The sequence below is a fragment of the Hydra viridissima genome, unplaced genomic scaffold (genome assembly GCF_058129835.1).
Source record: "Hydra viridissima isolate aposymbiotic clone 2 unplaced genomic scaffold, HvirCarnegie_v1 scaffold_2, whole genome shotgun sequence".
Classification (NCBI taxonomy): Eukaryota; Metazoa; Cnidaria; class Hydrozoa; order Anthoathecata; family Hydridae; genus Hydra; species Hydra viridissima.
In genome coordinates this window covers 15,703,685-15,765,000 of record NW_028324301.1, presented here as the reverse complement: position 1 = coordinate 15,765,000, position 61,316 = coordinate 15,703,685, and the positions used below count along the sequence as shown (strand labels likewise).

The window sequence follows — 61,316 nt, the reverse complement described above, 5'->3', positions numbered from 1 at the left end:
GGATTTCCTTTGTGTCTTTTTGCACCCACTGTATGTATATATATATATATATATATATATATATATATATATATATATATATATATATATATATATATATATATATATATATATACACACAGTGGTTTTAAAAAATTTAGACGCACTTATATTTGAGAATGGAAATTTTTAACGATAAAGCAATAACGAAAAAAGATTTCGGCTAAGTTTTTTTTCTATTTATTAGATAAATACATACAGAATACAAAATTTTAAAAAACTTTACAAAAAAAAATACAAATACTAAGTAATAATTAGGTACAACTGCATTGTATTAAAAAAATAAGACAACAAAAGTTATTCATAAATTTAGACGCACGATACATTAGGAGGCGTAATTTATGAACTAATCAATATTTTATGTATCCGCCTTTTGCTTTAATGCAACTAAGAACTCTTCTATGCATAGACTCAAAAAGATTTTTGCTCATTGCTTCTGGGACCCTATACCAGGTCTCCTTAAGGACGTCCTTCAGCTGGCCAAGTGTGGAAATTTGAACCTTTGCCAATTCACGGTCAATCCAAGCCCAAATGTTTTCAATCGGGTTCAAATTAGGTGAGTATGGAGGCCACGGTTTGTCTTGATACTATTATCGTTGAACCATCGTTTGTATAGTATGCAGTATGTGCAGTAGCGCCATCTTGTTGAAGTTTCCATGGTTTATCATTGAGCATAAGCAGGTCAATTGATGGAGTTAGGTTGTTTTCCAGTACTTCTACGTATATTCTGGAGTTGATTCTTCCGGTGTATGTTTGGCACATACCAACACCTTTGTAATTGAAGCATGACCAGATTCCTTTTGAGCCTCCTCCACTTTGTACAGTTAGTTTAAAGTACCTGGCGTAATACTATTTGTGAGCCATTCTTTTGACTGTTATTTTAGATTTGCGATTGATAAGCTCAAATTTACTCTCATCGCTCCACATAATGTTTTTCCATTGTTCTACTTTCCAATACCTTCTTTCACGACACCATTTTAGTCTCCTTTGTTGATCATATGGACGCAGGAGCGGTTTCTTCAAACAGAGTTGACTCCAATCTTGTATTTGATAAGTATTCGGCGGACTGTGCTTTGAGAAACAGATTTATTTCGCGTTGTATTGAATTCTGCGGTCAATTATTTGTAACTAATTCTTGGATTAGCTCTGACAGCTCTAAAAAGGGCACTATCGTCCTTTCTGGTGGTTAACAAGGGTCTACCTGGCCTCGTTTTTTCGCTGGCACCACCAGTGTGAAGAAAGTTTTGCTTTGTTGTCCGAACGCATTTCTCAGAAACTCCAATTAACTTGGCGATTTCTCTATTACTTCTTTGGTGTGAACAATAATTTGCCATCTTTCACCTTGAGTGATACGTCTTTTGCCCATTTTTCACGTCTTTTGCCCATTTTTCACGTCTTTTTAGTGCAAAACTAACTTAACATTTATTTATTTATTAAATAATGATTAACTAATTCCAGGTAAGTCATATTTATGTAAGGTTTTTTTGACAAAATCAATTAATTTAGGCCTATAAATGAGAAATATTGGAGAAAAAAAACTACTAATTAACTATCAATTAACAAGATATAAGACTTTTTTGATTTTGCGTCTAAATTTATGAATGAACTAAAATCAAGCTTATCAATTAACTTTTTTGTATTAATAGGTATAGAATGAGTAATAAACATCCTGTAAAAAAAAATTAAGGTACTCTATAATAGAGTTTCACTTCCTCTATTAAATTATATATCAAACATAGCCGTAGCACTTTTATTTTATATTTATTTTAAGCATTTTCTTACATATATGTAAAAAAAAAATGAGTGCGTCTAAATTTATGAAAACCACTGTATAAGGGTGTCCCGTTTTCAGGGTCACATTTTATTTTGACTGCTCCTAGCATTTTTCTGCTGCGTATATGTGAGAAAATGAGATCTGTAAAGTTTTAGAGCTCTAACTTTATTTTTGTGACTACACAAGCCACCTTATGTTTCAAAAATCATGATTTTCGGGTGAAAAAAGCCTATTTTTACACTGCTTGTGTATCCAAAGTTTGAAATATACAGGCTAATCTTATGTTGAACCATGTACTATTAACCCTCATTAGTTAGAAAAAAATTGGGAGCATTTTAAATAAAACCGTTTGGTTTGAAGTGAGTTAAAAGATACGCAGTTGACACAATTTACCCATTTTTATGCGGTTTGACGCGGTTGACAAAATCAAACAAAATACTAATCTAATCATTGTCAAATGGGTCTAAATCGATTTCCGAACCCTTTTCACACCTAATTAGACCAACGAAAATCCAAAATCAGTTGAAAAATGTTAAAGTTATAAGTTATTTTGCTTTCTTGCATTGTCTCAAAAACGTCTGAAACGTTTTAAAAGCAAAATAATAATTTTATTTTATGCCGCTTAACTGAAGGATTACCAAAAGTGCTTCCAAGTAGTGATAGAACACTATTATTCGAACTTTGAGAAACTTTATCTTTTTAAGTGAAAGAACACTTTATAATTCTGTAAGTGATAGGACACTTTTATAAACTTCTGTCTATTATAGTTGTTTTTTGACTCCAGTGCAGGGAGTAAACTTAATTGAACAGAATGGCTAAAACCAGAAAAAAGAAAGAAATATTTCTTCTTAAGAGTATAAGTGACAAGTTGAATGACAATCAACTCCCTTCTAACAAAGACATTTTGGAGCGTTATTATTTTTTAAAGTCTGAAAATCCTAAGATCAAAGATAACACTCTTCTCTGCTGTGGATTCTCTCATGATTTCAAGCTCATTTGTGAGGAAAATTTCAGTGTTTGGTTAAAAAGGTCACTGCTATTTATGAAAAAGCTGGAATTCCAACATCCAGAGTGGACAAAGTACAGAAGAAAATGAGTGTATTGCTAGCCAAGCACAAAAAATTGGATTCTCTTCAAAAAAGACAAGACGCTAAAGAAGTAGAAAAGAGAATAATTTTTAAAAACAATATTTTGCCTGTTCTTTTTGATGTTATGCCCAGTGATGTGATACAAATATTAGAGAAAGATAAGAAAAGATCTCAGGTGGACAAGGCAGAAGATATCATTTTCATAAATGATATCTTCTGCCTTTGGGAAAAAAGATAAAAGGTACATTTATTCTGCTCAAAGATCTCAACAGGCGAGAGTAAGAATGTCTGGAGCAGATCATGACCAGAGTTATCAGTCTGAGCTGCAGTTTTCATCTTCAAGTGAAACAGAATTATCTTCAGAGGAAACAGACACCTCTAATTCTACAGACTTAAGTAAAGATGAGATAGATCCACAACCATCTACATCTGCTGGAATAGTAGGAGATACTGCTCTTATTTCGAAGGTTAAACATGTAAGCATCAGAGCTCAATCCGATATTTTAAAGCAGGTGGATGATACAAGTGTACTTTCCAATAAAGGTATGTCAAAATCCAATATACACAGAATTGGTAGAAAGGTCTTACAGGAAAAAGCAGAGGAAGGAAGGGAAGCTTTAAGAGCAAAAGCTGGATCAAACATGATTTTTCATTATAATGGAAAGCTAGTCAAAGAGTATACTGATGGAAAGAAACTCAAAAGAGAGCGCTTAGCATTGAGAATAAATTGTGATGGAAAACATTTTTTGCTTGGAAGACCTCCTGTCACTGATTCTACTGGAGCTTGTCATACTGAGAAGATTATTGAGTTATTAGAAGAAAACTCACTCAAAGAAGACATTAAAGGTCTAGCATATGATACCACTGCGTCAAAAACAGGTAAAGAAAAAGGAGTAAATTCCAGGTTAAACATCTATCTTGGAAGACCTGTTATGCATCTTGCTTGCAGACATCATGTCTATGAGTGTCATATTAAGAATATTGCAAAGCACTTCAGGACAACCTCAGGTCCAGATAATCATTTCTTCAAGAAACTGTTGGATGAGTTTTCTCTTATTCAGATTGATCAAAATAAACTTTGCAAATTCAAATGTATTGGAGTAAATGGAGTAAATCAACAACTTGACAATGCTGCTAGGGTATCCCTAGTAATCATCACAAAGTTGTTGGATGAAGACAAAATACCCAGAGGTGATTATTGGGAGCTTGCAGAAATTGTTCAATTCTATTTATCCCCAGAGATTGATCAATTGACAGTTCGACAACCTGGAACAATTCATCATGCAACGTTTATGGCACAGGCTATATATTACATGAAGCTGCAAAGTCATACATGAAGAGCAGACCTAATGTTGCAGCCAAACGTCTTAATAGCATTACAAACCATACATGGTATCTTCACCCATCTTTGATCCCATTTAGTTTACTGGATCCTGGAGTGTGAGATGAGGAAAAGACTGATATTGCTGAAAGAATCCTGATGATAAGTGATTCAAAGGAAAATGATCCTTTGTCGTTGTATAAGAAGGTTAATGTATCAGGTTTCATTGACAAAGAAGGAGAGAGGCCCAGGTTGTCTGAGTTTGTTGATTCAGAATCCATTTTGATATTTAACATATTAAAAATGGATAGCCAGCAGCTTGATTGGATGAAGATTCCACCTAGTATGTGGAACAGATTGTCTGGCTAAACAAAGTTCAAAGATTTTATCTCCAACATTCCTGTAACTAATGATGCTGCAGAGAGGAATGCTAAGCTTATACAGGACTTTGTTAACGGAAGCCGTGTTGAAGAGCTGAGGCAAGATCTTCTTCTAGAAGTGGACCAGAAAAGAAAGGCTGGAAGACCCCAATGGAGTGGTGGAAAGAAAAGAAAATGTTAATATGTTGTAGAATTAGTGGTTAAAATGTCTAGTATAGTATATAAATAATATTAAACATGTAATTAGTATTTTTTAACCGATTTTGGATTTTCGTTGGTCTAATTAGGTGTGAAAAGGGTTCGGAAATCGATTTAGACCCATTTGACAATGATTAGATTAGTATTTTGTTTGATTTTGTCAACCGCGTCAAACCGCATAAAAATGGGTAAATTGTGTCAACTGCGTATCTTTTAACTCACTTCAAACCAAACGGTTTTATTTAAAATGCTCCCAATTTTTTTCTAACTAATGAGGGTTAATAGTACATGGTTCAACATAAGATTAGCCTGTATATTTCAAACTTTGGATACACAAGCAGTGTAAAAATAGGCTTTTTTCACCCGAAAATCATGATTTTTGAAACATAAGGTGGCTTGTGTAGTCACAAAAATAAAGTTAGAGCTCTAAAACTTTACAGATCTCATTTTCTCACATATACGCCGTGGCGTACCTAGGGTAAATAGCGCCTGGGACAAACACCGATCTCGCGCCCCTCTTGCCCCACATAAAGTGCTTAATTACAATTTTTTAATAAATGATGAGACAAACTTTATTTTATATAATATATTTATTTTATATGATATATTATATTTTGATTTATTTTATATAATTCTCGCTTATTGTATCGCAACCAAGCCTCTTTTGCGCCCCTTTCAGGCTGGCGCCAATGGCACGTGCCCTGCCTGCCCTACCCTAGATACGCCACTGCATATACGCAGCAGAAAAATGCTAGGAGCAGTCAAAATAAAATGTGACCCTGAAAACGGGATACCCTTATATTTATATATATATATATATATATATATATATATATATATATATATATATATATATATATATATATATATATAGTATTGTAGAAATTATGTTAATACTTCCAGTAAGAGTGCTCAATACAGCGTAGAATAAGTAGAGCGAATATATTATTACTATAATACAAACTAAATAATTAGCTTGGTTTATATTACATTACTTAAAGTTTCACGCAATAGCGATCATCAGATGTTATAAACCGTAAAAAGACGTAACGACAAAAAATACGAAAAAAAATACGAAAAAAGTGCTATGGAGTGTCTGCTATGATGGCATGCTTTTTAGAAGAATTCTCAGCAGTTAATGGAATTTCTAAACTCATCTGTTCTTCTGCAGCAGACTCAATAAACTCTAGCCTAATAAAAAAATTCTCGATCAGGCAGAACCATTTAAACCTGGTGGCAATCACTGTAATTTGTGCTTGACTGAAAAGTTCCACATCATTACGTCAAAACTAGGCTTGCTCAATAAAAGAAGCGAGTTAACATCAAAGTGCCGCCATGAAAATAAATTTTTAATAAAAAACTTTAATGCCATCATAGCAGACACTCCATAGCACTTTTTTCGTATTTTTTTTCGTATTTTTTGTCGTTACGTCTTTTTACGGTTTATAACATCTGATGATCGCTATTGCGTGAAACTTTAAGTAATGTAATATAAACCAAGCTAATTATTTAGTTTGTATTATAGTAATAATATATATATATATATATATATATATATATATATATATATATATATATATATATATATATATATATATATATATATATATACAGTATTGGAGAAAACATTTGCAACCAACATCGATAATTTTACATGTGTTCAAAACGAAACGAACTATACTACCACAGCAAACAGTTCAGGAGTCTGGAGTATTTGCATGCCATGACATGAGCAATCAGCTGACAGGTGACAGCACACAGGCAGAATTTCGTTGACAAGTGACATTTTGCAGCGGACAAAACAAGTGCAACTTTTTTGGTTTGTTTCATTTTCTTAAGTTTATTCCGTGTCACCGTCACGGAAGTTTTTTAATAATTAAAGGAAGTATCCAGAAGTTTCCAGGAACATGCAGAAGCTCCCAGAAGTTTTCAGAAGAAGCATCTGGAAACATCCAGTAGCATCCAGAAATATCCAGAAACATTCAGAAGCATCCAGACGCATCCAGAAGTTTCCAGAAGCATCGAAAAGAAGCATCTAGAATCTTCCAGAACAGGTTCACACAGGTTCATTTTACTATATAAGAGACATGTAAATTGATATGTAATTCAGTCAGTATATGGAAGTCAATCAGTCAGTATTATCAAGTGTTTATCGAAGTGAGTTTTATCAAAGTGTTTTATCGAAGAACATCAATACAAGAAGTGAAATACAACAAGTGTTTCATTACATCAATACAGTCCACATCTAACCAAGACGTTGTGTTCCACAGAGCATTATTGTATTATCACAAGGTAAATGTAACACGGTAAGCCTTGAGTAGCGTGATTATTTATTTTTATTATTTTTATGACTTCAAGTGCAACAATGGCTCCCGACAGTCTTGGATTGGAACTAAGAAAGAAAATTATTAGCGATTACGTAAGTGGAATGTCACAAAAAAGTATTTGTGATAAATATCGCGTGAAAAAATGGACCGTATCAAGACTATGTTCCAAATATCGTTCTACGGGGATGTTGGCAGCAGATAACAAAGGTGGAAGACCGCGTTCCACCACTTCTAGAGAGAATTCTATGATCGTCAGATCGGTCAAGAAGGATCCCTGGATATCATCAGTCGAGATACAAAAGCAATTAGAGCTGCCTGTATCGGACCGAACAATCAGACAATGTGCTGTTGAAGCCGGATTGTTTTCTCGACGCCCTGCAAAGAAACCGCTGATTTCACTAAAAAACCAGAAGAAAAGACTCCTGTTTGCTACATCTCATATTGACTGAAATGTGCAGAAAAGGCGAACTGTCCTGTTCAGTGATGAATCGAAGTTCAACATTATTGGGAGCGATGGCGTTTGCCGTGTACATCGACCGGCCGGAAAACGCCTCGATTTACGTTACTGCCATAAGACCGTGAAGCATGGTGGAGGCACTGTAATGGTCTGGGGGTGTTTTTCTGCTAATGGTCTTGGTCCAATACATCGAAACGATGGAATAATGGACCGTTTCATGTATAAAAATATCCTGAAAGATGTTGTTACCTCATGCTGAATGGAATATGCCAATAAAATGGGTTTTTCAGCAAGACAACGATCCGAAACACACTTCAAAAGTAGTCAAGCAGTGGTTTCAAGACAACCACCTTTCGGTGATGGATTGGCCGCCTCAATCTCCGGATCTCAACCCTATCGAGAACCTGTGGGAGATTGTCAACCGCAGAATTAATCGTGAAGGTGTTCGTAATAAGGATCAACTATTTGAACAAATCCAAAAGGCCTGGGCAGCGATTCCACAAAGGATTCGCCGCGAAATATTAATAGCGAAATACAGCTTGGTCAACATTTTGTTGAGTTGCACTTGTTTTGTCCAGAAGAAAATCAACTTTTTTTAATACTTTTGATTAATTTATCAATTTTCGTGTACAAATAATGAACTTTGTGATGAATAAAACTTGAAGAACTTTGTCTCAAAACACAGTTACATAGTTACTTCTCTAAATTGAAAAAGTGCAGCACTTTTATATAAAGAAACTAAATTAGCATTATTTGGTTGCAAATGTTTTGTCCAATACTGTATATATATATATATATATATATATATATATATATATATATATATATATATATATATATATATATATATATATATATATATATATATATATATATATATATACATATATATATATATATATATATATAACGAACTTTATAGCGATAGCGGTATAATAATTTTGATTCATAATTGCTATAATTTGTTCGTGGGTTTCGAGGAATAGGTAAATAGTTGTAAGAAGATGCCTCCTAGTTCTTTAACAAACTTGAACACTCTGAATTATATGTTACACATTATGTTACTTTTGTTTTGGCACGATATTTCTTCTTTAAATTTTAATGATAACAACCTTTTTCCTTTAGGAATTGCAACTGTCAGTAATAGATTCTCAACCTTATATTTTAAAAAGAAAGAAATATCTTAATCTGATCTCTTTTTCCTTGTGGTCTTTTATCTAATGCATCCAATAATGTCCACCCGTATGTCTCAAAGAACTGTAACCTGCGTTCCCCGCTTCTAACTCTTTTATAGCCTCCTCATAATCTGACTTTTAAATCCTCTCCTTTTTTCATAAACACTTCTCTCTCCTATTTTTTTTTTTTTTTTTTTTTGTTTTGATATTTTATATTTTATTCCTTTGTTTAGAGCGTAGGCGTCCTATTTTTTTGGTGGTTTTGTTGTTACAAATGGCATCTTCTTTAGATTTTCAATTAGAATTAGCTTCTTCACGGAATGACCGCCTTAATATTAAACAACTTTTTTCATTCTTTTTCTACACTATTATTGAGTTTTTTATTTAAATCACCGGAAATATTGTTCCATTTTTCTTGAAGTAATTTCCATATTCAATTATATAATTTGGATAAGTCTCAACTTCTTTTTTATCAAATTTGCTCAATAAAGTTTGAATTTGGGCTCTGAGGGAGTTATGAAATTGCTTTAAGCACCAGTTCTTTTTTAGAGTTTCCAAATAATTTCAACACCTTTAAAATTGTGCTTTGGGTCAGTATCTTGCTGTAAGATAACATTGTATCTTTAACCACGTCTTGTTCCTTTAAAAGTTGTATATACATTTCACTTATCAGTTTTCTATCTATTTTCATTAAATCATCAACACTTTTACCAGAATTACACTCCCAAACTAATATACTACAACCAACATGCTAGATATTAGCCTTTATGTATTGTGAGGAGGGAAGATGAAGAAAATTGTAAACATTATCTTTAAGTTTTACCCGACTTAAACACGCTACATTCGAACGAAGAAAAGAGCGTGTCAACCAAAAATACCAGGAGGACACACATGTCTAATAACATGAAAAATGAATGAGTCCCACCATTAATGATTAAAACTGTTTTCGCAAACACGACTTGAAACACAATGATATGATTTTAATTAGTAAAGTTCTAGAAAGTTTTAATACAAATTTAAATAAAATCCCCGCCCTCACAGTATGGTTCGACAAATGCTTAAACAATTCTCCACCTGTTTCCAAATATTTCAAACTTTGATTTGTTGTTTCACAGGACATTTATCTAATAATTGTTTCAACAATTTTCGTTTTCTTTTGCATGATGAAGTCTTACTTTTATTTCTTACAGCATCACAGCTCAGTGTCCAGATTTCACCAAAGGTCTTTTGACAGTTTAAGATAGTACTAAATATTGAACTAGATATGCCGTGACTTTTATAATCGCGCAAAGAAATAACTTCTAAAAGTTGTTCATCACATCTAACTTGCTTTCTGGGTCGGTCAGACATTTGTTAAAGGACCATGCCAGTTTCAGTCAATTAAAAGTCTATTAAATTAGGTTTTGAAAACATTTAACAATTTTGTCTATTTTGATTGGACTATACTCTTGTCGAATTAAAACAATTCAATTTTTATTTAATAACGAAATTTTCAGCGTTTCACTAAGCTTACTCGATTTTATCAATAAAAAGTAAAAGCTAAATTTAAAATATGCAACAAATAAACAATCTATAAAATATTATTATTCTTCGTTTAAGGCTCCTCGATGTTCAACGGATCTCTAGTAATCTCAAAATTTACACAACCGAAAAATATGCATCCTCTTTCCTTATTAAATAATTTCTTTCACTTTTTGTGTGTAATCCGATATTAATAGGTAACACGAAAATCATACCGATATTCTTTCAAAATAGAAATTAAAATTGAATATTTTGTTTATAATTTGTCTATTTTATAGCATTAATATAGTTTAATATATTCAGCAAAATAAATCTCTTTAGGCCTCTACAAACTATATTCAGATTTTTTTTTGTTTTAAAGTTTTTTACATTATTTATTTGATGGTTTATTTAATTAAACATATTTGGAAACAACCCCCAAAAATTATACGGCTTTAAAAAGAACCATTCGGATGAGCTTAAAAAGTAAACAAATTAACGTTAACATATCACTAAAATAAAGTTTTTTTTTCTTAGAAATTACTTTTTTCTTTTTCTTAGAAAATGGCTAGGGTTGGATGTTACGTGTTTCTGGTTTTATTTCTATAAATTATTTGCACTTTGTGAAACGGACCTTTTAGATTATCTGCACGACAAAAACATCTTAAATTCGAGATCAATAACTTTCCTTTTCTTAATTTTTTTAAAAAAGAGAGCACTTTTAAAGTTTCTTACTAATTTTTTCAACTAGCAACAAAATTTACTAAAAAGAAACCTAATTCAAGATGGAATTTGGCGTAATCTTCATTCCGATTGGTTTATTTTTTGCTTGGCGGTTAATACCGAAGAAAAATTGTATGTAAAAATTTTTTTGTGTTGGCTTGTTTATAAATTAATATTGTAAAACAGCTATTGTTAAACAGAAATTGTAGACCTGGGCACGCAATAGAGAAAAAATTAAGTATTGACGAAATATACTGATACCCTTAAAACTACAGAAACAACAAAGGGCATTGTTTCAAAACAAAATTACACAAAATAAATACTAAAATATAAAATTAAGTAGTAGGTTTTGAAAACCCTTAATAACTTTGTTTTTTAATTATTATGATGAAAAGTTTTATGTTAGTTAGGATTCGTTTAAAAGCGTAGGCTCAAAAATCAATATTAAATACACTAATCTGAAGTAGAGAGCAATAAAATATGTATACATTTAAATATATATGCATTTGTGTTTATGTGTATATTTAAAATGTATATATACAGTGTCCGACAAAAAACGCTTAGATAGACATGCAAGAGAACTCAACTAAATTTCTACAATTGATATAGAAAAAAAAATAAACAAAAAATTTTTATTTGGTGGATTGATTCTTAAAAAAAAACAAGAAAAAAATGACGAAAATTTGAGAACTTTTATTGAAATAACGAAATAGACCAAACTAATACTTTGTGGTGAAGCCACGGCTTTTGATCACTGCCTTGCACCGACGAGGCATACTCTCAACAAGTGATCGTAAGAGTTCCTCAGAAATGTTCTTCTATTGATTTTGAAGAATTTGAAACAACTCTTCTTCATTTTTTGGAGCTCTTGTCTTGATTCCATGATCCAATATACTCCAGAGATTCTCGATAGGGTTCAGATCAGGACTTTGAGCTGGCCAACTAATTTTTTGTTCTTCAAATAATTTTTCAAATTGTTTGCCGTATGTTTCGGGTCATTATCTTACTGAAAGATCCAACTTTTATCTTTAAAGACCTCATTTGCACTAGGTATCAGTTGGTGAATTAAGATTTGTTTGTACATTTTACTGTCTATAATACCAGGAATTTTATACAAACGACCAACACCCGATGAAGTAAAACATCCCCATACATTCACTTTTTTATCGTGCTTTACTGCTGGCTGTGTTACTAATGGATCGTAACGTTCATTATTTAACCGCCAAACCGACCGTCCACTGAAGCGCAAACAAAATGGTGACTCTTCACTCCATAAAACATTTTTCCATTGAAGTCTTTTTTTTCCGGTTACTTTCAGAAATAAATGGCTTTTAACGCTCCAGTAAGATTTAAATTTCTCAATAGAATGGATCTTTTGAAGAGCCGTTCATTCGTGAACATCCAGTTTAAAAATTCTCTTTATTTCAGCCGCTGTTATCTTTTTATTCTTTCGAACCTCTCTAATAATTAATCTGTCCTCTCTGGCAGCTGTTTTACGCCTTCTTCCGCTCCCTTATTTGCGTTTAAAACTTCCCGTCAAATAATACTTGAAGAAAAATCTTCGAATTGTAGTGCACCATCGATTCAATTTTTTTCCAATTTTATGGTCAGTGTATCCACTTTCATGCCATGCCACAATTTGGTCTTTTTCAAACTCAGTGAGTTGTTTTCTTATCTTTTTTTGAGTTGTCTGGCGCATTATTCGACTTGGGTGCTTTGACAGAAAAAGCGACAATTGAAGCAAGAAAAATAATTTAGGATTACGTTTTCGCTCAAAATAAATATTTTTTTTCACAACTCGCCAAAAATTTGTCCGGAATTCGACATGTCAAGCTCTGATTGACAAATAATAAAATGACGTAAACATTTGGTTGTAGTTTGCCCAAAGATATTTCTAGAATATTAAAGATACACTTTTGAAATGAATTATTTCTTCCTGAAATAGTATAAAAAAATATATATATTGTAAAGAATATTTGATTTTCATTCTTTTTTGTTGTCATTTTTTGAGAGTTTACCTAAGCTTTTTTTTTGTCGGACACTGTATAATGTGTATATATATACTTCTTTAAGGACCATGGGCTAATTATTAAAATTGGGAACATGTTTAGTTTGCCTTATTATTTCTATTAGCTATATTAAACAGAGTACGTATACTTTACCCAACGCGTTTAACACGTTTTACCCAAATAGAATATTTGTTAGTGCTAGAATTAGGTTACATTGTTTTATGCTCAAAATGAAGGAGCAGCATTATAAATAGGGAATATTAGCTAGGTCAAAATCCTGGACAACTTCATGTTGTTTGATAAACTTTAAAACAGATTTTTTTTAAGAAGTACATTTCATAATTATACTTTTTACACACTTTTCTAAAAAGTACAAAAATAACAGAAAAATCAACTTTTTTATTAATCTATCTAATCTAATTCTCTCACCGTTTTTTTCTTTCATGTTAAGAGCTCTGGTGACGCACCACTTGAAACATTCATCGTCATCGTTTTTCATGTTGATAATCGCCTTTTTACTTTTTAGTACAGGAGATAACTTCATGTAGGAAGAACCGCTGAAAGGTATCCAATCGATCATGTTAACTTCTACTTTTAAAATTTTGTTAACTCTCCAATTGGATCCTTCCTTGTTGTAATTGGACATGTTTTCAAGAATTCTTTCTTTCCATGTTTTAAAGCTTTCTCCTTTGTCTGTTGATTCGAGAATAATTTCATATATAGACGGAAAGACCACAGTGCGAAGATTTTCTTCTCCAGTAGCAATATTCACACGCGTCATTTCGCAGATTAAAACAAGGTTCGTTTTTGTGTTTTTTTTAATGACTTTGATGGCAGCCTCTTTGACCATATTTAAAAAGGCGCCAGGGTCTTCATATCGAACAGAGGGGGTGTAAGAAAATTGCTCAGTGACGTGTTTTAGCGCATGATTAGTCAATACAAACTTAACAGGAGCACCAAATACGACCCCCGATGCTGCTGCTCTTTTTAAAAAATTCCGCAACGTGCTCATGATTCCGCTCCCTCCAACAACGTGTTTCTTAACATATCTGTTTCTGTAAATGATCATTTTTAAATATGCGAAAAAAAATTATTTCATCTCGATGACCTTCATCATTGATTTGTACTGGTTTTTATTAATCACTTTTTGTCTCAACAGCTCATCGCAAATGCTCACAGCTTCATTTCTCGATCCCGTATTCCCAGCACGACAAGCAGCCACGCTCAATTCAAGCTTTTCCACCAACGCATTCGGATTGCTAGGAAGAATGATCACTCCTAAACCTTTCTTTTTCTTATCATAAACTTTTTTCATGCGATCCTTGTAATCATTATATTCTTCAATCCCCATCTTATCTTTCCTTTCTTCAATAAGTGCTATACCTTTACGGTACTCGTTTTTTAACTGTTTCTTCCTCTTTTCTTTTTCAGCAAGCTTTTGATCAAGCATTTGAAGATCGTAACTAGTAGGAGCCGAAATAGTATCTTCAGCCACTAAAGAGCTCTTGTAAGATTTCAGCTCATTTTCAATAGGGATGATGAATTGATTGTATTTTTCAATCTCTGAAGCTCTGGGTTTGTTATACCTCGCATCCGACTTTACAGCCTCACTCTCTACTAAAATTTTCGAGTAATTAGCCACATCTTCTGCTGTCACGTCCTTTGAAACGTTTGGATTGGTCATGAGATCTCAAAGACCTTTTGTTCCTTCATACTTTTCACCTCCAACAATCATATCGTTGCCTTCAAACATCACTCCCATTTTTCCAATCGTATATTAACCATCGCTTTTGCTCAATTCAAACTTGTTCTTAAAGCTTCTTTTAAATTTTGCTCTTGTGTCCAGATCAAACAAACTTTTTATAAATTGATCGCCCTCAGGAAAAATAGATCCTGTTGATTCTAAATAAGGCTCCTGCTCTGGTTTAACCTCGGATTTAACCTCGTTTTTAACCTCGGATTTTATCTTTTTGAGCGTCTTTTCGTTGCTTTGGATGAAAGGCTTGAACAGCTTTTCCACATCCGTCTGAAAATTTGCATCTAAAATGTTGTCGTTGATGCTGTTCTGATAAATCCTCTTTCTTCTGTCATTAATCTCTCTCACAATTTCATTTCTTTTATTCGGGTCTTGTACTTTAAAAAAAGACATGGTTTTTAAAATACGATAGAAATTATTTTCCAGATCCCTTCTTATACAAATTGTTGAACGCTTGAATCGCGTCATCTCGGCCTTTTTGGATCAAGTTTTCTTTAGTCACTTCATCTATTCCGTTTTTAGTTTTGGTTCGTATTTCCTCCATCATGGTCTTAAACTTTTGAAGCTCTTCTAAAATCAACTGAAACTCTGAATCGCTTATTCTTCCATCCATCAACGCTTTGTAAATATGCTCGCTGATCGTGTTCAATTTTGACTCTGCCAACACTTTTATCTTTTCGTGCTTTTCCGCTTTCAATGCCATCTTTTTATTCACTTGACCGCCAACAATCGATAAAAAACCCATTCCAATAGCCACACCTTCAAACGCAATCGCTACTGGACTTGCAATAATCGTTGACAAAAGACCTATTCCAGTCGCACCCAATGCTATGCATAAACCTTGCATCGTATTGTCCACATTCGAAATGATCCTGAAAACGCGATGGTACTTTTTTCTGAGATGAACTCGCCTTTTCCTCTCGTTGTCTATCTCTTTTTGAATCTCGCCGATCGTATGAAGACGATGCCCTTCTTCTGCAGGAGCTGATAGAAGAGGCGTTGGAAGAGAGGGGTATATTTCTTTATAAGTGTTATAATCCATTTTATATTAAAGAGAAATAAAAAAGTTTCTTCCCTTAGATTCTTTAGAATCCTGGATTTCACAAGTGAAATTTTAAAAGAAATTCACGATGCAAAGGCTCTCTCCCTTTTTAATCACGACGTCTTTGTCGCTTCTGTTGTAAATTTCCATGAAGATGTTCTCTACAGACTCTGAAAAAATTAAAAAGTGACTGAAATAATTCAGCTTTAAATTTAGCTCATGTCTCAAATTCACCAAAGCAACACCTCTTTCCACTTTAATCCCGAACATAAAAACAATCGTCTGTTTGGATAAACGGTTCAACTTAATGTCTCTTTGAGCAAATTTTTCGCATCTGGAACGACGACAAAGTCGTCTAGGAGGATAATCCAAATGATCGTTAAAACAAACGGTGCCTTTCAACTTATTCTCGTCAATACAAATGATTCTTCTCATCTTTTTAACAGTAAAGGAAACTTTTTTCTTAATCTTTCTTTTTCGATATTTTTCTCCTCTTCGTCTTCTTTTTTGCTCCTTTCTTTAATCTCCATTATCAGCAAAAGTCTATCGCAGATTCTTAAAGCCTCAGAACATTGCATTTTCATTTGTGATGAAATTTATTTATTTTATTTTGCATAATATTTTTCATGGTTAAGCTAAGCATAATAATAGGCTTGTCCGAGAAGAATGTAAAAGCTTCCGGATTGTCCGACTTGTGCGTCACCGGAGTTGAGCGTGACGACGAGTCTTCTGCCGGCTGCAACGCGTGGCATGGAGTCTGCATTTGCAAAATTTCTGTAAAAGGAAATGGTTGTAGTGGACCCAATGGAAGCATTGGATTGGTACAGCAGCCCCGTCGATGTGTTGTTGAATGAGGTTACGTTTGATCAGTTCCAAGAAGACAAGTAAAAATCTTCCAATCCAGACGAGGAAAAGATGCATTTGCTGTCACTGTCATATCCAGAAAAAGTAGTATAATTGTTTGTATTATAAGGTGTCCAAGGACTGAGAACTATTCCGTTTCCAGGAGGTAAATTACCGTCGTACATTCTGACTCTAGATTCCCACCAGCTTCCAGAAGCTCCAACGATGTGCATCCTGATGTATTTTAGAAAAACTCCATTTCTTTTTCCATTTGTGTCTAGCAAAACATATTCGTTTCCGTAAGTGGTATTTAAATATCTAAATGTCCTGCCGTACAATTTAACGGATGAAAGGAGAGGAGGGATGGAGGTGAATGTGGAAATGAAAGGCTGAATCCAGTAAGTGATGGAAGAGGTATTTTTGTTGATTAATTGGATGTTGATGTTTGTCCTGAACGGCATTTCAAGAGTAAAATATCCTCCCAACGAAGTGTTGCTTAAAACGTTGCATCCTTGTAAAGAATTGGCGTAAAAAGGACCGCCGATAGGAGAAAAAAGCAAGTCGCAAGCAAGTCCAGTGTTATCCACTCCTATTCCTTCCGTGGTTTCTGAATAATTTCCAACGTTAATTTCGCCGTCTGTAAATATTCGAATGAAAACATTTCCAGGAAAAGTTCCACTGAGAGCCAACCACAACCTTCTCAGAACTCCAGGTCCGTCCGAGTAAGTGAAAATTGTTGTCGTGGCGGCTGATACCACCGTTTGCGATTTTAATCCTAATGACGAAAAGCTTGAATTTGGAACAAGCCCTAAAAAGTTGGATTTTTGTGACAACGTGTCTGCGTAACTTTTTGTCGCGGCATCTTGCGCGTTTGAAGGGTCGAGCACATTGATCAATTTATGGGAATTCAAATTCAAGTCAGCCGTTCCTACTGTAGTTCCGCCTGACGCATGCGTGTCCACGTAATTTTTGGTGGCTGAATCTGAGGATGAAGTGGGCTCTGCCAAATTCGTCAATTTGTGTGATGTCATGTTAATGTCTACGTAAGAAATATTGTTGTATGCCACTTTTGTGTCCACATACCCTTTTGTCGCTGCGTCTTTTAAAGCGGTTGGATCAGAGACTTTGATCAACTTGTGAGAATTTAAATCCAAGCTTCCCGTGATGGTGCTGGATCCGTCCACTTTAACATTCATGCTCGAGCTGACGTCTACGTAATTTTTAGTGGCAGCGTCGTGAAGATTTGTCGGCTCGTTCAAATTGATCGCTTTGTGAAAATTCAAATCCAAGTCCGCGGTTCCCACAGTAGTTCCTCCACCTGACGCATGTATGTCCACATAATTTTTGGTGGCAGCATCGTGAGAATTGGTCGGTTCTGCCAGGTTGATGATTTTGTGAGAGTTGAAATCCAAGTCTGCAATGATGGTGCTGTTTCCACCTGTCCTGACATACAGATCGCTTGAAAGAGAGGTTGAATAAGGGCTGGATAAATAACGACCCAATTCTGATCTACCAAATTTATCAATCATTTTTATATGCCTCAGATTTTATTTTTGGTTTTAGATTAGATCCGAAGGATCTTTGATTTTCTACCGCAAGGTATTAATGACGTCCTGAAAAGCAACGCCTTCATCCAATTTTTTCAAGACGTAAATACACAAGTGACCGCAATAAGAGGTATTACCAAACTGCACTCTTTCGCTGTTGTAATAAACAGGGCTTTTTAAATAATTTACAAGCTCAATAAGAGGAGGTTGAGCATAAGAATCAAAGCTACATTTCTTATCACCGTCTTTGAACCAGCACACCCAATGAAATACTCCTGTGCCTGAGTCTCCCGTATTCATAATGCCACATTCTTTTCTTCTCGGTTTTTTCGGCAATGTGTCTCTTTCAAAAACACCTCGAAAGTTTCTTATTTTCAGCTTTTTAACATCCTCTATCAATTGAAAATTGATCAAAGCCTCATTTGTCAATTTTATTCCTTCGACGTTGATCATTTTTAAATTCGTGCAAAATTTAAAAATTCGAAGAATTTCCACGGATCCAAAAGTTCTAAAAATCACTTGTAATTTCCATGGATTCCAAGAATCTAAAAATTCCATGGATCCAAAGGATCTACATTTCTTCGTCTGGTTCAAACTCTCCTAAATCCAAATCGCTCATAATGCTTTGAACAGAAAGAGCATTTTTAGTGATGAACACTTCTGGAAGCTTGACTTGAATGGACTCGATTTCAGAACTAATAAAAACACCTTCAATTCTCAAAGACGCAATAGCAAAACACCTTTGACGAACATACTCCAATGGATCAGCTTTGACCATCTTTTTGTTCTCTTTTTTGCAAAACAAAGAAGTGATGCTCTTTTCTTTTGTATACAACTTTCCGAAAAATATGGGGGACGCGTTTGGATTTTCAGATTTTTTTTTAAAGATGGACAAATACTCTGTCATTATTTTTTTAGTTCTACCTCCTTTTTTCAACAAGGCTGTCTTATGGATGACTTGCTCGCGAAGAAATTTTGATATTTTTTCAGTCACCTCTATAAACTTTTCTTCTTCTGCTGTCATGCCTTTTTTAACGTCAAAAGCAACAAAAGACATGGAATACCCCGTCAGCTCTTTCGTTTCCACACTGCGGTTTTCAAACACACCCAAAGAAAACAAAACGGGGGTTCTTAAAATAAATGGACCTTTTCCATTAGCATACTCGTAATACAGCGGAATCTTTTGGTACTGAATGGGCTTTGTGGCTGCATAAATATCCCCAGCCAATAATTTATTCTCGTCAAAATTCTCAATCGTCACAAAGTTCATCTATTTAATGAGAAAGAAATTTTTTTTAGATCCTTTTTGGATCCGTGGAAATTCTTCGAATTTTTAAATCATTTCAAAATTCTGATCCTTGACTTGCTTCTTGACTTTATTTATTTTTCTTCGAGCATATTCTAACATATCCTCCAGTCGCATGCCACTTTTTTCAAAACGAATCCCTCCACACTTTATTTTCAACTCCGACTGCGTCGCATCCATTCGACGAATAATGGTGAAATCCAAATCATTTTCAAAGCTGTAAATCTTGTAATAGTACTTTTCTTCACAAGGCGAATAATAATACGACTTCTCGTAATCTTCCGTCTTAAGGTACTCATTTATAAAGGGCTCAAACAAAACCATCATCTTGCTCATTTTTAATGGACCTGAAAATCTTTTAGATCCTTTGGATCCTTGGAATTTCACTTGTGAAATTTTTATCGAGGAAATGACCAATGTCGCTCGAAAGCAAACTGATCAATGCTTTATTGTCTACCCACGAATTAAACGAGTCTGGATACCCTAACCATTTCACCAATGATCTGCTCTTGGTTTTGCGAACGATTTTTTCAATCCTGAATATGTCCTGATGCGTCTTTTGCATCTCCTGCTCGTAAAAAGTGCCTTGAATTTCTTCACCGTTAGCATCAGCGATTTTATACGTGGGAGGATCCGTATACTGAACTTTTGACACGGTAAAAACCTCTTCAGTGCATCTCGGTGTATACCCCTTTTCAAAATAAGACTTCTTTTTTGTGATCCGCACTTTGTCACCCATTGAAAATTTCGGTTTTGCTCTTTCTCTCTGTTTACCATTCAGGTTCATCCAGACCTTATTTTTATTCTTTTCATCACTGGCTTCCACTGGAGTCATTTTAATGGAAGAATGCCTTGTGCAGTTGTAATTTTTCACCATCTTATCTAATACGTCAATATATTTATTGGTATTGTTGGCTGAAAAATATTTAAACATTCTCTTTTTCATCGTTCTGTTCCATCGCTCAACGACGCAACTTTTTCCCTCGTTTTCAGTGGAATACAATTGCACACCTAGCGCTCTCACGTGCTTGTTGTAAAATTATTTTCCTTTATCTACCCACAATTTGACGCATTTTCTTTCTTCGAAAATCTTTTTCAACGCTTTAGACACTTCAAGACCCGTTTTGCTTTTTAACGGAACGATCCATCCATAATTTGAAAACACGTCAATCACCATGAGCAATTATTTTACGCCGTTGTTGAATTTTGAAAACAATTGCATGTCCACCAAATCGGAAGCCCATATCTCATCAATGTCGTTCACAATCACCCTTCTTCTTTTAAAATGACGAATGACCGGTTTATGAAGCTCCTCTGCAAGCTGATCCGTCCATTTCAGAGGCATTTTTTTTTTTTAGATCTTTCAGATCCATGACGACAATGTCGCTTTAAATTTTTAAATCCTACTCACAATCCAAATTTAGCTTTAGCTTTGATCACCGGAGTAATGAGCTTTCTTTCGTTGATCTCTCTTTGAGTGGGATTGGGGATCGAATTCATCTCCTCAAGCATCATCTGATCTGCCACAATCCTGTTTTGCCGGTCATTGAAATATTTATTAACCAAATCATGGTGATACGCTGCATTGTCCACTCTGTCTACCGGTTTGCTCTAATCTTGATACATGTCCGTAGAAGTCAACCTCTTGTCCAAATTGGTTCCCGGTCCTGCAAAGTTCATCCCAGGAATGTGCATTTCTCCTGGAAATTTTGCCCATGGAAGCTTCACTTTGCTTTGCTCGACAGCTTATTAATCGACTCTACCAAATCACCTACTTTTGTTGCCGAAGATGATCCATGCGAAGAAACAAACTTGCATTTGGTCGTTCCGCAAGAGTCAAGTCCCTTTCAACATAGTCCTATTGTTTTTTGTCATCTCATTTTTCAAGTGAATAGTTTCAGTTTTCCTTTTGCATTTAACGCAGTACATTTTAAATACAAGAAAAATATTTTTTTTCACAGTACAAAATGGAAGTCATTGATTTGTCATGGAATATCGGAAAAACCAAAAGATATAACAACAAGCTTTTGCCAAGAAGCATTCGAGGAATCATCGTCGGAAAGTCCGGTTGCGGAAAAACAACCTTGCTGCTCAATTTACTGCTTAGACCTGGATGGCTGGATTATAACCACTTGCAAGTCTTTGGCAAATCCCTTTTCCAACCCGAATACAAAATACTCAAAAAAGCCTATGAGAAGAAACTACCAAAAGAACTCATTCTACAATTATTCAACATTCAAAGCCAAATTGAAAGGTTAAACTCCAGTCCTGAAGCCGTCATTGATGAAATCTCAAGAGAATGGGACGGAGAAACAGACATGGAATGTCAATTTTTCGAAAGTGAAGAAGACGTGCCTGAACCTGAATTCTTAGACTCGACCAAAAACAATTTGATGATCTTTGACGACTTGCAACTCACCAAACAAAACAAATGCGAAAAATATTACATCCGAGGAAGACACTCCAACGTCGACTGCTTTTACCTCTCTCAAAACTATTTCTTGCTCCCAAGACAAACCATCCGAGAAAATTCCAACTTTATTCACTTATTTCCTCAGGACGATAAAAATATCAACCACATTTATCAAGATCACGTTTCCAGTGACATGAAAAAAGAAGAATTTAAAAAGTTTTGCAAGTACTGCTGGTCTCAACCCCACGGATTTGCTGTCATTAATCTATCCTCCAAAAAAGACCATGGAAAATACAGAAGCGGGTTAGACGATTTTTATTTTCCAAACGTATAAAAAACATGTCTGGATTTTATTTGCTTGCCATATCTAAAAAAGATCTTCCAACCGTATCAAACAGCTCCATCAAAACATACTTTGAAAGACCCATCGAGCTGGATTTAAACAAACAGTACGAAATAGCTCTTGTAGGACTCGAAACCTATCGAAGCTACCCCAACATCACCTCTAAAAATAACGTTTTCAGATACAGCCCAAACGCTGGATCAAACAGTTACACCGTCTACATTCAAGAAGGATCCTACGAAATCAACCAGCTCAACGAATACCTTCAAAATGAAATGCAAAAACAAACAGGAAGCTTGCACAGAGTAGACGGAGTCACCATTACAGCAAACGAGTCTTCGTTAAAAGCCGTATTAAAATTTGGAAAGCCTACAGCAACGACAAGATACTGGGTTGATTTCAACGTCAATAACAGCATAGGATCGCTCCTCGGATTCGATAGAAACGAATACATCTACGTTGAAAAAAAAGAAGACCCCGTTGACCCTAATAAAGTCACAAGCGTCATCGACACCTACGAGTCTGAAAACATCGTGAGAATTGAAGAAACTGCAGTGATCCGAGTCACCAACGACATTATCGGCTCGTCTTATTTAGACGGAAAAACAACAAACGATATTTACTCCTTTTACCCACAAGTTGAACCCGGAACCAAAATTGTTGAAAAACCTTTTCACTTGATTTACCTTCCCATCGTTGTCAGCAAAATTTCAAGAATGGAAACACAAATCGTTGATCAAGATGATCACTTGATCGATTTTAGAGGAGAAGACATCATTGTCAGATACCACATCAGAGAAAAATTCTCATCCACTCTACACGATCTTTTCTCCGGAAGCGCTTTCAGTCGGTAAATTTCACTTGTGAAAAAAAAATTTCCTACTCTATTAAAAATGTACAAAAGATTAAACTCAACATTTCAAAAGGACAGGCTGACAAAATTAAAAAAGCCATTCAAAACGAAACCGAAGTCAGCATAAAACTCACTCATCAAGACTTGAACGGAGAACATATTCTCGCTGTCACTAAAACCCAATCGAACAAAATTGCAAAAGCCTACGTCAATGGAAAAGGTGTCACTCTCAAACTCAGCAAAAAACAACTCATGCACAACGCAAAAGTTGAAGGAGGTTTCATCGGCGCTCTTTTACCTTTACTAGGAATGATCGGAAGTACCATCGCCACAAAAGTCGTCCCTGCTCTTGCCACTGGACTACTCTCTGGTGTTGGAGCCTCTGCCGGTTCTGCCATGGTCGACAAAATCGCTGGGCGCGGAATAGTTTACTTAAGAAAAGACGGAAAAGGACTAAAAATATCCAGATTAGGATCCGGTATATACCTAAACCATTGGAATGGAAATACTCAAGGCGATGGGCTTTACATTAAAAATAAAAAAGCATACGATCGTATTGGCTCTGGAGAAGAAGAACAATTCTCCGGCCTTGGTTTACTTCTCGGTCCCAATTCACCCTTCAATAGCATACCCATTTTAGGCTCCATTTTGTAATGCGACATTGTCACCACGGATCCAAAGGATCTAAAACTTGTTATCTAAATTTTTTATTTAACAAAAATAAAAAATCATGGAAAATACACTTTTATCATTCCTATTTCTCCTGTAGACGAAATCATTAACGTCTCTCCCACATACACATCCAACACGCTCGAAAAAGAAACGATTTTTGAAACACGATACAGCTGATCAGACTTACGCAACAAATCAAATTTCTTATCATCACTCTCTTCTCCAAACTTAAAACTCTCACTAAAAACACCGCTTGTTTCCATTGAAAATATCAACACCCCTTTCTCTAAAAACACTCTAAATTCCGATGTCGGCTTTATCATCTTACACATTTCACTAAACCTACTAGCCGAAACTCTTCTCTTTGACCAAAAAGAATAACGCTCACTCAAACTCACGTTTTGAACGCTTTCCGTCGTCACCTTAATATTATACGCAAATTGGTCTAAAGATCTCACAGCGCTTTCCAAACTTCCCGCACTCAAAATCGACAGTCAACTCGCTACCACTTTTCACCGTTTTAAACACCTTACTCTCAACACCCACATGCAACGATTTTAAATACATAACTCTCAACACCCACATGCAACGATTCCTCAAAATAAAAGACGTACTCCTCAAAACGATCTGCAAAAAGATCCACTTCAAACATTAAATTTATCGTTGTTTTTGTTCTCACACTTATCCCTTCTTTACTTATTCGCAAACACACCATCCTCATGTTATTGAACAAATGATCAAACAACGCTTTCACTTCATCTGCATGCTTTGTTCTCGCTAAAAACATTTTTTAAATAAGAAGAAAATATTTTTAAATGATTGCGCATGAACGGTAAAAAATTTTTTGAATAAAAAGGTAAGTCAACAGAAAGAAATCTTAACAAATATAGAAATAACATCATTATTTTTATACTTATTCTAAAACTATGATAAGAACTTAAAAAACCGTCATCTTGCAAAAATAGTCAACCCCCCAATATATAACGGTATCAATGAGCCAGAACCCGCATTTTACATCTACTAGGGTGTAAATAACAGGCTAATGAAAGTTTTAAAAAATTATGTATTTGTAAAGCACTACCTTCCTATTTTGCAAACTAAATGTTATTGCTATATAGATATCAACCTCTTAAGGTGTAAATTTTAGATTCAAAAACAATATTTTTGTTCATTTAGTGCTCAGTTACGTTGTCGGAAACGTGTTTCAGATTAAAATTTTGGCTTTACAAAGCCAAAATTTTAATCTGAAACACGTTTCTCTTTTTTTTTTATCTTTTTTTTAAGCTTGAGCATTAGTTATTCAATCCATTTTTTTTCATAGATTTAGTATCCGAATTAACAAAAAATTTCAAATCGAGCAAAAACCAACGAAGAGAACAAAAAGACAGTTTGCTTCTTGTGTCTTGGCAATGCTAGTCGCTTTTTAACCAGCTTCTTGACAGAAAAAATGCAACAAATTCTGAAGCAGCCAATTGACTTTAATGATCCAAAAGTCCCAACTGGCATTTGTGAGCGTTGCCGTTCTAACCTTAGGAGGCTTGAGGAAGAGAAGCTTCAAACCCAACTACAGCTGTTTGACTTCTCCAATATCAAAGTCCGTCGAGTTACAAGAGATTCAGTTTGTGATTGTTTGATTTGCTCAGTTGGCAAAGCAAAACACAATTCCCCACATCCAGTCATGGCTACCCAAAAACCTAAAGCAAACCAGAACTCAGTTGAAAGAAGATGTTCTCAATGCTTTTCAATAGTTGGCAAGGGTCTCCGCCACCAAAACGACTTCTCAGCAATTCTCTGGCCAAAGATTCTGGTGTTAAGCGTCAGTTACTGATTGCCATTTCTAAAGATCTCCAGGAAAACTATAGCAATTGCAAGCAAGTTTTTGATCTGCTGAACATTGAAAAACTTCCCTTTATTTTGTCCTGTGATATGAAGCTGGCAAACATCATTTGTGGTCTACAAGCACATTCCAGTGCACACCCTTGCTCTTGGTGTGACATTTCATCAAAAGATCTTGCTAAGTGTGGATCTCTGAGAACTTTTGGATCAATCAGAAGAGATGATCAGACATTCATTGCGACTGATGCTAACATCAAGAAAGCAAGTTTATTCAGAATCTCCGTTCATGAACCCATCATCAATGCCTCAGATGCATCTTTTGTTTTTAATATTCTTCCACCCATGAGCTTCATCTGTTGCTTGGTGTCGTAAATCATCTTCTACAGTCTCTCAAAAATTTAGACACATGCTCCTGAATGGCTGGCGTTACTTCGTATTCAACAGCAGCCATTTCATGGTGGACAACTGGCTGGAAATAAGCGCAGGAAGCTTTTGAAGAAAGTGGATGTTTTGGAGCCCAGCAGCACTCTTTCTTTCCAGCTGTTCCCTTTATTGACACACTAAAAAAATTAAATGGTGTTGTCCATGCTTGATTTGGCAATACTCTTGATTACAGCATTGCTGAAAAAATTGAGCAGTTTAGAGTCTCCTATTTACAACTTCAGGGCACTACCATCACTCCCAAGGTTCATGCTGTCATTCACCATGTTCCACAATTCATCCAACCCCACAATAGCTCTTTGGGAATTTATTCAGAGCAAGCAACTGAAGCACTCCATCATCTTTTCAGAAACAATTGGCTAAGGTGCAAGAGACCAAGCAACCACCGAGAATATGAAGACAGACTGCAAAGATGCATCACAGGCTTGAACAGCAAAAAAATGGAATATTACAAGTTTTGACGTTTTTCTCAGGAATAAATAACTAGAATTGAAACTTTGCTTTGTAAGAATTGAAGAATTAATATTTACTAGTGAATTTACTGCATAAATATTTTTGTCATGTTTTTAGGATGAATAAAAATTCTTAAAACTAACTTTGTTAGTTACTTACCAGCCATGTATTTAACGGGATTTTATGCAAAATTTGAAAATGGATTTTCTTCCACGGACGGTGTAACCAGATTTAGGGACTTATAACCTAGTAACCACCAATGATAGTACAATCATACCCCCAAAGGATTTTCTGGGTCATGACATCAAGCAATATTTCGTTTTTTACAACAGTGTGTCGCGAGCCAGGTTTTTTATTTTGTAAAAACCAGGTTCTCAATGTTTCTCTTTCGAAAACAAAAGCATCCGCAATGTTTGTTCGCTCAAGAAAACGAATATTTAGTGATTTGCTGTATATTGACTTGAGATAACACTTTATATTGATTTTGAGGCCTTGGTTTTTACACGTTTCTTAATTAGCATAAATTTCTCTATTATAATCATTCATAAAAATAGGGAGATAGGACGAAAGAAGATAAAGTTGTGCCGGTAATGTCTCAATTTTAGCCTTTTATGTAAAGTTGTGCCGGTAATCTCTCAGTTTTAGCCTTTTATGTCACTTAATGTTACAGTAATTTACTTCTATAAACGTTTGACTAAATATTTCCCATATTTTTGTCAAGGTAACCTTACATATATGGATTTAACATGTGGTCTAAATCTGGTTGAATCGTATTTTATATACGTAAACTAAAACAGTAAAAAGCGCAACTTTTTCATTACGTAATAAAAAGTAATTAAAAAGTTCTTTTGTTTTCGGATTATTTTTAAACAAAAGAGCTTGCATAATTAAGAATTTCACAAAATTTTCATTTTTATTTTAAAGAAAAGTTTTAAATTGAAAATATTTGTAAAATGGAAATAAGTGTCTTTTATTTAAAAAAAACTGTAAAATGCCAAGACCTCAAGCATCTCGTATTATTCTTCCAGATAATGAGTTAGGTTCATTATCTTTTTAATATACAATCTTACCACATTAGATCGTCTTTTATCAGACCTAATGGCTAAGGTCAAATGAGGCTGACCTAGACCGATGTGCTTGTATTAAACTAATGCTTTTTTTCTCGCCCGCTCTTCAAAAGGGAGGCAAACTCAGGGTCGACGTTCTTCTGGGTTTTCCCTGGAGAGGAGTGAGCAGTTTGCAAGGCAGTTGCTGGAGGACTTAAAATACTACAATACCTCGTCTTTTATCAGATGAAAGTTCGGTCGCAAACAAGGCTTTAATTTTAAATGAATTTCTTAAACTAGTCATATTAACTTACCTAGTTTGAATAAATTTAAAAAAAAGAAAAAAAAAAAGATAAAATTTAAGAAAATGATAATGAAGAACTTTTGTTGTAGAAGTACTCAAAGAACGTGTTTGAGGTCTTTAGAATTGTTGTATAATTATTGCATAATTATGCGTATTTCCATTACGCAAAGTTGCGCTTTAGTTTACGTACATAAAATACGATTTAACCCAACATTGCTTACCTGTTCAAGTACATTAGGAATTTGTCCTTTAAATAAGGAGACTAGCACTTCAAATGCAGGACCCTTCAAGTCAAAAAATGCATGAATACCGCACAAGAAATCAAAGCTCAACAATATTTGGCCACAGCAGTATTGAGCAAGTATGATTATGTACATAATATATAACATAATATACAGTGTGTGTATATATATATATATATATATATATATATATATATATATATATATATATATATATATATATATATATATATACTCTCTTTAATTTCTCTTATTATCACTGTTGTGTATTTAAAAAGTTTTAAAATACCAAATCAAAATTACTGTAAGATATATGTATTTTAAATTCAAAACTTATTTTTAGAAAGGTGCTGAGAAAATCTGTTTTGGAAATGTTTCTTCAAGAAAGCCTGCACCAGACTGGTAAATTATCTCCTTATATTTATATAAAAGTTTAGCTTACAAAACTGAACTTATGTAAGCCATTGCTGAAATATTTAAATGAATAAGCAACAAGTATATAGTTAATTAGACTCAATCCTGTTTATCATATCTTTTATATCACTTAAAGTTCAAAAATATTGTTATGTAGCATTCCAAAACTTTCATTGGAATCTTTGATTGGTCATGATGATTTAGTAAGTTCATATTGTTTATTAAAAAGAAATTTCAATTAATTTTAAAGTAGTTATGTAGTTAGTTAATCTAGATAATGTTAGTTTTCCCATAGCATTGGAACTGAAGTATTTTAACAGAGTTCTTTGGTCTGTTTTCTTGTTCTGATAAACATACCTGCTTGTGTTTTAATGTTCCCTAGATCATGGATCTCCAAGAAGTGCATTAAAGTTAGCTAACATCCAAAATGTCTAATTCTGCATATTTAGCAATAAATATGTCCGACTGTAGGGTGATTTCATTTTATTCACTATCTCATAGTTAGACTAAAGAGCCATTCCATGTTGTAACCTAGTATTTCCAAGTATATAGATGTTGCTGTAGATTTGTTTATTTTTTCAATATTTCCAACTTTCTAATAAGGTACAGAAAACTCTTTTAAAAATATAGAATTTTGCTATATGAATAGTGACAAATAACCTTATATGATACTGCAATAGCAGTTTGCTGCAGTATCGTGTAACATTTTTTGACAAATCTTGTCATAGCTATTAGAATAATAAAATAGTGTCATTGAATATAGAATGTTTTAGAGAAAAAAAAATCAATAAATTAGAATATAAATCTTTTTTGCTGGTGGTTACTTTATTTAATTTTTTTTTTTTTTTTTTTTCATTTTTTTCTTAATAATTAATGTTTTTTTTTTAACTATAAATAAGCAAAAGCAAAGGTTCAAAGTGTTTACACTTCTAATCTCTAAATATTTTATTTACAGACATATTCCAAAGTTCACAAAGTAATAGAATTCCCTGTATCTAATGACAGGTATGTATAAATTTGATAGATATCATAAACTGCCATAAGTCTGCAAGTGGTTTAAAGACAAACTTTGATGGGCTTGTGGAAGATAGTCATGAATATATTTGGGTCTTTAGATGTCCGGAACTTTTTAAGTTATTTAGGAAAATCAACAGCTAAATCATTTTACTTGTTCGTAGCATCTTTCAATTTGTTTGGATGAAAAGGAGAAATGCTTTATCAAAAATGGAACCATAAGTGACTAATGAAATTGAAGAGTACAATTAACCTGAGTATAATATTGAATGATATATAAAAATCAAAATGTATATATAAAAGGTATTGTTTTAAGGGTGGGAATCTTTTAAATTTAACTGTTGGAACTGAAGACAACAGATTTTCTAGGAGAACTCTAAAATAGTTTTCATACCAAACAGTGATGTATCTAATAGGGCTCATTGAAAAATTAAAAAATGATAAATCCTTGTTTATTAAGATAAAAGTTGAAGCTGAAATTCATCATTCAAATTACATCTTCTTACAGAGATTTTTGTACTACTTTAGAAAATTCTTTTTGTGCTTCTTTTTACAAATTAGCTCAAAGTAAAATATTTACTACTTTGACATTATTATAGGATTGTCTTTGATGGAAATAATACTTGTAAACTACTGGGAAAAGTAGATATTTGGGATAGAGAAAATACCAAAGTCCTGCATTACGTTCGTTCAATTACGTCTGATTACGTTAATTACGTTAAACGTAATTAACATAATTGACGAACAAAACGAACTCAGCCTTACGTTTATTTCGTTAAAAAATTAAACGGAATTTTTCAAGTTACGTTTCGTACGTAGTTAAACGAAATTAACGGAATTGTAAAGAATTTATTAAAATTTAAGTTTATTACATAAAATACTGCATTATGGTTGCTCAATTCTGTTAATTAAGTAATAACTGAATAATATTTGGATAAGGATCTGTATCATCCCCAGTGCTATAAAAATAATGGTAATGAAATTACAATAATCTCTTCTTTTGACTGTAATGAAATTAAGTATTTATTTTGTTAATTTCATTATAGAATGTAATTAAACATAACTAATATAAATAACAAAACTCAGTTCGTCTTGCAGTATTACAATACCAAGTAAATAAACCTTACAATTCATCATCAATATAATTATTTTGGCATTATTATTTTAGTAATGCAAGCAGATAAAAATTTTATGCCCAAACATATTTTATCCAAAAATGTAACATAATAAGTTCCCAAATATAATCTATTAAAACTAAACAAAAAATGAACCTTGCTTAAAAGAAATATTTTGCATTATTTATTACAAATTAATTTTTTATTACACAAAAGTACTGAAGGAATACTTTGATTACCAAAAATTAGTAAAACATGAAATATCCTACTTGTGATTCTGACACGTTGTAATGAAACTGAAGGCTTCCTTTCATTTTATCAACATTCATTTTGGCAACAATAAACAGAACTATGATTAAGTCAACATAAAAATAAAACTATACTTTCGTTGACATAAAAATAAAACTATTACTTTGTCAACATAAAGATATAAAACTATTATTTAGTTGACATAAATATAACATATCATATAACGTAACACATCATTTCATCAACAAATAAAAAGAAAATTTGTCTACAATCTTTTACTAACCTAACCAGACCAAATTTAACCTAACAATTCACTGAACTCCACTGGCAACTCTTTAGGTTAGGTTAAGTTACTTTAAGTAAAAGAATGTCAACAAAATGAATCTTTTATGTGTTTGTAAACAAAATGATTCTGTTGACAAAACTATTGTCAAAAAAATGATAGGGTGCCAAACTAAACTGTTGAGTTATGTAACAATGTATATAGGTCAACTCTGGCATTAAGGGTCTGTGTGAAATTCCAAAAAAATGAGATGTTAAAATTGACCCAAAATACAGTCTTTACTAGCGTAAGTGACTCATTGTCAGTATTCCTGATAACTATAGGCTACATCAATGCCATATTTAAAGACTTATTTTTTGAAAGATTCTGAAAATACTAGAAAAATACCAAAAGTTTAGAAAAAATATACTATGTTAAAAAAATGCTTAAAATTGACATTTTTTAAGGTCACTTTTCTGCAGCCATTCTTAAGCATTGCTCTTCTTCAGTCTCAAGAACTTTGATCTGTTTCAATTTGTCCAAATTTTCTCTAATGAACACAATCATGTGAACATTTTCTGAATCGAGGTTAGATCTTCTGTCACTGATAATTCTTCCAGAGGCTGAAAAAACACGTTCTGAAGTTGCAGATGTAGCAGGGATGTGGTAGATTTTACGCACAAGTTTGCTAAGATGAGGAAAATGTATTTCATTTTTTTTCCACCATTTCAAAGGTTCTTTCTCACAAGCATCTGTCAATGGCATAGCCAAGAATTTTTCAATCTCCTGTGACACATCACTGCATTTTTTGGTTGCGTTGTGGATATCAGAAGAGATCTCAAAAACAAGCTGCTGGGCTTCATTCATTTCATCAAAATTTGGTGGAAGTTCTTTTGCTTTATCTGTACTGATATTTGTTTCCTCGGAGAATAATTCAGTTGCATTTTTCACTGTTTGATCAAAAGTCTTCAACTTTTTTAAAATTGCTCCTTTGTAGTAGGGATCCAGAAGATGAGCCAAGCAATATAGTTTGTTATCTGTTCCACCAGAAGGAATTTTCTTTTCTAGCTGTTCAAGTAAAGCAGTAGCAAGTTTGCAGGCTTCTGACAAAAATTTTCAACCTTTTAATTCTTTTTCTGTCTTTATCTTGATGAGCCTCTCTCGAATAATGAAAATTTGTACAAGAACTTCGTGAATGGTAGGAACTTTGTCTGACTCAAACTTTTTAGATGCTTCAAAGAACATGTTCAACAAAAATTGAACATCAGCCATTAGCTCAAATTCCTGTTCATTCGGAATTTTCTCTGAAAAATCAGCCTCAGAATTCTTGAGATGGAGAAGTGGTGTTTTCAACTGCAGGATTGAATCCAACATGAGACAATTAGAGTTCCATCTAGTGACAACTGGTGGAATTATTTTTCGGTAAGTAACATCAAGCTTACTTACCGAAAAATAATTCCACATGCTTTGGAGATTGCCTCATCTGTTTTTGTAGACTGATGAACCAAAGATGACAGATTGGTTGCACATTTGATGAGTTCTTTGGTAGTTTTGAGTGAATCGACTGCTTTAGATAATACAAGATTTAAAATGTGGTCAATGCAAAGTAATGATTCGTTGATTTGATCTGCTTTTGATGATCCTGATTTCATGTTGGCAGCACAGTCATGTACCACTACACGCAAGCAGTCTTGTGAAAGTGCAAGTTCAGTGATTGAATCATCGAGCTTTTTACCAATAGCTTGTCCAGTGTGAGGAAATGGAAATGGCTTACAAGCTAAAATGATCCTCTGGAGCTCAAAATTCTCATCAATGAAATGAAGTGAAATGCTGATGTAGGCTTCATTATTTCTAGATGTCCACAAGTCTGTTGTAAAGGATACTCCAGAAGTTGTTGGTAAAATGTTAGCAAGTTGAGATGAAAGATGTTTCTTCACTTCTTCATAGAGTAGTGGGAGTTTCTGTCTTGAAAAGGTTGTTGCTGATTTCAGTTGATGACGTGGAAGATACTTTGAACAAAAGGATTGGAAACCCTTAGACTGAACAAATGTGAATGGAAGATCACATTCTACCAACAGCTTCATTAGGTCCAAGTCAAACTCTAGTTGTCTCTGGTCAAACAAGGAATACTTAGAACGAAAAAAATTCATGCTTGAGTGGCATGGGACAGGATGAAACTTATTAAGGCTTTTGGCAAGTTTTGGCTTTTTTGGATCAGGTGGAAGAAATCCTTCACTTTGTAAAGAGGTTGTAGAATTTTTTGACGTTGAAACTTCTGCTTCTAAATCTTCAGCTTCTTTAGTGGCTTCACATAAATTAGCTTCGTCATTTAGTTCTTCCATTTTTCGTTGAGTCTGTTGTTTTATCATTTCTGTAAACTTGCTTTGATGCTGAGTTCGTAGATGAGTCCTCATGGCAGCTGTAGAACCATTTTTTCTTCTGAAAATTGCATTTGGACAGTGCTTACATTTCACTCTTGGAATACCGTCACTGTCAGCACTGTATATTTCAAAGTGGTCCCAGAGGACCACATTTCTCTTGTTTTTCGGTCCTTTGTTCATTTTGAAGGAGTGATAAATTCGCAAATTAAAAATTTAAATCACAGCACATTTTTATCTCTGAAGTAAATAAAGTTTAACATTTATATCTGTGAATATTTGTTTATTGAAAAATTTCTCTTTATATCTGTGAATATTTGTTTATAGAAAAATCACTCAACCTCTCCTCTGTTAGTTTTGTTAGTTACGTCAATTACGTTAAGTTACGTTCGTGGACAAAATTAACGAAACCAAAATTTAATTACGTTTCGATACGTTCGTACAATGAACGTAATTTCAATGATTACGTACCGTTACGTTCGTTTAGTTACGTTAGAGATAATGCAGGACTTTAGAAAATACAATAGTGTGAATAGGTTTTAACATATTTTGAATAATAGCTTCTGAATAATTTTTACATAAAACAATGTCTTACTTCAAACAATGCTAAACACTATTTTAACAAACAAAAGCAGTCTTTATCGAAATTATAAATAGTTTGTTGTATATACAGTCAGAGAAATAAGTATCCGAACAAAATATTTTATTGTGAAAAACAAGCTTTGTCAGATTATTTCAGAAAGACATGTTTTTGATAAATATTGTTATAATTATTCTTAAAGCAAATTTAATCACGATTTTATATAGCAAAAAATTAATCAACGGTAAGTAGCTTGCCTTGCTAAAATTTAACGATTCCCAAAGGAGTGTTAAAACTTCAACGAAAAATAATTATCTGAATATCTGAACCAATTCGTATCAACTCATTTGTTTTTAGTTTGCTCTTGCATTTTTGCTTATTAATTGTTGTGAAGGGTTCATGTTAGATGATTAGTACAATTTATAAAGACAGATATTTTGTGCTTAATATTATTTTTTGTTTTTCTAAGAATAAAAAATTTTTGTTAAAGTTTTTTCATTTCTTTATTTTTTTCTGTATTATGGTGTTTGTTGTTGTTAAAGAGTTAGTATGGGTAAAATTCCACTACTGGAACATAAAAAAGTTATTGTCCTTTATGAAGAAGGCTTTTTTATAATTTCTTCATAAAGTACAATGTATATTATATATATATATATATATATATATATATATATATATATATATATATATATATATATATATATATATATATATATATTGTCCTTTATGAAGAAATTATAAAAAATATTTAAAAACGCGGGATCTCTTGGGAATAAAACTCAAATTAGAAGACCTCCATTTCTTACAAACCATGAAATTGATTATTTTAAAAGTCTCTGTAAAATTGGAAAAAATACTCCAGTGAACTGGCCCAAGATATTCAAGCTGCAACTGGTACCAATATTTCCTCATCTTGTATTTGACAACATTTGCTAAAACCTAGGTTAAGAGGGTCTGTTGCAGTTTGAAAAACTTTGTTACATTGTGGAAATAAGGAAAAAAGATTTATATATGCAAAACAACATAATCATTAGGCGCAAGAATTGTTAAACCATCTACTATACACAGATTAATCAAAATTTGAATTGTCCAGTAGCAGAAGATGACAGTATGTAAGATGAAGGGTTGGAGAGGCTTATTCATGCTTTACTGTTGGGTGTAGACAATCAGGGCGATTGTCTACATCCAACAATCAAGCATGAGGGAGGTTCTGTTCTAGTTTGGGGTTGTATTTCATCTGGAGTAGGTGATTTAATCAGGACAATAATCTTAAACATTGTTCCCAAATGGCCTAAAAATATTTACAGGACATATGTGAGGAGGAAGTTCTTGAAGTAATGAACTGGCCTCTTAAAAATCCCAGAGATTTGCTACTGTGATCAATGCAAAAGGGGCACACACAAAGTTTTTTTTTTTTTTTTTAATCTCATTGTATCATATTTAATTAAATTATTTCTAGATATTTTTGTTTTTAGTATACACATCTAATAACCTGACTCTTTTTTATTTAATAAGTCCTTAATATTTTTAAGAAATAATCAAAAATATAAAATTATAGTGGACTAAAACTTATCCACAGTAATGTATATTAGTATCTCAACCAAATGGAGCAAAGGTAATGTAAGGTTATGGTAAAAAATTGTGTTTAAAAAAGCAAATGTAAAATCAAATTACAAAATTTCTTTTTTAATCTACCCCTTAAAAACAACTTTTGAAATATTTTTCTCTTTTTAAGTCAATTTGCTTGTTAATGGATGAGCTTACACATAACCTGGCCTTTAGCATTATTAAAAAGGATGGGCTTATAAGATAATGAGCTTGCACTTGAGTGAGATTCTTTGTGGCAGTTCATGGTATTGATCTGATTATTTTAAATAATGACAAGTTTCTCTATTTTGTAGTTTTCTTCTTTTTAATATCAGGTCAATTGTTAATGATAGAAGTTGGCAGGTATGCCTATAAAATATTTGCTCAATGAACAATTCTTTGTATTAAATTATGATTGCTAAAGCTATATATATATATATATATATATATATATATATATATATATATATATATATATATATATATATATATATATATATATATATATATATATCTGTATGTATGTATGTATTGTTTTAAGGTCAAACAAACCTTATGTTCTGAAAAGGAGGCTAATTCTTCTCAAACAAAGCATGATGATATTCCTGATCTTGAGTTGAATCTATCTCAGAGTAATGATGTGCTTGGAAATCTTGCAATAGTAAATTTTCTTTTGTTTCAAGATTTTATACTGTTTTTTTAAATAGTTTCAGAAAAATATCAAAAATGGATGCAAACTTGTTTTTTACAAGCAGCTTGTTACATCCATAAATAATTGTTAGGAGAAATCAATTTTTATTAGAAGGAAGAACTTAATTATAAAAAAATTATTTTTTAAATCCAGTTAAATAGCAAAGTGCCCAATTTTTTTTGAAGAATTCACTCATTTGTCTAAGCAAAAAATCTGGTTATATATATATCACCATTTAATTTTGTAATATTTATATAGATTTCATTAAACAACTAATATGTTAATAAATATTATAATTTTCAGTGTACTTTTCCTTCTTTTTTATTCAAATTTTGAAACAAAAAATCTTTTCTATCCATCAATTCTACACCAAGCACTGCAATATCTAAATGTCAAAATTCATAGTTTTTGAAGATAATCAAAAGTTGTGCATATACTTGCTTTTTACAAAAAACTTTGTTTCAGGCAGCCAAAAAAGTCAAAGATGATTTAGCAATTGAGTATCTGAAGAACAAGTTAGCTTATGATAAAATGGTTGGAGTTTGTGAAAAAATTTTTACTTTTTGATTTTGTTGATTTTAATTGTTTATAGAATTCAGAAGTTTTTTATCTCACTTTTCAGAAAGAAGAGAGACTAAGTAAATCAAATGTTGTAGAAGAATCTATAATCAATAATCAATTGAATTGTTTTAAAGTGGAAGATGAAAAACCACCAACAGAACTCCCTAAGTTTGGTTTTAATGAAAAGTTTGACTCTCGAAGCAAAAGACATCAGGATATGTATCGGTCTCAGTATGTTTGTTTGGATTATTTTTTTTGTTTAGATTTAGTTGTTGCTGTTGTTTGTTTGTTGTTTTTTTTAATAGACATCAGCAAAACTCCATTAATGTTTTAATATTTTTATAGTTAAATTCTTTTATTAAAATTGTTGATTTATAAAATAACTTCACATCACCAATACTGATGGGATTATTTTAACATTAAATAATTTAATAGTATTAATCTAATTCAATTTTAAAATTTGATAATTTAACACATGCCATTTTAAGAAATACAGTGGTGCAAAAAGTATCCTACACAAAGGAAAAACTTTATTTAATTAAAGCCTATTCAACAAAATAACATAAACAAACACTATTCTAATGTAACTTTACATGGGAAATACAAATATCATATCAAAACAACAATATCATTAAATGTTGACTTGATAATTGCAAATTTGTAAAAGTTAAGGTTAAAAAAGTATCCAACACATTGTAAAAAAAGAATTTGATTCGCCAATAATTTGTCATCCTTTATGTTCGAGGGAATATTCTAGAATCAGAAAACGTTGGAACATTCTAGAATGCAAAAGAACATTATATAATCTTTCTAACTGCAGTCATTCATAACCTGACTTCTTCATCGGAAGGTTGCCAAAATTTTATTCTCTTCAACAATGCCTAAAGCTGCAGAATTGTCTGAATCAACTAGAAAATTAATTATTTAGCTACTCAGAGATGGTTTGCGATATAGAAAAATTTCATCTGTGTTAAATATCCTAATTTCGACAGTTGGTGATACTGTTCGGAGGTGGAAATTCTTCCATCTTTCAACTAGTCTGCCTCATTCAGGGTGTCCTACAAAAATGTCTGACAGTACAGTAAGGAATTTAGTTCGAAAAGTACAGAATAATCCTCAACTGAATTGCTCTGAACTGCAAAAGGACTTGCAATCATCTGGGACAAATGTTTGCAAGAATACAATTAAAACAGTTCTTCAAAAGAGAGGTTTTCATTCTTGGTGACCAAGAAAAACCCCTCTCTTTAAGGAAATTCACGTAAAGAAATGCCAGAACTTTGCTGAAGAGCACTTGAGTAAAGCTTTAGAGATAAAATATTATGGTCAGATGAGACTAAAGTAGAGTTGTTTGGTCAGAACTGTGTTAGTCGTGTTTGGAGACAGAGGAACTCTGCGTTTCAGGTGGCAGCACAATGTTTTGGGGCTGTTTCTCTTCTGCAGCCCCTAGGGAATTGGAAATTATAGAAGGAAGGATGAACTCCAAAATTTATCGGGGCATTCTTGATAGATGTCTCGTGAAATCAGCTTAAAAGTTGAACCTTCCTCGAGGTTGGATATTCCAACAAGACAATGACCCTAAGCACATGGCTAGGGCTATTCGTGCATGGTTTCAGGAGAGGGAAATTGACCTATTGGAGTGGCCTAGCCAATCACCTGACCTAAATCCAATTGAAAATCTGTGGAGGGAATTGAAATTGAGGGTACAGGAGAGAGATCCAAGAAATTTTATCCAATTGAAAGAAATATGCAAGGAAGAGTGGGCTAAAATTCCTATTAGCATATGTGCTAATCTTTTGAACTAGTATTCCAATCGTTTAGAAGCAGTTTTGGCTGGTAAAGATCACATGCGGAAGTATTGAGTAAATTTTTTACAATGTGTTGGATACTTTTTGAAACTTAATTTTTACAAAATTGCAATTATCAAGTCAATATTTAATGATATTGTTGTTTTGATATGATATTTGTATTTCCCATGTAAAATCACATTAGAATAGTGTTTGTTTATGTTATTTTGTTGAATAGGCTCTAATTAAATGAAGTTTTTCATTTGTGTAGGATGCTTTTTGCACCCACTGTATATAGGACTTGTTTTATAGGAGAAAAGTATTATACTTATTATATGTATTGGTATGTATGCATTTATGTATGTATATATGCATTTATGTATGTATGTATGTATGTATGTATGTATGTATGTATGTATGTATGTATGTATGTATGTATGTATCTATCTATCTATCTATGTATCTATGTATCTATGTTTCTATGTATCTATGTATCTATGTATGTATATATGTATCTATGTATGTTTACATATACACACACATAACATGATAAATATAATACTTATTTTGCATATTATATTTCTCTGTTAATATTTTATTATTATTATATATTTTATATATTAAATATAATATGTAAAATTTAATTTTAAGTTGATACTGTAAAACTTTTCTTGAATATTGGTTTGTGAAATAAAAAGGAACAATTAGGAACAATTTTATAATGAGATCATTTATAAGATTGTTTTGATAAGCCAATATCGGCTTCTTTTTGTTTTTTAGATGTTAAAAAAAAAGGGAGTTATTTCATGGTTTATTTACTGTATAATAAAATTTCTTTTTGTATATAGAGCTGTTCTACAAAATCCAGAAGATGATACTTCAAAACGAATAAGATTTAATGCAAGAATCATCTCTATAGATGGTCAGAATGCTCGTAGAGAAATCAATGGCATCTTTTTTGTTTCCGACAAGTCTCTCACAATGTACGAGTTTAGGCAGTTTGGGAATAGGTAAAATAACTATTTTTAGAAGAAAAATACTTGAAATTTAACTAATTTAAAATAAATAAAGATGGTGTAGGGATTTTCTAGGTACTTTTGCATATTGAATGTTTCATACTTGTTTTCTTGGCCTTTTGTTGTTAGATCAAATGTATTGCCTTTAATACAGCGTGGTCGCTATAATCATTTAAAAGGCTGTCTAAAAGGTGAATTATATTGTTTGTTTGATATATGTATTGGTAAGGATCTGTTATTTGAAACATCTCTACAAGCAACATTACCTGATTCTTTAAAAAAGAGGAGCATAGCTGTTTTTCGAATTACTGATGTTGATGAAGAAAGCAAAAAAAAATATTTATATGATGGGAAAAAACGAAATGAAATTGAACAGGACATGATATCCTATGAAATGGAATCAGTTGATGAGAAAATAAAGATTGCTTGTAAAATTAGAGGTAAGGTTTGGTGTATTAAAACTTCTTTTATATTCTTTCATTTCTTTTGACAGCACAATTCTATTAAACAATTTTGATACTCCTTAGTTTCTCAAATCCATTGAAAGTTTTAGTAAATATTTTTATTTGTATAGCAAAAATTTGCAAACAGTTGCAAACACGTGGCCCTAAAACACTAGTTAATCTGCACCATCATTTTAAATTAACAGACAAGCTCCATGTTGGCCTTTTAAATCAAGACGAAGTGAAAGCAGCTTTGTCTAAATTCAGAATTATTATAAATGATGAAGTAAACACTCTTCTTTTATGTTTGTTGTCATTGGTTATTTTACATTTTTTCTTTTTAGGTTTTTTTTCTTATTTTTATATTATTATTATATTATTACATTCCATATTATTTTATTCTTTTTATCTTTTCTTTTTTTCTTTCTTATTTTCTAGTTATAATTTCATGTTGTAGGAGTTTGAAGATCTCTGGAGAATAACGGACATGTACCAAGATAACCGAGTAGATTTTTTAGATTTTTCCAGAGCTTTTATCGGCGAAATGTCAGAAACGAGAAAGTATTGGGTTCGGAAAGCCTTTTCTAAAATTGATGCAAATCGTAGTGGATGCGGAAAGTTAAGTGACATAAAAAAGTTTTATTTACCGCAGAACTTGCCAATTGTAAAAGGTGTGTTTTTTTTTTTGGATGAGTTTATGTAGCTCTATCAAAATGAATAACGATGTATATCATTTCAGACAGTTCAAATTGTTTAAGTTAATTTTAAAAATGTGTTTTGTTTAAAATTATTTAAAAACATGATTTTCCGATTTTACAGGCAACATTTCAGAAACCAACTTGATAGATGATTTAACACAAGATTCAAAACTCGGCAACGAAGACTATGTTGCATACTCGGTTAGCTTTTGCTTTGTCTCAGTGCTCAAATTTAAGTATTTATTATTGCACATGATCTAAAAAAAAAAAAACTCTTTATGTGACTTGAATTTTTTTTATTTTTATTTTTATTTTTTTCGTAGCTATTTGAAGCTTATTATGAAGGAGTTAACCTGAGAATCGACGCAGACGAGGAGTTCATAAGATTAATTCGAAGTTGTTGGACAATCTAACATACTATTTATCTTTTTAAATAATTTACATATTGTTATTATAAATTGTAGATAGGGTAATTTTGTTTTTACAGAAACTATTTATGAAGAAAAAAAGATTTGAAGAGATTTTTTAACGTTTTATCGAATTCATAAGAAGATCTTTTTCTTTCACCTCGTGTGTTAGTTTTTAAACGTTTACTTTATTTTCATACGACTAGAAAAGATGTAAAAAATAAATAAACAACAAGCCTACTTCGGGTATTATATATATATATATATATATATATATATATATATATATATATATATATATATATATATATATATATATATAATACATAAATGTATAAATATAAAAGTTTTTAGAAATGTTAGTTACGTTGCTGCTACATATGTTGTCGTCTTATTAGAGCTCACTAGAAGTAAGTTAACTTGTTTCTAATAAGCTAAGTACTTTCTGTATCAGAAGAAAACCACGTTGTTTTTTTTTTTCAAAAAAGATTAAAATTTTTCGATATCCTTTCATATAATGATATATGCTGTAAAAAAAAACCACCGAACATTATTTTTGTAAAATTTAAATAATGACGATGTTCATCCACGCAAATAATAGGTTTTAACCCTGAAATAAAGTGTCTTCCAACATTTCATAAGTTAGTCCAAAATGGTTGATCTTAAACTGAGTTGTTTAAAAATTTAAAAGCAATTTTTAAATGACGTTGAGTTGTTCTTTTTGAAAATTTTGAAAAGTGCTTAGCTCAATGCACTGAGCTAAATGGCTTTATCCAATCAAAAGTTATCCTTGTTAAGGACCATGAAAAATATTGCGAAAAGTGAAAGGCAAAAAAGGTCATTAAAAAAAAAGAAAAAAATTGTTGAATAATAAAACCTGAAAAAAGATGCTCTACAAGATCTTTCCTTCCACAAGATCTTCTTTAATTGACTCGTGTAAACTGCACGTAGGCATTGTGCAATTTATTGCAGATGTTGTCGTATGTGATCTGAGCCATTGGCGATGGTAAAAGTTGATATCTCAGAATGCACTTTTACTGGACAAAATTCTTAACTAATTTAATATTAGAGCTAAATTCACTAAAATTAGTGTGAGTACTGATATGATGTCTGTGCTTTTCATGAAGGTAATATTTTTTTATTTCGTTGCTATGGATACCTTTATTTTGCTTAGCAGCAACCTACTTCTGTTATCTGCATTCACTAAATTTGGCATGAGTACCAATATTAGATCACATTTCTTACAAAAGCGATAATTTTTTAAATTTAGTTGTTATGGATACTTATACTGCTTAGTTACAGGATACTTTCCTTAGTTACACAGTGGTAAATTGATATTTGAATATTTTATCGGGTTTATGACCCACCTATATTGAATACAATTGAGTAATAGGCAAATAATGGAATAATAGGAATAATAAAAGGAATAATAAAAGCAAAAAATAGTGCAAGAAAACATTATCAATTTTAAATTACATCAAAAAATTATAAAACAATAATATCGTTTGAAGATTGTTTAAGTAATTGTAAAACATCTGAAGGAAATGCCTTATGATTTGTTTGGTGTGATGTTGATTTACGCAGTGATGAAATAACAGGATCACTGGAAGCTATTCTATTGATAAGATCAGTTTTTGTTGCTTTTCTGGATGTTTTTCGGCTGAAATTTTTGCAATGAGATTTGAAGTCTTTATTTCTAGCCTCTTGAGCTTCCTCTGACATAAGTCCGATGGGTAATGTAAGGCTTTTAATTATGTCATGTCCATTTATCAATACTTTGTGAACTGATTGAGCCATGTAATACCATGGATAAAGGGATACATATAGTCTAAAAATGTCAAAACAATAATTCTTGAACTTTAAGCAGTCTATTTCATATCCTGAAGAGAGCGTTACCAAGATAATGTAAAATCTGAATATAAGGTTTTGATCAATACCCAGAATTTCAGCTGTTTGTTCATATGCTGCAAAAGCACGCCTTGAGGTATTGCCATCATAGCTTGTTCCAGAACCACCACTTTTAGGGAAATCAACAACAAGGACGACTTTTGATTTCTCCAAATAGGCACCTTTTCGTTGCTGTTGTTAAATCCAGTCAAATCCAATGGGACTAGACAAGTAATAAATAATGATTCTTCACGCTTTAAATCTCTGTTAATGTCAGGTTCTGATTAAACTTGTTTATAAATGCTTTGGTCAGTAGCACCATCAAAACCAGCCTTACACGTTAGTGTCATTGTTTTTATTGCTTTGAAAGTAATTAAATTACTGTTAGTGTTAGTAATTAAATTACTAACAACTACCGAAAATATGTTGTTACTATGCTATGCAAAGTAAGGTATCCATAGTAACCAAAAAAAGTTTACTCATAAGAATTGTGAATCTCATTTTAATACATACCCCCATTATTGTGTACTTAGAGCAAGTAAAATACTATTAAAATAACGTTAATGTAAAAATGAGTTGTTACTATGCAATATTTAGTACCATAGCAACCAAGTTAAAACATACATAAAATCTGAACGGGGATTTAAGGGGACGAGCAATCAATTAAAACTTGATTGAAGCATCATATAGCTCAAATAAATATAAGACAACACATTGTGCGGCAAAAAATAAGTTTCTTAAGAAATTTTTTTTTTAATTTGTGATTTTCAGAGTATAACTGAGATATTTAAGAAATTACTTATTTATAATTTTTTTTTTTTTTTTTTCTCAACATTCAAATGTCATTAATCAACAATCAAAACTCAACAATCAAATGCTTAGAGTTTCTGGTAACTAAGGGATTTAATATAAATAAATTATCAATAAATTTCTCCTAATATATGTAGATACTAAAACTAAATAGGTTTTTAAGATTAGACAACTAAAATTTTTCCCATTTTGTCCACTTACTGGCCCACTGTGGGGTGGCAATTGAAGGAAAACTCTGAGGAAATAAAAAATTTCATTTTTTACCAGAAGTTGATTTCTTTGTAATCATTTGGTTGTTTATTGTTGTTGTTGTTGTTGGATTATTTTTTAGAATCCATTTCAAACCAAGAAAGCTCGTTAAACTTGTATAGATTATGTTATATTTAACTGAAAGGTAATAAAAACTATCGTTAAATTCCTTGTATGATAATAAAATGAAAAACATTCCTTACCTTTAAAGCTTTTAATTTGAAAACTTTTTCCAAAGTATAGCTTATAGACTAAGAAGATCTTTGAAGGAACGTTGTAGGTGACAACTAGCCGTCTTGACTTTTTTTCTAGGTTAAGGTATTTTTAAGATATTAAGAAAAATGCGTCGCTATGGCCGAATCTATGGTCTTATATCTAAAAAGTTAAACCCCCCAGTCGGCAAATTTAGTTGTAAATGCGCATTAGAAACTCGTTTAACTACGTATCGTTGTGGTATGTATGTTAGCCATTTTATCGTGTCGAACACGCATTAGAAATACGCATTAGATGCGTATAAAGACAGGTATACAATACGACGCCTTCTGAGTATCAAACTCGCATTTGAAACTCTTGTAAACACGTATAAAACACGACAATTAGAGAATATTCAATACGATATTTTCCTGGTATTACATGCGCATTTAAAACTTTCCAGAATACGCGTTATTTACGAATATATGTTAGCCTTTTTATCGTGTCGAACGCGCATTAAAAATAGACATCAGATGTGTATTAAGACAGGTATACAATACGACGCCTACTGAGCATCAAACTCTTGTAAACACGTATAAAACACGATAAACAGAGAATGTTCAATACAATTTTATTAACTAATATGAATTCATAACATAATGATAATGACTAGCAGTAAACAACCCGTAATATGGATTATGAAGTATTAAATCATTAATAACAATAAAAACACATTAATAACTTGATATATTATCTGAAAAACTAAATACAAATTTATCTATAAATATTTTAACTTTGATTCCCTAACAGCAACGTCATTGCTTATAGTTAACGACATAGAGACCACATTAACATCAGTTGAGTTCTTTTTAAAATCTGTCACAACACAGGTACCAGAAAAGGGAAGTCAAGTAAAGCCTGCAAATACCTAAAAAAAGAAATGAAAAAAAAAATTACAATTTTTAATTACAAAAGTAATATTTGCATTTTATTGTTAGTAGAAATAGGATAATAATAAAAATAATAAAAATAATAATAATAATAGTAATAATAATAATAATAATAATAATAAAAATAAAAATAATAATAATAATAATAATAATAATACTAACAATAATAATAATAATACTAACAATAATAATAATAATAACAAGATTATAAAAAGGCTAGACAACACAATGTAGTAACACTGGCAAATAGCACCACAACTTAATAAGATATTTTATTAACTTAAATACTTGGACTAAAAAGATTTTATTTATTACAATATTTGAACAATCAAGGGACAATTATAGTTAAACAATTTGAGCAACTATATCATAAAATAGCAAGCAACTCGTAAAATATTTCTTATAAATGTGTGGTATTAAGAAATACGTAAGAGCTCAGTAATTACATAAGTTTTATTAAATCTCCCTCTCATCTAAGAGAGAGAGGGAGAGAAAGAAAGTGTTTCCAAAGCAGCATGTTAACAAAAGTAAAAAAACACGGAATAAATAGTTGTAACTGGTTTTATTATGTTACCAGTAAACAAAATTATTTTTACCTTGATTAAAAGCTAATTTCCAGCATTTCTTAATTAAGCTCCAGCTTCCTTGTAACTGTTGACTAATGATTAATAGAGTAAATATCACATCATACTAAATTTACAAAATTAAAACCATGTTTCAACAGTAAGCTAACTAATCAAGAGAATACAAAGGGAAGACAAACTAAAAAAAAAAAAATAAATGAAAAAAAGAACATGATTATAATAGAAATTGTAAAAAAACTTAAATTATTTAAATTTAAGTGTTAATTGTTACTATAAATAGTTAAACCCATACTTTGCTTTGTTCTAAAGTGTCTAAAGTAAAATCAAAATAACAGACATTAACACTGTTTGACACTGAATTCTGTCAAGTAAATTTTCTGCTCACCAAGCAGCATTTTTTACATTTTAACAACGAATAATTTCATCCAGCCTAGATCTATTTTTTTCATTTGACAACGTTTTTCAAGTTGCCTATTAGCATTTACATTAATAACTTTGTTGAGCCTTATACTATCTATTTCAATTTCACTATTATCATTAAACATATTACCAGTAATCTTACTATTGTTACAACTGAATGAATGAACATAAAAGAATCTTACAAATTGTGATCTTTTCTAATCAAAGACTTTATTTAAACTTAAGATTTATTGAAGTCCATATCTTTTTATATGTTTATACACATTAGTCATTTATCAAAAATATTAAACAATATTTATTTACATCAATTATTTTTAATTCAACAAAGAATCTAGACTGCAATGCACAATGGAAAAATATCATCTTTTTTTTTCAACTACTTTCTAAAGGAATTTTTTTATTTTTTCTATTCTGTTATTTTTTCTAAGAAAGAATATTTATATAGATACAGAGAAATATAAAATATACTGAAATATAGGCAGATTTATGTTTATAAACTTTCCATAATAAATACATAAAGTATATACCTAATATGAAGTAAATCCAATATAAAATAAAACAAAATTGTTAACTTACTCAAATCAGTATCAGTTACACTGTGTGAAGTAACTAAAAAGCACTTCAGTTCTTTTCAATTACTCTAAAAAATAACTTTCAGCTCTTTCCAATTGCACTAAAAAATAAAACAAAACTTGCTTAGCTGAGTTGCCTAGTTTATAAGAATCTGAAAACAGATGAGTAAAAAACCAAGAACAAACAAACATTTATTTATTAGAACTACTATATTTAAGCAAATTAAATTAAACAAAGAATAACGCCAATTTTCCTTAAAGGCTAAAAAAAAAAAAAATTTCAGCTCAAATTTGCTTGCAGACCTTGCTTGTAAAACCATGTGAATAAGAAACACATTTAGAAAAGCCTAGAAACTACTTAAAAATGACATATGCAACATTGAAGTTTGAGCGTTGACTGGACTAATTATTAACAGATGTTTTTAAAAAATTCATATAAATTTACATATATTTGCTCTTTTATATCGTATAAACCCATCATATGATAAATCTGAAACGAAAAAATGTAATGGATAAGTGGATAAGTAAATACAAAGAAAAACATCATATATGAATCATAAATCAATATATCTGATAGAGATAAGATGTCATGATAAGAGAGTAGTAGTTGTTAAATATTGTTATTTCATGTTAGCTTTTAGAAAACAATTCATGTTGGTATGTCATGGTTCTAAAAATTCAAATTGAGATATAAACAAAATGTATATACAGCAAAATGATTTTTCTCGAGTGCCTTTTAGTAAAAGATTAAAAGCAGTGAGTTTCAATAATAAAACCACTTATAATTTTTAACAATAGACACCAACATAAAGGTAAGCCAAATGTAACAACATTAGTAACATAAATAACAACTTTACGCAAAATCTTGCTCAACATGTTTGCCAAGTCACACACTTTGAAAACATGTAAACAACATAATATAAACATATATGCTAACTATAAAACACAATATATTTATTTAACTTTACATAACATACATAAACACTTCATATAATATTTATATACACAACAGATACATTTTATACTATTTTAAAAACACATTTATAAAACAATTATATAACACATATTATCAGATACATATATTTATCAAAATCTTTTTAACTTTGAACATAATATAAACATATATGCAAACTATCAACATATATAACTTGAACTGCGCGAACAAAAAATTTAAAAACAACATGAAAAAATCTAAAAAGATTCATATATATATTCATATATAAAGACATATTTTGTAATAAAATATCAAATTATAATCATATTTAATTTAAATCAAACACTTATCGAATAAAGAACAAAAAGCAGATATAAGAACTGCAATCCTTATAACAAAATTTAACGTTTAGCAACAATAAAATGTTAGCGTTGGCTCGAAATTTTAATTTGTTTTTCTGAATTTTCTAAAACAGAACAAAAAATTCTGTATATAATCTATATCTGATAAAAATAAGTAAATATTGCACTGATAATCAGTAAAAACTGTACTGGAGATATGTGATACTACTTTAGCAGAATGATATCTCTTCATATAACTTTTAATAACGCTGATTATGATATAGAAATTGAGATCATTTACTTAACTACTTTAGTATATGTATAACTAGAGAGATAATAAATAATACAAAATATCAACTAGTTTTGTAGCTACCTAGAGTAAAATGGTTTCATGTACAGGGAACTACTCCAACTATTATATTGCTGTAAACTTCCAGTTTATTAATATTATTGAATTTTCTATTTGGGCTAGCTCCATAAGACATTATAGCTCTTACTTTGAGTCCAATGGATTCCAATATACTATATATATATATATATATATATATATATATATATATATATATATATATATATATATATATATATATATATATATATATATATATATATATATATATATATATATATACATATATATACATGTTTAACAACAGAAATATATACAGTTAAGGATAAATAACTTATACATAAAGTAATATAAATGCAATAAAGAAAAAAAATAATTTGTCACAGTTCTAAAGAACTTAGCAAAGGCAATTTATGGCAAAACCCAAGTATAACTAAGTATTTAATATTAACAAAATATGATTTACCAGCTTTACATAAACCAAATTTATTTGAAAAAAACAAATGGGTTATTATGTGCTTTTTATGACAAATGAAATAATATATGAAATATGAAAAACAAATCTTTCGGGCACGATATCGTACCCGATTATGATCAAATATAATATGTAAATACTCGGAGTATTGATCACGTATAACATACCGCCGTTGATGCCAGAAAAATACGCCTTTAGTTTTAAGTTTCGAATTCGAGTTCAATACCACTTATTTATCAAAAATGCGTATTATATAATATTTGATCGAAATCGGGTACGATATCGAACCCGATTTTGATCAAATATCAACTTTAAAACGCACGCTTAAACTAAAATTGCGAAAGCAAAATTTAAGAGGAAAAGGTTTCTCTTGAGAAATTTAGTAAAAAGCTTATCTTGAATGGAAAGGAATCGTCAGGAATACATGAAAAGTTATATGTAGAGATATCGTTCTGCTAAAGTAGTATCACATATCTCCAGTACAGTTTTTACTGATTATCAGTGCAATATTTACTTATTTTTATCAGATATAGATTATATACAGAATTTTTTGTTCTGTTTTAGAAAATTCAGAAAAACAAATTAAAATTTCGAGCCAACGCTAACATTTTATTGTTGCTAAACGTTAAATTTTGTTATAAGGATTGCAGTTCTTATATCTGCTTTTTGTTCTTTATTCGATAAGTGTTTGATTTAAATTAAATATGATTATAATTTGATATTTTATTACAAAATATGTCTTTATATATGAATATATATATGAATCTTTTTAGATTTTTTCATGTTGTTTTTAAATTTTTTGTTCGCGCAGTTCAAGTTATATATGTTGATAGTTTGCATATATGTTTATATTATGTTCAAAGTTAAAAAGATTTTGATAAATATATGTATCTGATAATATGTGTTATATAATTGTTTTATAAATGTGTTTTTAAAATAGTATAAAATGTATCTGTTGTGTATATAAATATTATATGAAGTGTTTATGTATGTTATGTAAAGTTAAATAAATATATTGTGTTTTATAGTTAGCATATATGTTTATATTATGTTGTTTACATGTTTTCAAAGTGTGTGACTTGGCAAACATGTTGAGCAAGATTTTGCGTAAAGTTGTTATTTATGTTACTAATGTTGTTACATTTGGCTTACCTTTATGTTGGTGTCTATTGTTAAAAATTATAAGTGGTTTTATTATTGAAACTCACTGCTTTTAATCTTTTACTAAAAGGCACTCGAGAAAAATCATTTTGCTGTATATACATTTTGTTTATATCTCAATTTGAATTTTTAGAACCATGACATACCAACATGAATTGTTTTCTAAAAGCTAACATGAAATAACAATATTTAACAACTACTACTCTCTTATCATGACATCTTATCTCTATCAGATATATTGATTTATGATTCATATATGATGTTTTTCTTTGTATTTACTTATCCACTTATCCATTACATTTTTTCGTTTCAGATTTATCATATGATGGGTTTATACGATATAAAAGAGCAAATATATGTAAATTTATATGAATTTTTTAAAAACATCTGTTAATAATTAGTCCAGTCAACGCTCAAACTTCAATGTTGCATATGTCATTTTTAAGTAGTTTCTAGGCTTTTCTAAATGTGTTTCTTATTCACATGGTTTTACAAGCAAGGTCTGCAAGCAAATTTGAGCTGAAATTTTTTTTTTTTTTAGCCTTTAAGGAAAATTGGCGTTATTCTTTGTTTAATTTAATTTGCTTAAATATAGTAGTTCTAATAAATAAATGTTTGTTTGTTCTTGGTTTTTTACTCATCTGTTTTCAGATTCTTATAAACTAGGCAACTCAGCTAAGCAAGTTTTGTTTTATTTTTTAGTGCAATTGGAAAGAGCTGAAAGTTATTTTTTAGAGTAATTGAAAAGAACTGAAGTGCTTTTTAGTTACTTCACACAGTGTAACTGATACTGATTTGAGTAAGTTAACAATTTTGTTTTATTTTATATTGGATTTACTTCATATTAGGTATATACTTTATGTATTTATTATGGAAAGTTTATAAACATAAATCTGCCTATATTTCAGTATATTTTATATTTCTCTGTATCTATATAAATATTCTTTCTTAGAAAAAATAACAGAATAGAAAAAATAAAAAAATTCCTTTAGAAAGTAGTTGAAAAAAAAAGATGATATTTTTCCATTGTGCATTGCAGTCTAGATTCTTTGTTGAATTAAAAATAATTGATGTAAATAAATATTGTTTAATATTTTTGATAAATGACTAATGTGTATAAACATATAAAAAGATATGGACTTCAATAAATCTTAAGTTTAAATAAAGTCTTTGATTAGAAAAGATCACAATTTGTAAGATTCTTTTATGTTCATTCATTCAGTTGTAACAATAGTAAGATTACTGGTAATATGTTTAATGATAATAGTGAAATTGAAATAGATAGTATAAGGCTCAACAAAGTTATTAATGTAAATGCTAATAGGCAACTTGAAAAACGTTGTCAAATGAAAAAAATAGATCTAGGCAGGATGAAATTAATCATTGTTGATATGTAAGAAATGCTGCTTGGTGTTAATTTGATTTTACTTTAGACACTTTAGAACAAAGCAAAGTATGAGTTCAACTATGTATAGTAACAATTAACACTTTTAAATTTAAATAATTTAAATTTTTTTACAATTTCTATCATAATGATGTTCTTTTTTTCATTTTTTCTTTTTTTTTTTCTAGTTTGTCTTCCCTTTGTATTCTCTTGATTAGTTAGGTCACTGTTGAAACATGGTTTTAATTTTGTAAATTTAGTATGATGTGATATTCACTCTATTAATCATTAGTCAACAGTTAAAGAGAAGCTGGAGCTTAATTAAGAAATGCTGGAAATTAGCTTTTAATCAAGGTAAAAATAATTTTGTTTACTAATAACATAAAAAAACCAGTTACTACTATTTATTCTGTGTTTTTTTACTTTTGTTAACATGCTGCTTTGGAAACACTTTCTTTCTCTCCCTCTCTCTCTTAGATGAGAGGGAGATTTAATAAAACTTATGTAATTACTGAGCTCTTACGTATTTCTTAATACCACACATTTATAAGAAATATTTTACGAGTTGCTTGCTATTTTATGATATAGTTGCTCAAATTGTTTAACTATAATTGTCCCTTGATTGTTCAAATATTGTAATAAATAAAATCTTTTTAGTCCAAGTATTTAAGTTAATAAAATATCTTATTAAGTTGTGGTGTTATTTGCTAGTGTTACTACATTGTGCTGTCTAGCCTTTTTATAATCTTATTATTATTATTATTGTTATTATTATTATTATTATTATTATTATTATTATTATTATTATTATTATTATTATTATTATTATTATTATTATTATTATTATTATTATTAATTATTGTTGTTGTTATTATTATTATTATTATTATTATTATTATTATTATTATTATTATTATTATTATTATTATTATTATTATCCTAATTCTACTAAAAATAAAATGCAAATAGTACTTTTGTAATTAAAAATTGTAATTTTTTTTCATTTCATTTTTTAGGTATTTGCAGGCTTTACTTGACTTCCCTTTTCTGGTACCTGTGTTGTGACAGATTTTAAAAAGAGCTCAACTGATGTTAATGCGGTCTTTATGTCGTTAACTATAAGCAATGACGTTGCTGTTAGGGAATCAAAGTTAAAATATTTATAGATAATTTTGTATTTAGTTTTTTAGATAATATATCAAGTTATTAATGTGTTTTTATTGTCATTAATGATTTAATAACTCATAATGTGTTTTTATTTGTCATTAATGATTTAATAAATCATTACTGTTAGTCATTATCATTATGTTATGAATTCATATCAGTTAATAAAATTGTATTGGGTATTCTTTGGTTATCGTGTTTTATACGTGTTTGCTAGAGTTTGATATTCAGTAGGCGTCGTATTGTATACCTGTCTTAATACGCATCCGATGTCTATTTTTAATGCGCATTCGACACGATAAAAAGGCTAACATATATTCGTAAATAACGCGTATTCTGGAAAGTTTTAAATGCGCATGTAATACCAGGAAAATATCGTATTGAATATTCTCTGGTTATCGTGTTTTACACGTGTTTACAAGAGTTTCAAATGCGAGTTTGATACTCAGTAGGCGTCGTATTGTATACCTGTCTTAATACGCATCTAATGCGTATTTCTAATGCGTGTTCGACACGATAAAATGGCTAACATACATACCACAACGATACGTAAATAAACGAGTTTCTAATGCGCATTTACAACTAAATTTGCCGACTGGGACTTTGCTTGTGCTTAGAACATTTTGTAAACAAAGTTCGCTTAAAAAAAAGATGAGTAAACGGTTTCAAAACTATATTATATGTAATTTTCGAAATATTTCAAAAAACAACATTATTTTCTATTAATACCACCTTATACATTCATTACAAAATTATTCAAATAAACAGCACTTAGTTATATTGACCATTTTAAGTTATGTTTAAAAACCTAAATCCTGAAAATATTTTTTTTCTTTTCAAAAATCACCAAGAAAAACTTTAAATTGTTTTTCGCAAAAATTTAACTCTTATAATACCCGAAATGTAAAAATTATTCCTACGCTTTGAGTTCCGGGCTCGTTTTGAAAATGCATTCTATATCCTTCGTATGGCTCTTTTGAAACTAACTCTAAAATATTATCTCTCTCCAACCTTTCTACAACGCTCCAATCAACGTAGGAGCAGCTTAAATAGGATTGTTTTGTCAGAAGTATAAAGTATCCACCGCTTTTGACGAGTCGACAAATTTCTCGAAAGCATTCAGTTCCTGGGTGCGTCGAGGATAAAAAAAATGTTCCAGCTGAACAAACAACGTCGTATTCATCGCTTGAAATATCTTTTAAGCCTTCGGTATCTCTTCCTAAAATTAAATTGTTCATCGTGTTTTTATCTTTAGCTGCATTCAGCATTTCTTGATTGGCATCGACTCCATCAATTCTGGAAAACCCAAGCTTTAATAAATGCTCAGAAACTAAACCAGTTCCACATCCATAATCAAGTATTTTGATGTTTTTGTCAAAAATTAAATCGTTTATCTTTTCAGCAATTTTTGAAGGCCCTGAATAATTTTCAAGGGAAATCGCTTTATCATATCTAGTGGAAAATTCTCTGTACAGCTCTTGTTGCATTTCATATTCAGAAAAACTTGGATTTTGACGCGTCAACTCCATTCTTTCGTGAAATGTTGTCACCCATAGTTTGAAAAATTCATCGTCTGTTTCATTCAACATTTTAAAGTTTCCTTGTCCTGACTTAAAAGAATTCAAATCAGTTAAATAGAAAACACTTGAGCGCGACTAAGTTGCGTAAAACTGCTGAGTTGATAATAAAAAGATCAAATTCTAACTATAAACAAAAAAATTAAATATTTGTTTGGTTACCACTGCATTTTGAGCCCATTTTAAAAACATCACCACTGCAATTCGAATCGCTAAAAACTAGCGAGGGGACCAAAGATTATTTAACAGAATCGACTTATTGATATTTTAACAATAACAGCCCCTCACTGGTGACAATGTGAGATGTTTGCAATAACATTCCGGAGCGATGAATAATAAGCAGTTAAATGAATGATAAAATATAATTTTGTCGGTTGAAAAGTAAAACTCATTAAATACAGCTTTATGGGAAATTGACTTTTATACACTATGATGCCAAATATTAACAATTAATATTGCAAGAAAAAGTCACTAAGCGCGTAAATCATTCCGAAATAGTAGTATTTTATCTAGAGATATCACATTGATACCTCGATAAATGGAATTTTAATAAAGTAAACTAAAACTTGATTATCTCAAATTAGCTGCAGTGTCACTTAATGAGTTTTACTTGTCAATAGACGATTTCATTTTTGAAAAAAACTTAGTTGCAATTTTACAGTACTTTCAGTAGCATTTAAAAAGCTTATAAGAAAAAAAAATCGTTTTGTTGCTGTAGTTGATTTTACTTCAGAGGTTCATTTTAATTTCATAATTTTATTCAAAAGAGAAACAATGTGTGTTAAAATATGTTTTGAAAAAATTTCGTTATTTTTGATTTAATTGTGATTTTTTTTTTTTTTTTTAAGATTTTGATTTTTTAACGTATGCTACTTTTTATATCCAAGCTAATTTTTTAATTTTGTATAGCGAAAGTCCAAGCTGTACAATAGCATATAATTTATCACCACATCGACCCACAACTTTTTGTAATTCAATTTTTTTCATATCGGTTGTGCTCTAAGCACAGAACCTACGTCCAAAATTGAACTTTGAATTCAAATTCGAAATTTGAGGAGAAAAAAATTCGACTTTGGAAATCTTCGAACTTCGTCCAACCACTGTTGGAGCTTCGTCAAATTCAGACGAAGTTGGGCGAAGTTTGAAAACGAAGTTTCAACGTTTAACAACGTAAAACAAAGTTTAATGAAGTTGGACGAAGTTGGGCGAAGTCTGGAAACGAAGGTTAACAAAGTTTAACAAAGTTTGACAAAGTTAGAATAAGTTAGAAGAAGCCGAAGTCGAATTCGAAATTGACTTGACCTTCGTGAAGATTTAGACGAAGTTAACGGTGGTTTGACGAAGTTGAAAACTTTGGAAAATATTTCGAACTTCAGACCTTCGTATTGCTTCGCATCGTTAAAATTCGTTTCCTAACTTTGACAAAGTTTTTCTCGCATTCTTAGTTTCAAAAATGGAGTCATATGAATAATGGTGGATACATTAGCAAGAAGAATGAAATTCTCATTTATTAGATTTTATTTTGCAAATACTTTGTGTTACTGAGAGATCTTTGCAGTTAAAAATATCACGTATTCCATTAAAATTCTCCATAAAGTGGTCTGTAGCCCGTTTGATGATAGAGCGTTTTTTCAATGAAAATAAAAGCGGGTTGTAGGGCGCAAATGTAGAATTTAAAATAAGTATTTAGTTAGAGAAATAAGTATCCGAACAAAACATTTTATTATAGAAAATAAACTTTGTCAGGTTATATATAAGGTAATGCCGGTTCTGGCGCATTGATACTTTTCCATACTTAAGGATGCAAACATTGATGCGTTAGTGAACATTTTTCATGTCGTGTTTTTGGAGACAAACTTAAGTATGCAAACGTTTTTCATGTTTTGAGGCATGAAGAAGTATAAAAAATAATCATGTTATTTCCTTCAAGATGTCTTAACCAGTCCTTGTTTTGTAGTGACCGATGGCAAGTGTGTGAATTCCGTCATTTAAGATAATTCTTTTGTCATCGTTAGCGCTGAGTGCGACTTTGTTAATTTCTTCGCTGTAAACGTCGTGAAGATGGGATCGGAAAACGTTCATGGTTGCAAGCTGTTCATTTCCACTCAATAAGCAGTCTTTAAAATGTTGATGCCTTATTTTATTTTCAACCACGCTCTTTTTGACTCCTTTGCATTTTTTGCGTTCTTCATTAGTGATGTAGTAAGAGTAGAGTTTAGGTCGAAGTCCAACAAACTCTTTAATTTGCTTACCACCGGCTTCGTCTTTGAACATTCCGATAACCTTATTATTTAAACCTACTTTGAAGCCAACGTTTTCAATGGCAGGATGGTTATTAGGAAAGTTGTTTGTGTCAAATTTGGTTTCACCATCATCAGCAATGTCTTTGTAAAAATCTTCTGTTTCGATTTCAAAAAAGAGTGAGTCAGTGTCGGTCATGAGCAGCTTGGCTTTATCACCGTATTTAGGCTTGATGTAGTCGTAATAGAACTCATACATGAGAGTCTTGCTGATGTCGAGGATGCTCATTCCTAAGTAAACGGGTTTGTCGTAAGTGACTTGTGTTTTCTTCATGTGAATCGCAGCTAGGTTTTCATCAAAAATGACGTGCCGTTCATATCGAGTTTCTTTAGTTAATTTTAAGACTTCTTTTCTTGTGGTGACAAGTTTAATATCAACGTGTTTTTCAATGTTCTCCATGGTTTTACCAAAGACAGCGTTGTTCATGAGTTTAAAAAATTCTTTTTCAGATTCGTTTCGACCTGGTTCTGCTCTCTTTTTGGTGTTATCATCGATGTATGATTTCATGAAAGGTTCTTCTCTAAAGGTAAAGCCTCGATGAATTTTGGTGATGACTAAGCCTAATCGTTCATAAAGTTTTAGGTTTTCATGATGAACGACGTATTTTTCTTTATTGTTTAAATTGGGAACGAGTTTAGCTACTTTTCCAATGGTTAATCTTTCAGGAGCTAAAGGGTAATCGTTGTGTAAATCGTGAAGCTCTTCAGGATAGTTCAAATCGACTTCGAGAAAGCAAGGCATGCTGCGCCAATTTTTAAGTTCTTCATCAGTCATCCATCTGAATCCTCCAACGGGAAGAGGTTTGCTCATAGCCCATCCGTAAAGATTGTTGGCGTCTATATACATGAGAAATGTAGATGGTTTTGAAGGGTCATAGTCTGGCATGTATTTGTTATTAGCAGTTCCAAGTCGGTTTGAGATCATGCTGATTCCGCCGCGTATTCCTTTTTTGACCATGTTGAGCATATCATGATTGCTTAAAAGTTCAATTTCAGCTTTTGTACTTTTATACATGGCTTCCATACCGAGTCCAGGACAGGTGTAAAACTGAGCAGGATCAAGATCGTAATTTTTTATGTAAGCGTCTCTAAAATTTTCAATAGCGTCTTCTAGAATTAAGACATCAGACACGTTATAAACTTCTAGGTAATCTCTAAAGGTTTCGCATCCAAATACTTTCCAAACGTTTTGCGCATGCGCGTATTCTGTATCAGTGATGTGTTTGTCATCTAGTCTGGAATAAAAGTCTTCTTTTGGAGGCAATTGCGTTTTGGATAATTTTTCAATGGAGTCCATCCATTCGTAAGGGAAAATACCTTTTTTTCTTATCAAGTCAAACTTTTCATTTTCAGGATATAATTCTCTAGCGTTTTTGCATTGTTCATCGGTTAGATTTTTAGAGAGTTTGTCTAATTTGTCAGACATGAACCTGTAGCTGTCAAGAAACCTCATTTCTCTCAATACTTTCTTTGGTTCACCTCTCTTATCAATCGAATCTCTCACTTTGATTTTTTTAGAGAAGCTGATATATTTCTCATTATTGTTGGGTATGCAATTGAGTTTCCCACCTAATTTCTTGATGAACAAATGGCTGTCGTAGGCAGACAAGCAATGTATAAATACGGGAATAAATTTTGGAATTCGATATTTTTTATTGCAAGCTTCGTGAGCAGCACCACGGTACTTTCCAGTCAAATGACAGTGTTCCCATACTTTATCACCGTTAAGATCCTTTTTGCAAATGTGACATTCTGTTGCAGCTTCAAACTTCTTCTTATCCTCATCAGTCTCTATTCTATTTTTCTTCCAGTGTTCTTGTAGTGAATCAATCTTATCGAAAATCTTTTTAAGGTCTTCTTCAAGCCTGGTGATAAACTTTTGAGCTACGTCATCCTCTTCGCTTTCTGCTGTGTATGAAACAGGTTTTTCTTTATAAATAGCTTCGTCAAAGCACTTGATATGGTAGCTGAACGAGCATGGAACATGCTTTTGGTATTGTTTGGTGTACGACTCTTTACCATCATATTCAGTGTTGTCATCGACGGGTTTGATGAAACTTTCAAAGTCAGCAGTTACCACAAACGGAACTCTCATAGTCTTGTTATAGTTTTTAAACTGAACAGTTGTCCCTTTTTCAGGAAGATCGATTCTCATTGGAGCGTTTTCATAACAGTATTCTTTGTGGTTTTGAAGCTTTTCTTCTTGATCATAGCCATGCATGCAATTTCTGCAAAAATATTGTTTGTGTTGATTCTTTGATGCTGAAGAACAAGCAAACCGGCTGAAATTATTAATGAGGCAATAATGGCTGTTGTTTTCGTTTGAAATGAGCAGCAAATCAATATTATGCTTTCGATCATGAAATTTAGATATTAGTATAGGTTGAGGTTTATTCATTTCATAATGAAAGACGTTCACGCTAACATCCAGATTATTTTTCTCAAACATTTCGATTTGAGTTGTCTTTACAGGAAATTCCATTCCTTTAAAATTGAGCTCTTTAGATTTTTCAATCAAGTCTTCATCAATTCTTTCGTTGTCTCTATTTTTCATGTTAAGAGCCCTGACGACACACCACTTGAAACATTCATTGTCGTTGTTTTTCATGTTGATGATGGCTTTTTTGTTTTTCAACTTGGTAGGCAGCTCCATGTAGGAAGAGCCTCTGAAAGCTTCATAATCGGCAAAGCAGATATCCATTCTTAAAATCTTTGACAAGACGCAATTAGATCCCATCTTGTTGTAATTAGCACTACTTTCCAAGATTTTTTCTTCCATTTCAGTCATGAGCGCTCTCACATCATCACCCTCCAATAATCTTTTCGCGTAGGATGAAAAGTTAGCTGTCTGTGTAGTTTCCTCACCTGTTAAGATGCTTACGCGAGTCATTTCACAGACTAAAGAAATCCTTACCTTCGTGTTTCTTTCTCCTGCCATGGTTTGAATAGCAGACTCTCTCACCAAGTTGAAAAAAGAAACAATGTCTTGGTATCGAGAAGACGGCTTATATGAAAATAGTCTAGTAGAACGTTCTGCTGAATGCTCAGTCATATTAAACTTTACTGTATATGAACCACTTGTAGACACTGAAGCAGGAGCCTGACTTGTAGACACTGAAGCTGGAACCGGAGCAGCAAATGCAGCGTCTTTGATTGACTTGATCGTTTTTTCCGCTTCATTTCTCACGCTGCTCACTGCATTTTTTACCGCAGATGGGATGAATGAACTAATGATATCATTTACTTGGCTAAAACCATGATTAACCGCATTAATAGCAGTTGCCTTAAACCTTGAAAGCCAGCCAGGTGCTTGAACAGGCGCAGGAACAGGAGCAATGGGAACAGGTGCAGGCAAAGGTCTCGCCTCAGTCGTGCGTATACGTGAACCACTTCCAATGATGGGTCCTATAGCTTCAATGAGCTCGGCTTTTTTCATTTTATAGATACCTTTGATATCACCACGGTCTTTAGCCATCTCTCTTAATTCTTTCACAGTCATTTTATTTCGATCTTTTCGATCATTAACAGGCTCTTTGACAGCAATGACAGGTTTTGTTGTTCTTATAGCTTCAACGAGCTCTTCCCTTGTCATTTTGGTGTAGCCTTTGATAGCCCTTTCTTTAGCATCTCTTCGTAATGATGCCATTGAGACTTTTTTCAATGATTTATCTTCCATTTTTATTAACGGAAGAAAAAAATTTTCGATGCTTTCATCTCTTCGCTCTTTCGCGATAAATTTTTCTGAAAATTGGCGACTCATTTTATTTCCGCCGTGATTTTCTTTAAGTCAATTCAATTTTTTTAAAATCTCGGCACTGTCGGCATATTTTAATTCTCGCGTGAAGAATTAAAAATTCATAGAATTTTCCAGTGATCTTATGAAACAGAATAATTGGAAAAAATTTCGCTCATGGAGTCGTATACATGCGCTTGGCCCATTTCATCAAATCTAATCGTATACTTTCTTCCCCACTCGTCATGTGCAGTAAATTCGCATCCAGCCGCATGAACTTCTTTGTCTTCATCAAACAGATGCGCACGACCCATTTCATCAAATTCAATCACATACTTCCTTTCCATCTTTTTTTAATGTCGTGATTTTTTTAAAGCGAGTTCAATTTTTTCAATTCTTCAAAAAAAAATTTAAAAAGGATCTTAAAAAAATGTTATTCAGAATCACATAGCATGAAATCCGTTTGTTCACGTATCCATTTTAAAGTGTAATTAGCGTCAATCAGCATATTTCGAATATTTATTGTTTCCATTTTTAAATTATCATACAAATTACAATAAGCAACAACATAAGCACAATGATCTATGACTGCTTCATTCCACTTTTGTACCTCATCAATATTTTCAATGCCTTTACGAAGATAATTTTGCACCATTTTACCTGGTACCTCATCTTCCATGAAAACCATGAATTCATCGTGCAGTTGACTTCTAGCAATGGAAAAGTCTTCAATCATTTTTATATACTGATTAAATTTATCTTCAAACTTTTTTTTAGTTTCATCAAAGAGCGACCATTCTTTATCAATCGCATAACCACTATCAACAGTATACCGGCGACGAAACCATTTGGATCGGAGACTAGCAATTTTTTTAATCATTAAGCTTTGCTGTTTGATTTTTTCAGCTACTTTTTTCTTATTTGAGGTATGATACATGATTCTTCTA

General features: G+C 31.7%; 2 protein-coding genes and 3 long non-coding RNA genes across 26 annotated transcripts; 3 read left to right on the top strand and 2 right to left on the bottom strand.

The window, feature by feature from the left end:
• Positions 1 to 24,552: 24,552 nt before the first annotated feature.
• On the top strand, positions 24,553 to 26,654 carry LOC149892201 (uncharacterized). The gene is made up of 2 exons (XR_016449801.1): positions 24,553 to 24,622; positions 25,088 to 26,654. It is a non-coding gene; the product is annotated as an uncharacterized LOC149892201 (long non-coding RNA).
• A 1,368-nt stretch (positions 26,655 to 28,022) lies between these two features.
• LOC145194148 (calcyphosin-2-like) lies at positions 28,023 to 41,446 on the top strand. 4 transcript variants are annotated; one of them, XM_090078699.1, is made up of 14 exons: positions 28,023 to 28,207; positions 28,432 to 28,490; positions 28,660 to 28,705; positions 29,458 to 29,507; positions 36,023 to 36,050; positions 36,229 to 36,348; positions 36,844 to 36,912; positions 37,001 to 37,170; positions 39,572 to 39,733; positions 39,869 to 40,179; positions 40,314 to 40,468; positions 40,640 to 40,853; positions 41,002 to 41,081; positions 41,204 to 41,446. In XM_090078699.1, the coding sequence occupies exons 1-14, from the start codon at positions 28,121 to 28,123 to the stop codon at positions 41,291 to 41,293; spliced, it is 1,641 nt and encodes a 546-aa protein (XP_089934825.1). In that variant the 5' UTR covers positions 28,023 to 28,120; the 3' UTR covers positions 41,294 to 41,446. The 4 variants fall into 4 exon arrangements, 3 of the variants coding, with proteins under 3 accessions (XP_089934825.1, XP_089934826.1, XP_089934827.1); XR_016449800.1 differs by lacking the exon at positions 40,314 to 40,468; XM_090078700.1 differs by lacking the exon at positions 36,844 to 36,912.
• Positions 41,447 to 45,155: 3,709 nt separating this feature from the next.
• Positions 45,156 to 48,749, bottom strand: LOC149892200 (uncharacterized). Of its 12 annotated transcripts, none has more exons than XR_016449900.1 (4): positions 47,255 to 48,749; positions 46,252 to 47,052; positions 45,972 to 46,065; positions 45,156 to 45,353 (listed from the first exon to the last, which is right to left on the bottom strand). It is a non-coding gene; the product is annotated as an uncharacterized LOC149892200 (long non-coding RNA). The 12 variants fall into 12 exon arrangements; XR_016449897.1 differs by having other exon boundaries at positions 45,972 to 46,137; positions 46,956 to 47,052; XR_016449899.1 differs by having other exon boundaries at positions 45,972 to 46,033; positions 46,956 to 47,052.
• Positions 48,750 to 49,297: 548 nt separating this feature from the next.
• LOC149892199 (uncharacterized) lies at positions 49,298 to 52,801 on the top strand. Of its 8 annotated transcripts, none has more exons than XR_016449888.1 (4): positions 49,298 to 51,010; positions 51,645 to 51,685; positions 51,856 to 51,949; positions 52,612 to 52,801. It is a non-coding gene; the product is annotated as an uncharacterized LOC149892199 (long non-coding RNA). The 8 variants fall into 8 exon arrangements; XR_016449892.1 differs by lacking the exon at positions 51,645 to 51,685 and having other exon boundaries at positions 49,299 to 50,569; positions 50,914 to 51,010; positions 51,888 to 51,949; XR_016449889.1 differs by having other exon boundaries at positions 49,301 to 51,010; positions 51,645 to 51,664.
• Positions 52,802 to 53,456: 655 nt separating this feature from the next.
• Positions 53,457 to 54,444, bottom strand: LOC149892198 (uncharacterized). Its single transcript, XM_090079087.1, has one exon. The coding sequence runs from the start codon at positions 54,346 to 54,348 to the stop codon at positions 53,647 to 53,649; it is 702 nt and encodes a 233-aa protein (XP_089935213.1). The 5' UTR covers positions 54,349 to 54,444; the 3' UTR covers positions 53,457 to 53,646.
• Positions 54,445 to 61,316: the final 6,872 nt, after the last annotated feature.

Excerpts from the sequence above, each read along its gene's own strand:
- LOC149892198 (XM_090079087.1), bottom strand. The coding sequence starts at position 54,348 with ATGTTGAATGAAACAGACGATGAATTTTTCAAACTATGGGTGACAACA.
- LOC145194148 (XM_090078699.1), top strand. The coding sequence starts at position 28,121 with ATGCAGGACCCTTCAAGTCAAAAAATGCATGAATACCGCACAAGAAAT. Across the intron at positions 28,491-28,659 it reads AGAAAGCCTGCACCAGACTG|CATTCCAAAACTTTCATTGG; the intron begins GTAAATTATCTC and ends ATTGTTATGTAG. Across the intron at positions 40,854-41,001 it reads GAACTTGCCAATTGTAAAAG|GCAACATTTCAGAAACCAAC; the intron begins GTGTGTTTTTTT and ends CCGATTTTACAG.